At 36.6% G+C, this 72,089-nt stretch overlaps 2 protein-coding genes and 1 pseudogene across 3 annotated transcripts; 1 reads left to right on the top strand and 2 right to left on the bottom strand.

Annotated features, from left to right (window-relative positions):
• Positions 1 to 17,578: 17,578 nt before the first annotated feature.
• On the bottom strand, positions 17,579 to 19,892 carry LOC112790930 (LIM domain-containing protein WLIM2b). The gene is made up of 5 exons (XM_025833558.3): positions 19,651 to 19,892; positions 19,467 to 19,569; positions 19,356 to 19,381; positions 18,165 to 18,257; positions 17,579 to 18,071 (listed from the first exon to the last, which is right to left on the bottom strand). The coding sequence occupies exons 1-5, from the start codon at positions 19,783 to 19,785 to the stop codon at positions 17,763 to 17,765; spliced, it is 666 nt and encodes a 221-aa protein (XP_025689343.1). The 5' UTR covers positions 19,786 to 19,892; the 3' UTR covers positions 17,579 to 17,762.
• A 5,195-nt stretch (positions 19,893 to 25,087) lies between these two features.
• On the top strand, positions 25,088 to 27,400 carry LOC112790928 (uncharacterized). 2 transcript variants are annotated; one of them, XM_025833557.3, is made up of 2 exons: positions 25,088 to 25,442; positions 26,260 to 27,400. In XM_025833557.3, exon 2 carries the CDS (start codon positions 26,270 to 26,272, stop codon positions 27,239 to 27,241), a length of 972 nt encoding a protein of 323 aa, XP_025689342.1. In that variant the 5' UTR covers positions 25,088 to 25,442; positions 26,260 to 26,269; the 3' UTR covers positions 27,242 to 27,400. The 2 variants fall into 2 exon arrangements, with proteins under 2 accessions (XP_025689342.1, XP_025689341.1); XM_025833556.2 differs by having other exon boundaries at positions 25,114 to 25,465.
• Positions 27,401 to 27,769: 369 nt separating this feature from the next.
• LOC112771086 (phytochrome E-like) lies at positions 27,770 to 54,317 on the bottom strand (annotated as a pseudogene).
• Between the last annotated feature and the right edge of the window lie 17,772 nt (positions 54,318 to 72,089).

The following is a 72,089-nucleotide window of genomic DNA, read 5'->3' as shown; positions in this document are numbered from 1 at the left end:
GAAGGGATTGGGCAAGAAGCTTGGATGATGCTCTGTGGGCATACAGAATAGCATTCAAGACCCCCATAGGGACCTCTCCATACCAGCTTGTGTATGGAAAGGCATGTCACTTGCCAGTGGAACTGGAACACAAGGCCTACTGGGCAACCAGATTCCTGAACCTTGATGCCAAGTTAGCTGGAGAAAAACGATTGCTCCAGTTAAATGAGCTAGAGGAATTTAGACTCAATGCTTTCGAGAATGCAAAAATTTACAAGGAGAAAGCAAAAAGATGGCATGATAAGAAATTGTCATCCAGAGTCTTTGAGCCGGGGCAGAAAGTTCTGCTATTTAATTCAAGGCTCAAATTATTCCCCGGGAAATTAAAATCCCGGTGGAGAGGTCCATATGTAATTACAAGTGTATCACCATATGGATACATAGAGCTTCAGGATAATGACTCTAACAAAAAGTTCATTGTTAATGGACAAAGAGTTAAACATTATCTTGAAGGTAATTTCGAGCAAGAATGCTCAAAACTGAGACTTAATTGAAGATCAGTAATAGTCCAGCTAATGACATTAAAGAAGCGCTTGCTGGGAGGCAACCCAGCCAATCACAAAATTTAATTTTATTCGTTTTTCTAATTAACTAAAGTTTTACAGGTAGATGCTAAAGTATCTTCAAAAGGTGAAATAGCAATTGGTTGAAGTCACAGAGTTACAGGGAAATTTGGAAGCTCACTAGCGTGAAAAAGCCAGTAAGAAACAATTTGGGCGTTGAACGCCCAAAAGAAGCACCCACTGGGCGTTTAACGCCAGTAAGGGTAGCTATCTGGGCGTTAAACGCCAGAAAGGAGCATCTTCTGGGCGTTAAACGCCAGAAAGAAGCATCTTCTGGGCGTTAAACGCCAGAAAGAAGCACCTTCTGGGCGTTGAACGCCCAGGAGAAGCAACAATTGGGCGTTAAACGCCCAAAACATGCATCGTTTGGGCGTTTAACGCCAGGATGGTGGGAGGAGGTAAAAAATTCGTTTTTAATCTTAATTTTTCTAAATTTTTATGTTTCAATTCATGATTTCTTACATAAACATGTTTCAATTTGTCATCCCTCATTTCAAATTAGTTTTCTAAAAATCCTGATTTTTAAAAATCCATGTTTCAAAAATTTTTAAATATATCTTAATCCATAAAGCCAAATTGTTTTCCAATCCAACTCTTTTAAATTTGTTTTCAAAAACTCAATTATCTTTTTAAAATCTTTTTCAAAATTAAAATTCAGATCTATCTTTTAATTTCAAATCTTTCTCTTTTTAAACTATATCTTTTTCTCATCATATCTATCTTTTACAAATCATATCTTTTATCCTATCTTTTTCTGATTTTCGAAAATTCCCCACCCCCTCCCTTTCTATATTATATCCGGCGCCCATCTCCTCCTCACCATACCACACTTGCTCTCCTCCTATCCCTCTTCTTTCTCCTCTTTTGCTTGAGGACAAGCAAAGCTCTAAGTTTGGTGTGTTTATCCGTGATCACAAAAACATACTCATTAAAGATCATGGCTCCTAAAGGAAAGCAAACCACCCCAAGAGGAAAGAAAGAAAACATTCCAAAGCCACTTTGGAATCAAGGGAAGTTCTTAACTAAAGAACATTCAGACCATTATTACAAAATAATGAGTCACAGATCAGTGATCCCGGAAGTCAAATTCGATCTGAAAGAAGATGAATATCCGGAGATCCAAGAGAAAATTCGAAACAGGAATTGGGAAATTCTGGCCAATCCTGAAACGAAAGTGGGAAAGAACATGGTTCAGGAGTTCTATGCTAATCTATGGCAGACAGACCGGCAAAGAATAATTGGAGCTGCTCTCTTTGACCATCGGACCTTAGTCAGAGGAAAGATTATTCATACCCATCCTGACATGATCAAGGAGATATTTAAGCTTCCCCAACTGAAAGATGACCCAAACACCTTTAATAGGAGAATGATGAGGGTAAATAAAGGTCTGGACAAGATTCTGGAGGATATATGCATCCCTGAAGCCAAGTGGACCACCAGCACGACTGGCATCCCAGTTCAACTCAAAAGAGAAGATCTAAAACCAGCAGCCAGAGGTTGGCTAGATTTCATAGGGCGTTCCATATTGTCCACCAGCAACCGCTCTGAAGTTACTATTAAAAGAGCAGTAATGATTCACTGCATCATGTTGGGAAAAGAAGTAGAAGTCCATCAACTGATCTCATGTGAGCTATACAAAATAGCAAACAGGAACTCCAAGGACGCCAGATTGGCCTATCCCAGCCTAATTTCTATGCTCTGCAAAGATGCTGGAGTGAAGATGGGAATAACAGAGTATATCCCAGTTGAAAGGCCAATCACTAGAATATCAATGGTCAGACAACAGCAACAAGATGATTCAGCCAAGAGGAGAGCACAGGAAGCCCTCCCAGAACTGCCTCAATTCGAATATTGGGAACATCTTGAGGCTTCTATTTCCAAATTGCAAGAAGCTATGGACCAAATAAAGGAAGAACAGAATAATCAAAGTAGCATGCTTTGCAAACTGCTTAAGGAACAGGAAGAGCAAGGGCGTGATCTAAGGGAGCTGAAGCGCCAAAAATTAATCCTTGAACAACACCCCACAGACTAGAGGAACATCTACTCCTCAAAAACAACAGGTTGCTGAGTTCCAAAATTTTTTTCTACTTTAACTCTGTGATAGTGTTATTATGGAAATTTACCTTAGGAGATATATAGTGATAGTAGTAGTAGTAGTAATTAGTATATCTATTTTGATTTTATTTCCAAATTAAGCTATAATTTATTTTTCTCATCATCATCAGGCATGAATAAAGTAGTGGATTTTTTTTAGAATAAAGAAGTAATCTGTATTTTTCGAGTTCTTAATAATAAAAATTATAATTAATTATGTGTGGTGGCAATACTTTTTGTTCTCTGAATGAATGCTTGAACAGTGCATAATTTGTACTTTGAATTTGATGAATATTGGCTCCTGAAAGAATGAGAAACACGAAAAATATTATTGATGATCTGAAAAATCATGAAATTGATTCTTGAAGCAAGAAAAAGCAGTCTATTAAAAAAAAGAAGAGAGAAGGAGCAGTAGAAAAAGCCAATAGCCCTTAAAACCAAAAAGCAAGGGTAAAAAGGATCCAAGGCTTTGAGCATCAGTGGATAGGAGGGCCCAAGGAAATAGTTCCAGGCCTAAGCGGCTAAACCAAGCTGTCCCTAACCATGTGCTTGTGGCATGCAGGTTCAAGTTACAAACTTGAGACTGAGTGGTTAAAGTCGTGATCCAAGGCAAAAAGAGTGTGCTCAAGAGCTCTGGACACCTCTGACTGGGGACTCTAGCAAAGCTGAGTCACAATCTGAAAAGGTTCACCTAGTCATGTGTCTGTGGCATTTATGTATCTGGTGGTAATACTGGAAAACAAGGTGCTTAGGGCCACGGCCAAGACTCATAAAATAACTGTGTTCAAGAATCAACATACTACACTAGGAGAATCAATAATACTATCTGAATTCCGAGTTCCTATGGATGCCAATCATTCTGAAATTCAAAGGATAAAGGGAGATGCCAAAACTGTTCAGAAACAAAAAGCTACAAGCCCCGCTCATCTAATAAGAATCTGAGCTTCATTTAAAACTCTAAAACATTATTGCTTCTTAATTTCTGTTAAAACCTATTTTATTTATCTAGTTGCTTGAGGACAAGCAACAGTTTAAGTTTGGTGTTGTGATGAGCGGATATTTTATACGCTTTTTGGGGGTAATTTCATGTAGATTTTAGTATGTTTTAATTAGTTTTTAGTAGAATATTATTAGTTTTTAGGCAAAAATCATATTTCTGGACTTTACTATGAGTTTGTGTGTTTTTCTGTGATTTCAGGTATTTTCTGGCTGAAATTGAGGGAGCTGAGCAAAAATCTGAGTTAGGCTGAAAAAGGACTGCTGATGCTGTTGGATCCTGACCTCCCTGCACTCGAAATGGATTTTCTGGAGCTACAGGAGTTCAATTGGCGCGCTCTCAACGGCGTTCGAAAGTAGACATCCAGGGCTTTCCAGCAATATATAATAGTCCATACTTTGCGCGAAGATAGACGACGTAATATGGCGTTGAACGCCAAGTACATGCTGCTGTCTGGAGTTAAACGCCAGAAAAACGTCATGATCCGGAGTTGAACGCCCAAAACACGTTATAACTTGGAGTTCAACTCCAAGAAAGGCCTCAACTCGTGGATAGCTTTAGTCTCAGTCCCAGCACACACCAAGTGGGCCCCAGAAGTGGATTTCTGCACCAATTATCTTAGTTTACTCATATTCTGTAAACCTAGGTTACTAGTTTACTATTTAAACAACTTTTAGAGACTTATCTTGGACCTCATGATATTTTCAGATCTGAATTACATACTTTTTGACGGCATGAGTCTCTAAACTCCATTGTTGGGGGTGAGGAGCTCTGCGGCGTCTCGATGATTTAATACAATTCCTTTGTTTTCCATTCAAACACGCTTGTTCTTATCTAAGATGTTCATTCGCGCTTAGTTATGGAGAAGGTGATGATCCGTGACACTCATCACCTTCCTCAATCCATGAACGTGTGCCTGACAACCACCTCCGTTCTACATCAGATTGAATGAGTATCTCTTAGATTCCTTAATCAGAATCTTCGTGGTATAAGCCGGATTGATGGCGGTATTCATGAGAATCCGGAAAGTCTAAACCTTGTCTGTGGTATTCCGAGTAGGATTCTGGGATTGAATGACTGTGACGAGCTTCAAACTCATGAAGGCTGGGCGTTAGTGACAGACGCAAAAGAATCAATGGATTCTATTCCAACCTGATTGAGAACCGACAGATGATTAGCCGTGCTGTGACAGAGCATAGGAACGTTTTCACTGAGAGGATGGGAAGTAGCCATTGACAACGGTGACACCCTACATAGAGCTTGCCATGGAAGGGACTTTGCGTGTGGAGAAGGATTTCAAGGAAGAGTTGAAGTCAGAGGACAAAGCATCTCCAAAACTCCAACATATTTCTCATTACTGCACAACAAGTAACGCTATTATTCTCTTTTATTTGTCCAACAATTTTAAATACTTTGACTTCTTACAATTAAATCCAAATAACTTCATTGGCCTCCTGACTAAGATTAATAAAATAAACATTGATTGCTTCAAACCAATAATCTCCGTGGGATCGACCCTTACTCACGTAAGGTATTACTTGGACGACCCAGTGCACTTGCTGGTTAGTTGTGCGAATTACAAATTCGTGCACCAGGGACCAAATGTCGTCTCGCGGATCCGAGCGAGGTGCCCAGAAGGAAAATCTTAGGACCGAACCGATGCAAGGACCTTGAGATGGAAGCTCGGGTGCTGGTACAAGCAATGTAGGTCAATACTACAGGTCCATGACCCTTACTAATTTCCTCAAGAGTGGTCCACCTCGGTTTAATGAAAATGCCAATGCGTTGGAGGCTGATCGGTGGTTTTGAGACGTGGAGAGATTTTTGTACACTCAGCACATTCCTGAAGTACAGTCAGTGGAAATAGTAACCTACATGTTGGACGGAGATGCTCATAAATGGTGGCTGGAGTTATGGCATACTTTGCAGATAGAGTTAACAGATATCCCTTGGAATAAATTTAAGATGGAATTTTACAAGAAATATTTCTTGCATGCACTTCACACTGCAAAGGAGTTGGAGTTAATGCAGTTGAAGCAAAAGAATATGTCAGTTGCTGACTATACCCGTGAATTCGATGACCTATGCCATCTCTCAAGAGTTTACCAAGGAAATCCAGCCGACTATGAGGAGTGGAAGTGTGCTTAGTATGAGAAAGGACTTAGGAGAGACATCTTTAATTACGTGTGTCCGCAAAGGTTAACGAATTTCACTGAACTGGTTAACAAAAGTCAATTCGCAGAAAATTACTTCAAGAAGTGGGCGATGCTGCAGGAAGGCTATGTAGAGACTGCTCCAGACGAGCCACATAGGACCGGACTAGGTGAATGCTACAAGTGCGGGAAGCCGGGGCATATGACTCGAGACTGTCCATATTGGAAACACCGAGATGCAGTCGAATCTGATTCTCAGACCCGAGGTAATAATAAATTAGCATTTCAATTTTGAACTTCCTTGTATATCATTAATATGTGATATTCATTTGTAATATATGACACGCGTTAATAATTGTAAAGCCCAAGTCAACGACTAGTCGAAGGCTATTATTTGTTAAGACGAAGTAACGTTTAGTTAACTTAGATGGGTGAATCGGTTTGGAGTGGTGTTAGGTTTAAAATAGATAAGGGTTAGAGATGAAGATATTCCGAAAACTACTTTCAGGACACGTTATGATCATTATGAGTATACGGTGATGTCTTTCGGTTTAACCAATGCTCCGGCAATATTCATAGGTTATATGAACAGAATTTTCCAGACGTACCTACACAAGTCTGCTATTGTCTTCATTGATGATATTCTTGTTTACTCTAAGACTAAAGAGGAGCATGCTGATCACTTGCGAACTGTGTTGTAAATTCTAAGAAACAGAAAGTTGTATGCTAAGTTATCTAAATGAGAGTTTTGGAAGAGTGAGGTGATGTTTTTTGGTCACGTAGTAAGCAAGCAAGGAATAGCTGTGGATCCTGCTAAGGTGGAAGCAGTAATGAAATGGGAACGGCCAACTTCAGTGACAGAGATTAGGAGTTTCCTATGTCTGGCGGGGTATTATTGTAGATTCATTAAGAGATTTTCACAGCTCGCCTTACCTTTAACAAAGTTGATTAGGAAGGAAACGCCTTTTGTCTGGACTCCGGAGTGTGAAGAGAGTTTTCAAATATTGAAGCAAAAGTTGACTACTACAACCATGTTGGTATTGCCTGAGCCAAGTGAACCATTAAAAGTGTACCGTGATACATTATAAAAGGATAGGGGGTTGCGTTCTAATGCAGCACCAGAATGTTGTAGCATACGCCTCACGGCAATTAAGGCCATATAAGATGAACTATCCAACTCACGATTTAGAACTTGCTGCTGTTGTGTTTGCTCTAAAAATTTGGAGGCATTATCTCTATGGCGTTAAGTTTCATGTCTTCTCAGATTATAAGAGTTTGAAATATCTCTTTGGGCAGAAAGAGTTGAATATGCATCAGAGGAGGTGGATGGAGCTTCTGAATATTATGATTTTGAATTGAATTATCATCTAGAAAAAGCGAACGTTGTGGCGGACGCCTTGAGTCGGAAGTCTTTATATGCAGCTTAGATGATGCTACGGGAGGAAGAGTTACTGAAGGCATTTCAAGGTTTGAATTTGTGAGTTAGAGAAGAATCTGAAATTCTGTGTTTGAGTCAGTTGCAGATTTCAAGTGATTTTAAATCAGAACTTCTGAAGGCTCATCGAGATAGTGAAGCGTTACATAAGGTATTACCATCAGTTGAACAGGAAAAATAATGAAGAGTGTCAGAAGGTCAGGATGGTTGTGGAGGTTCAAGAACCGAATTGTTGTGCCAGATGTCAAAGACTTGTGACAAAGTATCTTGAAGGAAGCTCATAAGAGCGGGTTCTCAATTCATCCAGGGAGTACCTAAATGTATCAAGATCTAAAAGTGATGTTCTGGTGGCCAGGGATGAAGAATGATGTGGCATTGCATGTATCTAAATGTTTAACGTGTCAGTAGGTTAAAATCGAGCATCAGAGACCACCAGGGACCCTTTAGCCTTTAGAGATTCCACAATGGAAATGAGAGAGTATCGTAATAGATTTTGTGATAGGTTTGCCTGGAACCTGGTCTGGTTATAACGCTATTTGGGTGGTTGTGGATTGAAAGAAAAAATTAGCTCACTTTCTTCCCATTCAAATAAGTTGCACAATGGAAGAATTGGCTCGAATGTATATAAAAGAGATTGTCAAGTTGCACGGCATGCCATCTACCATTATATTTGACAGAGATCCTCGTTTCACATCAAATTTTTGGGGAGCTTTTCAGCATGCATTTGGGACTCAGTTAAGTTTGAGTACTGCGTATCACCCTCAGACAGATGGTCAGTTAGAGAGAACTATTCAGACCTTGGAGGATATGCTAAAGGCTTGTGTTTTTGGACCAGCCGGCGAGCTGGGATCGGTATATGCCATTAGTGAAATTTGCTTATAATAATAGCTACCATGCGAGCATCAAAATGGCTCCATATGAGGCTCTATATGACATAAAATGTCAATCTTCGCTATGTTGGTATGAAATTGGAGAAAAAAGTTTGTTAGGGCCTGAGATGATAGCTGAAATCACTGAACAGATAAAGAAGATTCGTAACCGAATTCTTATAGCATAGAGCCGTCAGAAGAGTTATGCTGATCAAAAGCGAAAGCCTTTAGAATTTGAAGAAAGGGGAGCATGTTTTTCTGAAAGTTACACCAGCCACTGGAGTGGAAAGAGCTATTAAAACTAAGAAATTGAATCCCCGTTATATTGGACCGTTTGAAATCCAGAAGAGAATTGGGCCAATAGCTTATAAAATCGCCTTACCACCATATCTTTCAAATTTGTACGACGTGTTCCATGTATCATAGCTTCAGAAGTATACTCCTGACGCGAGTCATATTCTGGAACCAAAACCAATTCAAGTAAGAGAAGATCTAACACTTCCAATAACTCTGGTGAGAATTGATGACACCAGTGTTAAACGACTACGCGGAAAGGAAGTATCAATGGTAAAAGTATATTGGATTTGAGCTGGTATCAAGGAATATACTTGGGAACTCGAATCAAATATGCGGAAGGACTACTCACATCTCTTTTCAGGTAATTGAATTTGAATTTTGAGGGCAAAATTCTTTGTTAGGTGGGTAGGATGTAAACCCTGATAAATTAGTAGATAATTAGTCAATAAATTAGTTTTTAATAACGAAGATTAGAAATGCGAATATTATATCAAATTAGGATAGAGCTCATCAAAACGAGAATTTTGACACTAATTTCGAAGAAAACGGTCTAAAATTAGACCGAACGAACCGAACCGGGCCCAAACCGGGCCATCGGTCCAACTGGACCGACCTATTAAATGAACCCAAGCCTTTCTTCACCTTCATTTCAACAGAAACGAAACTGAAGCACACATAAGGGAGAAGAGAACGAAACTTTACCGAAACCCTTACAGTGAATTCCGAATCCCATAACTCCTCCGTCCGAGTTCCGATCACCACACCGTTTGCGACTACGCGTTCACCGCATCGAGCTCTACGTTTCTATTAGAACAATTTCATAGGTAAGTCATTAAATACTCTCAGCCACTCATTTTCCCCAATTCTTGAAAGTATGGTACGGGTATTGAAATTCCTTGCTTTTTGATGTTTTAGGATCCAATTAGTATGAGAAAAATATACACTTATGCTTATGTTGGTGGTCATCTCATTCCATCATGAAGCACATTCTTCTCCCTTTGGTGCTAGACAGAAAAGCCATAATCGAAGTGTTAACACCAAACTTAAAGGTTTGTTTGTCCTCAAGCAAAGAAGAACTGCAAACAGAGAGGGACATAAAAGCAATTAATATGATGAAAGAATAATAAAAAGATAAAAGAACAAGAGAGAATTAGGATTTGGGAGGTGGATGATTTGAAATCAGGCGCTGAGGTGGTTTAATTGGGTGTCGCATGCGACGCGTACGCGTGAGGCACGCGTAGGCATGGATCACACGAATTTCAAGCGACCCGACGCGTACGCGTAGATGGCCAGGATGGGAAAACAACGCGTACGCGTCAGGGACGCGTCCACGTGGTGGGGCTTGCCGCCCAGCATAATTCCAGCCCCACACCAGCGTAACTCTCTGGCCAAACACCTTTTACGCCGATTTTACTCATCCACGCGTGCGCGTGCTTGACGCGTATGCGTGGAGTGCCAAAATTGTAATTGACGCGCACGCGTCATGGACGCGTACTCGTTATCCAATTTGTGCGCAAGGCACACTTCCTTCGCCACTCCTGCGCAACTCTCTGTTCACTTTTATATTTCACGCACACACATATGATGCGTACACGTCAGCAACGCTTGCGCGTCATGTGCTCATTTTTTTTAATTTTCCGGTTCCTGTTCAAAAATAGCTGCATGATCAGAAAAAATAGTGAAAACTCAATAACAATCAAATAAGTAAGAAAAATACTACTACAAAAAACAACTAAGAATGAAAAGGAGCGATCATACCACGGTGGGTTGTCTCCCACCAAGCACTTTTAGTTAAAGTCCTTAAGTTGGACATGTGGTGAGCTCCTTGTTATAGTGGCTTGTGCTTGTACTGATCCATGAATATCCACCAATGTTTGTAAATCCAATGGCCACCGGGATTCCAAGCTAGGCGTATAACGCTTTTGAGCAAGTTGATTGTGGGAATGAATTCCAGGGTCCCAAACCTTGCTTTTACACCCGTCTTTTTGTGGATCCCCATTTTTCCCACCGGGTGGCAAGCAATCTGAATTCTCACAGAGACATCCAAACAATCTTCTAGACCCATTCAATTGAGCTCTACACCAATCCTTGCATTTCAATTTGGAGCATGCAACAATATTGAACCTTGCTTGACAACTCTTGCCACTAACCATCTTCCTCTTACTCTTAATGCCACAAAGAGCTCTAAGTTGACCATCCGTCTCTAGTAGTCCATATTCAAGTGGGAAAGTAAAGGTTAAGGATAGGAATTTTGCCCACTTGAATGTTGTATTGGATGGTGATGGCTTTGGAAGAGGTCTTGCAAGCTCCACTCCCTTGTGTTCTTCTTTGAATTCTTCTACCTCTTTGCAAGCTTCCTCAATTTCAACCTCTTCCTCTTGGTAGCTTTCTTCTAATTCAATCTATTCTTCATTGCTTACCAAGGGCATAGGAGGTTGTGCATCTTCCTCTTCTTCCATATGTGAGGGTGGAAAGTTCTCTAATTCACTAGAGTATAAACTCATTTGATTGGTTTCCTCACTTTCTTCCATAGGATCTTGCATTGTATCTCTTGAGAAGGAATTTGCTTGTTCCTCTTCCTGGTTATTAATCATTGTCTTCTTTCATGAGAAGCTTAAGATCTGATGGGATTTGAGATGAATAAGGAGATGGTGGCTCTTGGTATGGGTAGAAAGATGACGGTTCTTGCTATGGATAGAAATATGATGATTCTTGATATGAATATGGAGATGGTGGTTCTTGGCATGAATATGGAGGTGGTAGCTCTTGATAGTTGGAACATGGAGCATTGAAGTTTCTTTGGTTTTGACTTTGCCAACCAAAATTTGGATAGTTCCTCCATCCACCATAATATGAATCACTACTCGGGTTTGAGTAGTAACCCATGTGATCTCTCTCAATTATTTTTCCTTAGCACAAAACACCAAAAGGGATTAAACGCACCATGTGGTAAACAGGAAAGCAAAGAAGAAAGAATAGAATTCTAAGAATTAAAATAAAACTAACTAGGAAACACCAAACTTAATTTCAGAAATTAAGAAAAATATTGGTGCTATTTATTTATTTAAACTTTTTTTTGAAAATATTAAAAATAGATTTTAATAAAATTAAAAATAAAACTCCTAATCTAAGCAATCAAACAACTAATAGTTGTTAATCACTATCAATCCCCGACAACGGCGTCAAAAACTTGGTGCAGAAATTACAATCCACAGACTAACCGGCAAGTGCACCGGGTCGTACCAAGTAATACCTCAGGTGAGTGAGGGTCGATCCCACGAGAATTGATGGACTAAGAAACAATGGTTGAATGATTTACTTAGTTAGGCAAGTAGAAAAGAGTGTTTTGGTATTCAAAGAGCATTAAACAATAATTAAAAATTTCAGAATGTAATCAGTAAAGAAGTTGTGAAATATATATGGAGAAATAGTTAAGGTTTCAGAGATATCTATTTTCTGGATTGATTTTTCTTATTAATTTATTTTAATCATGTAAGATTTAATTCATGGCAAACTATATGTGACTAGACCTTAATTCCTTAGACCTTTCTAGTCTCCTCTAAAATTCATTAACTACCAATTCCTTGGTCAATTAATTTCAATTAGAAGTTGCATGATCAAATTCCAGTTTGTATGCCACAAAAATTCTAATTACCCAAAAAAAGGGGATTATATGTCACGTATCCCGTTGAATCCAAATAATTAAAATTTAGGAGAAATTATTTTCAAGCTGTGATTCAAGTAAAGAGCTTTTCCAAGTTATACAAGAACACAATTAGAACATGGGTCATACTTCCGTTCCACCCAAATTCATAAAGTAAAGAGCGAAAATAATTCTTGAATATAAATCAAAACATGAATTAAAAGACAAAAACAATAGAATCATTCCATACAAATAGACAGAGCTCATAACCTTAACAATGGAGGATTAGTTGCTCATGGTTCAGAGAAGAAAATAAGGATTCTGATAAAATGTATTTTGGTATTCTGGAATTGAATGAAAATTTCAATGTTGCATATCCTTTTATATCTAATCCTAATAAATTTAAAATCTATCTTCTAAAACTAAAATAATATCTTTTTCTAAAAATAATATTTGAATTTAAATTAGAATTAATTAACAAGTCTTCAGTTGATGGGTGGGGACCACTCGTTTTGTCCATTCTGCAGCTTCTAATCTGTGTTTTCTGGGCTGAAAACTGAGTCAAAACAGCCCAGAAATCGCCCCCAGTGTTTTTCTGCGTTTTCTGCACATGGCGTATATCACACGTACGCGTCATTCACACGTACGCGTCAGTCACGCGTACGTGTCACTGGTCTTCTTCGCATGTCACGCGCACGCGTACGCGTCGCTGAGCAAATCTTCAAATCATGCGTACGCGTCAGTCACGTGCACGCATCGCCATGGAAAGCTCCAAATCACGCGCACGCGTCAGTCACGCGTACGCGTCGCTCCTCGCTGGCATCTCCTTTTGTTCTTGTGCTGCAGAAACTCCATCAAATCCAGCCAAATGCTGCCTAAAATAAACAAAATTGCAAAAGACTCAAAGTAGCATCCATATTGGCTAAAAGATAATTAATTCTTTATTAAACTCAACAAATTATATGCAAATTCACTAGGAAAAGATAGGAAAGATGCTCACGCATCACTTGTACAGGTTATGGTGTTGGTAACATAGGAACTATTTTGAATGAGGTAGAGGTTTTGTAAGTTACAAAAGTTGGTTTTTGGCCGAACTTCGGAGAGGCATAACTTGGCTTTCGGACCCCCAATTTGTTTTCAACTTGTTTAAAATGAAAATTGGGTTCGTGTAGTGTATGCCATTTGAAGAACGGGTGAAAAATATTTTAAATCGAACAAGTTATGGTTGTTAGAATATTGTATGTCAAAACTAAATTTTCATCATTCTGCAGCCTTGCTATCGAATCTGTTTCTTTTCAAGATCGTTTGCCCACGCGTACGCGTGGCATTTTTTTTTTGCAATGCGCACGCAACTGGTATGATGCGCACACGTGAGAGCATGTCCACGCGTACGCGTACGCGTGACATGAAGATTTCACCTACGCGTACGCATGACAAGGGATGTGCGCGAGCTGCATTTTTATACTCCCACGCGCACGGGTAAGCCACGCGTACGCGTGGCACCTGTTCCAGCAAACATGATTTTTGAGGTTTTAAAACCTATTTCAAACTTCTAATCCTCTATTTTCATTCTTTTGGTCATAAATAATAGTGTTAAACCTGATACTCAGATGAAGTTAGGAAATAAGGATAACTTGAAGGTGAAGTAAAGTTGAAAAGTGATGAATTAATTATGAAATGTTACGGATGATCACATATGATACTTGGATGGATATTCAAATGAATGATTATGTATGATACTTGGCTTAGGTGATTAAATGATCTGAGATACGAGATTCCCTGGATAAAATACCATGGTTTGCCACCACGTGTACCAGGTTGAAAACTTGATACTCTGTTGACCCTACGACATAAGGGTGACCGAGCACTATAAATTCCCGAGAATGTAACCCCCATTGAGCAATATTGATTATTTGAGAAAAAGCTATGCATAAACTCTTGGGGATGCACGTCGAGGGACAGTCTAAGGTTTTTGGACTTGTCGGGTTGGTTGGATAACTGACAAATGAGCCTCATCAGCCATAGGACAGGCATGCATCATATGCATATTACTTGAATTACTTGCTTGTGCTTTAACTGGGTGTGCCTAAATGTACTTGCTATGTTAAATGTATATTTGTTACCTGCAATATTTGTAACTTTCTTGTGCCTTTATCTGTTTATTTGTCTATGAAATGCATAATGGAGTTGGAGGTATGGAGGAATGGCAATATGGGACTTAGATTTAAGATTGGACGAATTATCCGAAGAGGATCGCTTAACTGTAGCAAGAGCACGGAAAATTGAGCGTTTCTTATCACAGCCTTTTTTCGTAGCAGAAGTATTTACCGGTTCGCCAGGAAAATATGTAGGTCTAGCAGAAACAATTAGAGGGTTTAAATTGATTCTTTCTGGAGAATTAGACGGTCTTCCCGAGCAAGCCTTTTAGTTAGGTTTAGATACTCTTAGAAAACTACCTTTTATGGCTTCTGTATAATACTTTAAGCTCTACAATCTGAGTTTCAGCGTTCTAGGATTACCTCTGGCATTTTCAAGACCTTATATATTATGTGTGTGGCACCTTTACCATACTGAGAACCTCCGGTTCTCATTCCATACTATGTTGTTGTTTTTCAGACGCAGGTCGAGAGGCGTCTGGGTTCCTGAAGTGAAGTGGTTACTGGGTTATTTTGTTGTACAGTGATTTATATATATGTACTTAGCTTTCTCTCCACATAACTTGTTATTTTGATCCTCCTAGAGGTTTATGGAGAGGCAGGATTTTGTTTATGTACATTTGGGTTTTATATATGTATATATGTGTGTGTGTGTGTGTGTAAATAATCTTCGGCCAGCCTTGACTTCGCGGACTGAGTTAGGAACTTGTTATTTTGTATCCTTGGCTCTCTATTCCTACCTTTATTACCTTATGTTTGATAGTTATAGTTTTCTTCACAAGCAAGTTATTCCTCTTCCGGAGCGTTGTGCTTTTTATTTCGCAATTTTTATTCCTCCATTCTTCAAAGCCCCTAGCATATTATAATCCTTCTGCTATTATATGTACACATTTTATTTTAGAGGTCGTAATATCTCGCCACCTCTGTTTTACATCCTAGGTGTAAAGCTCTATGTGGTAGGGTATTACACCGTCAGTGAAAAAAGGGAGAATTGTTATCTCAAAAATGAACAGCACTTTTGGAATTAGGGTAAATGTGGATAATTTTTATTTTTAATTCATATTGGCCTAAATAAATAGCCTATTGTATACATTGTATAAATATCTAATTGACTCTCTAGTGGTATTTATCATCATCATCATCATCATCATAATAATAATAATAATAATAATAATAATAATAATAATAATAATAAATATATATATATAGAATAACTGTATTATGTATGAATAGATAATAAGTTCATGATAAATAATATAGACTAAATAAAAATAATAAATTAGCCTATTTAAAAATTAAGATGATCAAAATAAATTAAAATTATTTTTTATTGTTAATAAAATGTTATGCTTTCATGTTTTCTTATGTATTTTTTTAAAAAAAATTTAAATTTTTTTTCTTCATATCACAATAACTACTAAATATGTTTTTGTAGATATAAAAATTATTAAAATAAGATATTTTAAATAAAAATAAAATACAAATCAAATTATATTATTGTAGTATATATTAAAAAAATATTTTAAAATTTACTTCAGATATAATAACTAATATTTTATAATAGTATGAAGTATTACCAAAAAAAGTTTATAAATACTAAAATATTAAAGTATGTTATTGAATATAATTTTTATATAATATAATTATTTATTTGATATATATATATATTATAATTTTTAATTTTTATTAATTATATTTAATTTATTTTACATTTAATTTTGTCTCCCTTGTATAAAATGTTTAGTTCTGTCACTCACAATTAGATTAGTTAATAAGGTTCAGTTTAGTTAGTGAATGATAATACATAAGACATAGATATAAATGGGACATAAATTTTTAAATTTATTTGGAATTTAACCTGCGTTCAAATTAGAATTCTAATAAAATGATACTATTAATTCTACTACTATTATCACTTCTCTATTTCTATCACCATCATCTTTATTATGTTAACTCAAATTATCACCATTAATAATTTTTAATATAATTACAAATTCAATTCAACAAATCAATAAACTAACACAAAATCATTCTAACAACAAGATTAATCAAAATTAAAATAAAAAATAAAAAAACAAAGAACTTTTTTTTCAATTATCTTCTTCTCATCTTGCATACAGAAAGCACAATCTAGTTATAGTTACAAATAAAAAAAATTGAAATTGAAATTAAAAACAGAGAATTATTTTCATTACCAAAAAAAAAAATCAAAGAACTGAAAAGAAAAAAAAGTAGGAATAGAACCAGAATAAAATAGATGACCACATGGTAGAAGAGAGGCAGAGGCGTGAAAAAGAGACGGAGGTAGATCTGAAAAGAGAGGTGCGAGTTAGATTTAAAAGTGCCTCAATATTAAACATTGGAGGAAGCCTCGACAACGACAGTGAAACAGAAAACAGTGGCAATGCATGAATAAGGGATACGATAGTGGCGATGACAACGAGAAAGGAGGAGAACGACAGTAACTGCAACAATACGTGAAGGAGAAGACAACAATAGCGGAGGCGGTGTGACAAAGGAACGCAACAGTGGTTACGACAATGTGTGAAGGAGGAGATGACAGTAGTGGCGACGGCGACGGCAGCGAAGAAGTGTAATGGAGAGAGACGATAGTAGAATGACAAAAGAGTAGGAGAAGAAGATGAAAGTGTACGATGGAAGGAGGTGAATCAGAGAAAGAGAAAGAAGAAGTTGAGAGGGTAACGGAAAAAGGATAAAATTGGAATTAAAGATAAAAAGAAGAGATAATATTGAAAAAGTTTGTGTCTTAATATTTGTGTCTTAGTGTTTTAGATTAAAGGAAAGACATTAAAGATATATTTTATGTGTTTCTGTGTACCACCGTGTCCATAAAAAATTTGTGTCTAATGAACCAAATAATGGACATGTACCGCTGTATCTATCTCTGGATATGTATGACAAAACAAACATTCCCTAAAGTTAACTTTAGCCACCCATAAATCCGTGTCACCAAAGACGATTCTTTTTAAATATTATATATAATTATAAATATTAAATTAAATAAAATAATTTTAAATGATTATGTCTCTAATATTACTTTATTATTAATCTTATAGAATGATTTAGTTTGGTAATATAAATTTGGATAAAACAACCATCTCGTAGAAAGATCGAAAAACTAAAAAGTTATCTTAAGACATTATATATTTTATCGATTTATTTTATGCATGTTTAGAATTATCTTAAAATATTATATCTGTTATCTATCTAGCGAAACCGTTAGCATAATATTTTTGTTTTTAATTGTCTTATATTAATTTTTTAATAGTAATTAAATTCTAAGCTTATATATCTAGACAAAATAAATAGCATTTTCAAAATAATCCTTTGATAATTTCATTAATTTTGGGGTTTAAGGCGCCTGTGGTTAACACAAAACTGAATAATGAAATAAAAGAACAAAGAATTTAAGTAGAATCAAAATTAGAGAGGCATGAAGAAACATTAATGGCGGGCAATGAAGCGTGGTTGCATACAATGGATGCATTTATATGGTTACTGATCTTGCGGTGTGACGGGAGCATCCTCAGCTTCAGCTGCTGCCTCTGCCGATGTGGGTGCGGCGGCCGGGTCTGTGTCTTCCGTTGTGTCGGCTTTGTCGGCCTTGTCTTCTTCTTGCTGCTTCCTCAGGGAAGCTGTCTTGGAGAGATGGGTGTAGCTACCTTTCTCTTTGAAGAGCTGAGAGAAATGTGGCTTGCAATAAAGGAATCCATCCAATGCTGCATACGATGAAGGGTTCAGGGAACACCCTCCATGTGTGCACTTAAAGCATGATTTGTGGAAAAACTCCCCTTCCACAGTCAACTAATTAACAAATCATATATACATATTAATTACTAAGCTGTCAAATTCAATATCGATTATATGTTGATTTACTTGTGAATTAATTACACAAACCTTTTCCAATGGATAGACAGTTTTCTTACAAACTGAACATTTATCCTGAGTCCCAGAGAAGAAGGAGGCCAGTCTGCTTGGTTGTTTCTTGGGCTATATAAAACAATTGGAAACAAGGTAATTCTAAATATTTATATTTATTAAAAAATTTAATTCTCTCCTAAGAGAGATGTTAAAATGATATTTTCTTTTCTTTTATTTGCAAAATATACACTTTTTTTTATTTTTTAATTTTTTTTAATTCATTTAAAATTTTTTTGTGTTAACTACTAATAATTGTATCTATTTTTAAAAAAAAAATAATTTTTTTTATAAAAATATTCTTTAGCACAAATTTTATTTTGGTAATAAAATTTTGTTTATCAAAATATCCTTTAACAAATTATCTTTTTATTGATTGAATTGTATTTTTATAAAAATATTTAAAAAAAATTAATGATTAAATTATTTTTTAAGATACTCTTCAATAAATTTTTAATTATTAAAAAACTTGTTTTATAAAAATGTGAAGGAATGAGATATTAATTTTTTAAATTTTGAATTTATCCATCTCAACTTATTTTTAAGTTTTGATAAAATTGTTGATAATTTTCAATAATTCTATGAAATAAATTATTTATTAATATTTATTGTTATATATAACAATGCTAAGATTTTTTTTAATTTAACGTTAAAATAATATATATTAATTGTAAAGTAAAAAAATAATTGTTAACAAAAATTTTGGCAAAATTACAATTTAATAATTAATAAATTATTGAAAGGTATCTTAAAAAAATAATTTAATCAATAAAAAATTTTTAAAAAAATATTTTGGTAAAAATATAATTCAATCAATAAAAAATAATTTATTAAAGAATATTTTGGTAAATAAAATTTAATCACAAAAAATAAAATTTTTATTAAAGAGTATTTTATAAAAAATAATTTATTTTTTATTTAAAGATGGGTAAAGTTAGTATTAGTTAACATAAAAAATTTAAAATAAATTAAAGAGAATTTTTTTTAAGTTATAAAAGAAGGGAGTGTATATTTTACAAATATAAGGAAAGACTTTATCATTTTAGCATTAATAAGAAGAAAAGAGTGAAATTTTCTTTATATTATATTTATATTAAAATCAGCTATCATAAATTTGTGTGATATTTAATTTATTTTTAATTTATATTTAGTAATTAGTAGTAAACGTACCACATCAGGCTGTTGTTGCTTTCCAGCTTTATATGAAAATGAAACACAAACTTTGGTTAGCATTATGTAAAATTGTGAAATCTCGTTGATTAGGACAGGGATCTATCTTACATGACAGCGATCTCCTCATCAAGGTAGCACCATTTTCCTTAAAAAGTTGCTCAAAGTGAGGCTTGCAATATAAAACTCCCTCAATCGATGAGTAGTTGCTTATCTACAATAATGACATATATATACATATAACATTTTCACGCATGGAAAATATATAATAAGGTGATGACGAGGGGACACGTACCGCGAGACGGCCATTGCAGTGGCTGCATCTGAAGCAGTTCTTGTGATAAATAGCGCCATCTGCAGATTGGGATTCAACGAAATGAACAACTTTGTCACAAGCCTTACATTTCTGTTGTGTCCCGCTGAATGCCATTTCTTTTTCTTTTATATATGGTGCTGGTGCTAGCCAAGAAATGGAAGAACAAATTAAATATAATTTGTAAGTGCTAGCTTGAGATGTTGCAAAGCTAGGAAGAATGCAAGTGGTGTTGTGATTTATTTATATCAAATTAATTAAAGCACTTAACGATCAGAAAAGATAGATGGATATTCTATTTCTTGAAAAGGATTGAATGGATGGAGATGGTGAATTCTGTTTTTAACATTTGGACAAGTAATATTGCAAATGTGCACACAGATATATCATTTGCCTAATATTATATAGCCTTCAATCTAAAACGGCATGAGAGGACGATAATCTTTGACCAAGTCTTATCCTACTTCTATTACACCTAATTAAATTTTGGTTTCAAAGAAATATCAATTCTTTTAGTTTTGGTCTTTTGTAAAAAAATAAAATTTGATTTAGTAAAATTTTATAAATCTCTATTTTAGTCTATTGTTAGTTTGTTGATTTTAATGTTAATTTTAGTCTCCTTTAAATATTTATATCACAGGTTAAATACTAACATACATAACAAAATACTAATAATGTATTATATAAAATATTGATGTAGTAGAATGTGTCGCATAAAAAAATTACTGAACTAAAACTAAATATATATATATATATATATATATATATAAATAGATGTTTAATTTTTTATTTTGTAAATATTTTTATTTTTAACGATTTAAAAATACTTTTAAGTTTTAATCTCTTTAAAAATTGGATATATAAGTCCCTCATTCATATGGCATTTAGTGGATGTGTCTTCCCAAGACATAGATACGAAAGCACGCGTTTTTCGTTTGGTTAGTAAAACACAAAATTCTGATAGACACGGGAAGTCACAAAGGTACACAAAGACACAAAATTTATGTATAGCAGAGAGGGTGGAACACTAAACTTGAGACATAAACACACTATTTTTAACATTTAATTTTCATAATTACCCTTCAAATTCTTCTCCTTCCTCAGTATCCTTTCATCCATTTTCTCTTCCACTTCCAAAATATAAAGAGTTTAACCTCTTATCTTCTCTTCTTGTCACTCTAACCACAGTCGCATCTCCTCCCGTCGTACCACTAGTCTGCCTCCGTATCTCTTCCTCCTTTCCTTCCACCCAAATCGCTGCAGCCTCTCTTCCTCCTTTCCTTCCACCGCCTCTCCTCCCTTTCTTCCACCCAGACCACCGTTACCACCCTATCCCTTCCTCCTTTTTCTCCTCCCTCACTTCTTTTTGTCTTTTCACGATTGTCTCTTTGTTGCTGCCACATTTACTTTTTATAGTTGTTGTCTCTGCTTCACTTCTCGTTGATAACTGTTCTTTCGTCTTTCACCATCTTTTCAGATCCGTTATCCATTCTTCTGTGCACTGTGTTTCTAGATCTATTACCATGTTCCATATCTATTCTCCCTTTTGGCACTATTTTTTTGTATAATTTAATTTTTTATTTGTTTGAATTTTTGTTAAATTTTGTATTAATTTTGTTAGATTGAATTTTTTTTGTTGATATTTGTTGGATTAAATTTGCTATTTAGTTTTAGATTGTTATTGGTAGTTTTTTTTTTTGAGATGGTAGTTGATTGTTAATGGTAGTAGTTTGGTTGAGATAGTGGTTGTGTAGCCGTGATCTATGAAGCACGGATTCTCTCATGGTTCCGGCGTATCGGTGTCGGACACAAATCCGACGCCGACACACGGTGGATACTTCAAACGAGCGTATCAGCGGCGTGTCTTTTTGCGGTGCAAAATTTTGGTGGAGCGGTCACGAATCCGAACGAGTCCGACCCGATTCAGATGTTCATGAGACGGATTTTTTTGCTGGACTGTAAATTTTCAATTGATTTTGTGATTTTATGGCCCGATTAACTAATTTTTTCTTTCTAATTTTAAAATATTCTAAAATTAAAACAAATCAAAATTTAAATTTAAAAATAAAATAATTAATAAATCAAAATCTAAATCTATTTACCGTTTGTCTTTGGTAGCTTACTTACTCACTAGTTTAGCCGTTCTTGGTTCTCTGCGTTATATTAAAGAAGAAGAAGAAGAATATAAGATACAGAGATTGAAGACAAACTGAAGAACTACATTGTGTGGTGCGTGGTGTTTGCAGATGATGGAAGCTGTGGTGTTTGCAGATGATGGTCTTGGAGGAGAAGAAATTGATACATTTTCTGTTAGCGAGATGACAAGAGTAGATTAAAATTTTTTATTTTTTTAATAATTGCATAATTTTAAGACTTTTTTATACAATTATATTTACTTTTATATTTACAATATGATATTTTATTAATTTAACATATTATTTAAATTTTAATTCACAACGTATCCTAAACGTGTCGTATCCAATTTTTTATAAAAAAAAACGTGTCGGTGTATCCGTGTCGTGTCGTGTCTGTATCGCGTGTCGTATCGGTGCTTTCTAGGCCGTGATACTGATATAAAGGGTAATATTGAAATTTAACAAGATTGTGCTTTGTGTCTTTTGATTTATATTTGTATACCAAACAAGTTTAAAAAATTTGTGTCTTGTTGTGTCTGTGTCTTCAATGTCTATATCTCTATGTCTATATATTAAAGAATACACAAAACAAACGGAGCCATGGATTTACCTGTTCTTGTCCCAATATCTGACGACTCTTTCTTGAACCTCTTCTAAAATTGGATTATGCTCACTCATAACAAGAACAACAGCTGTTATATCCTAGTTGCGTCCTTGATCTCTTGTGGCAAGAAATAATGCACAAGTTCCAATAAATCAGTTTCTTAAACTATACAAGTTAAACAAAAAGGATTTTAGTTTCTTACCTCCAGGTCCTAGGATGTCCAAAGATCGTATTAGATCATCCACTGTGCTATTTAAACACCACAGTCCAAACTGCAAAGATAAACGAGAGATTATGACTAGAGTACAAGAAGCGAGAAATACAAAAACTCGTTAAATTCTAATAACGTATGAGTCGTCCGCCTGCTTAGAATGGGAGGTTCATGGAGTCTAAATTTTGAGACCCTCTTCAGAACGCAAGTCTTATATGCATAGAAGTCCATGTCACTCGACTCGAGGTATTCAATGAAATGGATCCGAACCATCCCATACAATGTAATCGTTAGAAACATATTACTAAATAATACGGATTTAGGATGAGTAGGAAATTGGTACACACTTACAACTTCGAGTATTTGGTCTACTCTGGCCTTTCAATCACTGTGCACTTTAATGAATCCAGGTAAACCAATTTCTATTCTCACATGTCCATAATCAGCAAATACCAATGACGTCTAATGTGGAGGGGAACATAAATATTTATACATAAATAGAACCCGCAGTGAGTTAAATTTTTTTATCACAACACAACTGATGCCATAGAAAGCATAAGAGAGGATTATGCCCACCTTTGGCATGAACATAGCCTCAATCTAGTCTAGAGTTGACTTGTAGTAAAAAGTTGGGCTCAACGCAATTTGCTACACAGATGCAGGGTCAAAGAATTTAGATGGTACACTACTAAGCATTTTAACGAAGCAAACGAGAAATATAAGGTAATGTAAAGGAGCACATTAATAGAAATTAAATTTACAGGGTTTGTACCACATCATTGCTTATCAGATTATCAAACTATCTAACATAGATTTTGCGTATGCACGTATATCGTTTATGTAATGTTCATGTCTGCTATCTAGGGATGGCAACGGGTCCCCATGGGGGCGGGGACATGCCCCCCGCCCCCCGCCCCCGCCTCCATTATTCGTCCCCGTCCCCGCCCCATCCCCGTGACGGGTAACGGGGGCCCCATATCCGCCGGGGACCCGGGTCTCCGCGGATATCCGCGGATTTTTATAAAAAAATAATAAAAATTGAAAAAAATTAGAAAAAAATTTAAAAAATAGTGTATTGTATATAATTTAGTATTTTACTTACATCAATATCTACTTCAATATTATGAATTACATGTATAGCACTCAAATGCTTAACCAAAAATTCAAAATCAGTAAAATAATAAAAATTTTAGAATAATTATAACAAATGTTTATCCAAATCACAGTAATTATAATAGAAAAAGCAAACAAAGATAATGAAAATGATAACAAATGCTTAATTATAATCATATAAATTATATTTAACTTAATTCAATAATTATAACAAATGCTTAACAAAATCATAGTACACACAAATGGGGTATTCTAGTCTTTTTACATAAACGGAGTTTAAACGGGTCTCCACGGGGCGGGGACCTCTATCCCCGCCCCCGCCCCGTTTAATATACGGGGCCCCGTCCCCCGTCCCCGCGGGTACAAAATCGTCCCCATATCCGCCCCGTGACGGGTAAATCCCCGCGGATATCCGCCCCGCTGGGGATTTTTGCCATCCCTACTGCTATCATACATGTTATCAACAATAATTCACTCTTTATTGTACAATACTTTTCTTAATTCAATTCCGTAAAAATTCTCTACACGAGATTAGTATGAAGAGAGGTCTTCATCGGTCAAAATTAACATCCTTTATTCAGATAGTGCCACACTATAAGTGTCATGAGGAATAATTCACTTTCAATCTAGCGATGACTGTCTTAATTCAATTCAAAAGAGATCCTCATCAGGCATACAATAAGATGAAGAGAATATTTAATTAAAATGTGCTTAAACTTTTTGAATGCTTTCTTTTTGTATTTGGTTCCTTCTTTTCCTCTCAACACAAAATGTAATTTTACATCCTAAATTTATGTTTATGTGAAGCTATCACTTTTATTTTTTGTGTTCAGAAAATTAGTTGATTGAATTTATTTCATTCTTATTAACTCTAATCTTTATTTTCTTCTTTATAATATCTTTAGTACTCACATTTTTTGTGTATATAATTTATTTTTATAAATTTTTCTTTGTTTTTTTCTTATATGAATTGTTATCTTCTATTTTTTGTCGTCTTTATTTTTGTTGTGTACAAAATTTTTTTATTATTTGTTTAATTCCGTTAAAATTTGTAATTATAATTATTATATATTATATTTGTTATTGTAATTTTGTTACAACATAAATTATTAATTCCCTTAAAAGGGATAAATTAAATAAAAAACTAACTATAACTAACAATCGAATCCTAAAAAAAAAATTTATAATCCAAAATAATATTAAATAAAATAATATTATAAAAATTATGAGTAATATAATTTCATGAAATATATTTTCATATATATATATATGTTTTTGATATCAAGTACATTTTTTTTTCTAAAGATAATATCATTATTCAATTTAATTTGAAAAAAAAAATGTCCAAATGAGACCATAATGAAAGAGAAATTCCAAGGCTCAAAACAGTGAGCAAGAAAACGTAATATGTTGTAAGTGAGAAAGAAATCCCTAAATCAAGAATTGGGAACGTGGACCGCAAGAGTCTTGTCGCAGCTTCATCAACTTCACCTGAGGGGGCTGATTCTTTGTTCAAAAATGGTTTCATTACGGACTTCTCAGCCATACTTGCTTTGCATGAACACAAGAGATTCCGCGGCAGCGCTACACCTTGGCCAAGTCTCTGATTTTCCTGGCAGACGCCGGTGAAGAAGCTCCATCACCAGAAGGCGCTCATGCAAGGCTCGCCATAGGAAGATGCCAATTTTGGGGGGAGTTTCAATTTCCACAAGTTCGCCCAGCTATTTTTCCTCTGTTCGGAGCTTCAACTACATTTTATTCATTTTTATATCTTAATTTTAATTCAATAAGTAAATATTAATTTTTAAAATTTAAAATTATATAATTATTCTAATAATAATTAATAAATATTAAATAAAATAATTTTGGACAAGTGATTTTTATTATTTCTCAAATATTATTGTAAAACAGTATAACAAAAATAACCGTTAGATATTTATTACTTTAGAGATGTCCAAACTTATATATACATGGAACCATCACTCTTGTTTTAAGAATTTAGGGACACGCATTAAAGAAATTGAAGCACATTCATAGAGCTTAATTCTTTAAGATCCTTTGGTTCTTGACGTGATTAAGAAGTGGTGAAAACTCACTTGCATAAAACCCTTCAAATTCTTTTATTACTATGTTTATGTTTATGTTGTTGTTGTTAGAATATGTATCGGAAAAAATAGGATTCAAACAGTCTCCTCTACTTTGATATTGTTCCTTCTTCCTGAGTTTTTCTTTTGTTTTCTATTATTTCTTTTTTTTTGAGGATAAAATTTTGTAGATGCCATTTTTGACGGGTATGTTAATGACAATGTTGTTTCTTATAAAGATTGCTTATTTTCACTCAATTTCTTAAGAATTCCTCGTTTTGATTTAACTAGACACAAGATTGGAATTGAACACTATACCACAATTTTGGGACACAAGATTTTGTTTTTATGTATTATTTGCTCTACAACAATTTCAATTTAGTTTCTTATTTTCCATCCAATTCTTAGTCTTCTTTTTTTTTGTGAAAAAAAATCATGATGCAGATTTAGTTACATGGGCCGTGCAAAAACAGAATTGAAGTGCCTCTCAACTGAGAAAAATCGAAAAGGCAGATTCAAGACAAGAATCAAGGGACTAGAGAGCAAAATGAAGAAATTTTCTGACAAATGCAAAGGATCCGAAGCATGTTTGATAGTTTATGAAGAAGGTAGCAACGCTGCACCAATGCTTTGGCCAAAAGATTCTAACAAAGTCAGGTCCTTAATTAAAAAGTATGAAGCTCAAAAGAATGCGAGGCCTCCTAAGATCTTTGATCTCCAAGATTTCTTTGAGCACAAGAAGACCTCGGTTGAAGCCGAAACTTGGAAAGTGCGAAAATGTATCTACAGCGTCAAGTATCCCACTTCTGACTTGAATATCCAGAGCTTAGATCTGGAACAACTGAGGATGTTCATTGGTATATTGGATAACAAGATTGGTGCGTGTGCTGAAAGGGTTAACATGCTTAAAAATAGTCAAAAAGTTGAAAGTAACTTCAATTTTGGACACAATGTTGATCGGTACAACTGTCAGATTCAATCTATGATGCCACTTAGTTATGATATGGGTTCTAGTTCCCAAATGGGTCTCCTTAGTCCAAATCCTATGGAATTGATGGGAAGTAATTATGGACTGGTGAATTGTGCTAATCAGTTTGAAGATTCTGTGTATAGTATTATACAAAACGGTGCTTTAGTAAACTCAACAAAAGTGAAGGAGCCAGAGCCTATGGTTCATTATGACACAAATGTGATGGAGGACACTACTACTATCAAGAAAGATGAAGAAGTCCGTTTGATTTTTACTGAGAAGACAATTGATAAAGTAAATTCCACAAATCAAGTTAGTGAGGCTTTGGATTGGGAAAGTCAATTTGCTGAGGCTGAGGCTGAGGCATGGGCTAGTGACTTTGGTGAGTTTGAGAATTGGATGAATCAACAAAGTGAGCATTCGGATTGGACAAACCTGACTGAATTTGTATGTTGACGTTGTCTATTTTGATGATGTTAATTTGGTTACTGGCTAGTATGGTAGAGTTTTTTTGGCTTTCTTACTTATTGAAAGTTAGGTCACTTTTGCGAATTTTACAATTAAAAAAAAGTGTCTTATTTTCTTTGTTATTAAATAAGAACAATTAGAATTCAATTGATCTAATTTAGAATTATTGTTACTGAGTCTTAGTAATTTAATGAATATAGAAAAATAAATATATTGGCACACATATCAATTTATTAGGGAAGCATTACAAATTTTTAAAGCCAGCTATAGAAAACAGTTATAATTTTTGTTAGCCAATAATTTTGCCAACATATATATATATACTCTAACTAAACAATTTCAATTATCCTCTAACTAAATTTCAATCAAGCATCAAATCTAATTTATGTAACTGTATTATTTTTTATTAGAATATAATTATGATCAATTAGGATCAATTAACATTATTTAGCATATCTGAATATTTATTATAGGATATTACGTTTTTATTATTATGATTCTCTTAACACCTATGAATACCCTTTTATATTGTATCATTAAAATAACTTGAATACACTCAATAATATACAAATTCTTTCTCCAATTTAGCCTTTGTTTCTAACATTTTTAAAGCCAGCCATAGAAAACAGGCATAATTTTTGTTGGCCAATAATTTTGCCATAAATATATATCCTCTAACTAAACAATTTCAATCAAGCATCAAATCTAGTTTATGAAAAAAGAAAAGTTAACTCAACATGCTTGTCTCAGCTTGCAAATTCCTTTGCCTTTCTTTTCTTGTTCTAAGTTCAAGATCAAAGAGGAAGTAGCACTTATTTTGTTCTCTCGCATAGTGAACATTACCATTCATCCTACTAAGCATTTTTCTTGACATATATAGCCCTAAACCTTCTTGTGTAGTCCATTGATTCCCTTCTTCAAACATATCCTGAAGTGTGTTAGAAGGAAGACCTTGACTGGAATGGCTCATTCTGTAAAAAAAGTGTGGTTAAATAACAGGCTAGTTTGCATAAGACTACTTTTTTTTTTAGATAATTGATTCATGTCTCGACATTTCATAAGAGTGGAGAATTGTTACACTGATTGGATTTAATACTTTCATAAATTAAAGACTCAAATACAAGGAAAATTATTTGCATATGACTCAAAAGCACACTTGGTTATGACTAGTAAAGAAAAATTGCTTTAATGAATTATGACCAGTTCTAAAGTGCAATGTCATTTAGAGGAACTTTTAAGGGCATGTGATATTTAGGAACGTCTTGTTTTTGGCATTAATTTACATATGGGGCTTTGCATTAGAAATGTTTTAGAACTGAGGCATTAACGTTAGTGAGTAACGTTATAATCCTATATCTGATTGGAAGAATGAAAATTTCACATGGTTCTACTTCTGGATGATTTGATTACTAGAAAACGTGTAACACATGGTATATCCAAGTCAAAGAAAGTTGGACTTCCCTAGTCAAAGAGGTCCAATTTTCAAAATAACTTATTCACACATGGATCAGACATATTACATTAACATTTGCAGAAGTTTCACTTCCCCAAAAAAGAGAATGATCAACTAATATTAACTTTCATAACTTAAGAAAATCAAATGCTAGATGTTTAAGACACTGATCCATTGTGGGAAAGATATGTTAGCAATCAGATTACTCCCTTCACTTCCAAATAACTAACTCCAGTTTTAATTTAGCCGGAAACATCTTGATTTTAGATAAAAGAGCCATGATAAAGAGATAAAATAAGTTCTGAACTTGAAATGGATAAACTCATGGCCGTCCTGAATTATCTTCAAACCAGGTGAAATCTTTGGAAATGGTGTATGGTTGACTACATTAAACAGAATGTCAGATAAGACCACTTGAAGCTTTATTTGGTCACCATACAGAGCAAGTGTTTTCATTTCATCAGGAATTTCATGAAACAGCTGCAAGCTTTTTCCTCTCACCAACAGCATCACTTGACTCACAATGGCATCTAGAATACTCCCAAGAAGAAATTCCTCCATGTTTAGCTGCACACTGCTGCTATTAATATTATTAGCGTTAAATTTAAGAAAAGTCTGTCTTTTTTGTTTAGCTGGGGAAATTAGTTATGCATAAAATCATTATATTGTTTCATATATTTCTGAATAACTGTAAAATAACAAATAACACATACATGAAATGTTAAGATAGGTGATAAATTTAGTCTGTAACTAATAAATTTCTATAACAAATAGTTATTTAATCATCACAATTAAATTAAGGGTGTCTGACAGATACTTTGAAACGTAAATCTTTTAAAATTTGAGATATAACATATAAGTCAAGAAAGGAAATTAAGGATCGGAATTCAACGTGCCTATGAAAATGGATCACGATCACTTACCCTTCATTGATACTTCCTATATCTGGCTTTCTGAGACAGCTGTTTTCTCCAGAAGCTTATGCGTTTAAAGGATTCATCATCTCTTGTAATATATAAGCATACTCCTTAGACTCAGATATTCTCTTCCTCCTCTCAGGAAGATTTTGTCCATTCGGATCGCGAGATACAATCTGCAAGAAGCAGAAACAGCCAATCATGTTCCCACTCGTATCGATCCTCTTGTTAGCGGTGATGTAAGCCTCTATCAAAAAATCCCAAGGGAAACTTCTCGAATTCATGTCCGCTAATTCCCCGGTAAAGCAAGATCATGAAGTTAGTCAGTGTATCTTGACCTTTCAGTCTAACAAAGCTTCCAAAGATTTCCCCGGGAAGAAGTTTTCCTATGACTTCATCTCTCTTCCAGCCACTTAGTTATCCTTTCCATGCCTGCATTCCATTCGGATTGAGACTCTGTATGATAGCTTTGTAATCACCTTCCAACTTGACAAATTTGTTGTTGAGTTAAATGTATAACTAATTTTAAATTGATGATGACAAACATTATTTTATTGGGTTAAACAGCCAATTAGTTTTGATTGTGTTTGATTAGTATTTCAGGTTAAAGAAATAAAATAGTAGCAGCCCAAACAAATGGAACAAAGAAACAGAAGCTATCAGTGTGTAGAAGTTATAAGCGAAGCCCAAAAATAAATTGTGACAAGGAAATCATTTGGGCTGAATAGAAAGAAATCAATCCAAGCCCATGTTCCTCATTCAAGTTGAAGCAATCGTTCACCTTACTTGCTTCGGTCAGACTAAGAGAAAAAGGGAGAGAGAGAGCTTCATTCTTCTTGTTCATTTCACCAAAGAAGAAAGAAAGAGAAAGGTAAAACTCAAAAGGTAGTGTCTAATAACCTAAATCAAAGCAAGCTAACCTAAGTCAGAGGATAAAGCTAATTTATTTCTATTTGCATGCAATTTACTTTCTTTACTCCTTCTTTAAATTTCTGTAACTCCAATTTGGGATAAATGGAGAAAGTGTTCTCTGATAATCACTGCTATGAATCAAAGACAAAAATTGTTTCTTAGGGACAAAGCACTTGCTCAAGGGTTCAGATTTGGGTTTACCATTGAAACATTTCTCTTTGCTGATCTGAGGTCTTCGTTCAAGTAAAAAGACCAACTTTAAAATCCCTAATTTGGGAATTAATTGAAGAAAGTGAAATGACAAGCTTGGAAAACACACAGCTCGAAGAGTTGACTCAGAAGAGATCAAAATAGCAACTTGCAAAGAGGTACAAAAAAATCTTCATCTTTCTGAAGAAAAGGAGAGAGAATCAGATATTGAGTTTGCCTTAAAGAGCTTATCTGTTAAGAGTTCATCAATTTTGGACAGTGTTTTCTAAGTTAAAGAAGCATTCCGCTAAAATGAAGAACTTAATCAGAGTCAGCTGAATCCGGTTCAACTTATAGCAACAGAGACTGTTGATGCATTAATCTCCTTCATGTTTTACATTTTGTATTTCATTTTCAATGTATATCTTTCTGTAATTTTTTGAGAGGCAAAAGGCTGAAAGAGAGAATTCAAGAAAAAGCCATTGAGTGACAAAAGGCTGAGTGAAACACTTGAGAGAAAAGCCTAGAGTTATTTCATATTTCTTTAGGTTGTTTCATATGTCTTGTATCTTGTACCTGTGAAGTGCCCCTTTCTAAGTTGGGTTAGCACTTAGAGTGAAGAATTAGGTATTAGTATAACCAAGTCAAGTTAGGTAAGAACTTGAGAGAGAAAGGATTGAGTAAATTCTAAGAAATTGGTGTATGTAATACTTTAACTATAGTGGAAATTCCACCACTGTTGTGGAAGAGACTGGATGTAGGTTGCATTGTACAAGGCAACTGAACCAGGATACATGTATGTATCATCTTTTTTCTATTTCTCTAAGTTCTATTTTCTGATATTTATGAGATAAAATGAAATTGTCTCATAAAATTTTTGCTGCACATTTCAAACAGTTTTTAACTGTAACTTAGATATTAAAGGCTTGATTCATTAAAGAAAAAGAAGGCCATAGATTCAACCCCGCTTCTCTAATCCTTCCACAACCTTCAATTGGTATCAAGAGTCAAGGTCTCAAGAATCAAGCTTCACCGTTTGGAGCAAAGGTTTAATGGCGAACAACTTAGGCACAACCACAGTTGCCTACACTCTAATAGAAGGTTGGTCAAACAATAGGCCTCTCTTCTTCAACGGGAAGAACTATGCTTACTGGAAAGAAAGGATGCAAATCTTCATCCAATCTATCGACTACAACATATGGAAGATTATTGTGAGCGGCCCCAAGATTTCAACAAAGACAAGTGCTGATGGAATAGTGACTCCAAAAGAAGAAACTGAATGGAACGATGATGAAAAAAAAGTGGAGCTGAATGCTAAAGTCATCAATCTTCTACACTGTGCTATCAGCTTTGAGGAGTATCGAAAGGTGTCAAGATGCAAGACGGCCAAAGAAATCTGGGAGAAACTCCAGGTTACACATGAAGGCACCAAACAAGTTAAAGAAACAAGGATTGATATGTTGCGAAAGGAGTATGAGATGTTCAACATGAAGGATGGAAAAAGTATTGATGAAATATTTGAGAGATTCTTAATCATAATAAACAGCCTTGATGCTATGGGTTTAACACACACAGATCAAACATTAATGAGAAAAGTCCTTAGAAGCCTCACAAAAGAATGAGAAACAAAAACTAATGTCCTAGCCGAGAGTAATAACCTAAATCCCATAACCTATGATAAGCTGAGAGGGAAACTTCTTGCTTATAAAACCACACACACAAGCTAAGACTCAAAAGAAAAGGGAATATCCCTTAAGTCAAAAATTGAACCAAAAGGGAGTGAATCTAGTGATAGCTTTTTAGATGATGAACTTGTATTTTTTGCTAGGAGACTTAGAAGGCTAATGAGGAACAAAGGAAAATACAAAGGCTCGAGTTCAAAGGAGTACAAAAAGGACATGAGCAAAGTGATTTTTCACAATTGCAAGGAGGATGGACATCTCAAGTACAGCTGTCCGAAACTCAAGAAGGAGGACAAAGGAAAGAAAGAAAAGAAGAGAGTACTCATGGCATCTTTGGAAGATCTTGAGAACGATTCAGATGAGGAAGAAGACTTCGAATGCGAAGCTCAAATCTGCTTTATGACTGGTGAGGATCAACTTGATGAGGTAAATTACTATGACCTATCCATAGATGATTTACATGTTATCATAAATGATCTCACCCTCAATTCTGAAAAAAAATGCTGAAAAAATACAATAAATGCAAATCTGAAAAAGAAATGTTGAAAGATGAAAATAATTTTTTGAAAGAAAAGGTGAAGGAAACCGAATGTGCTTTAGATATTATTGAAGAAAATAGATTTCTGAAATCTGAACTTGAGAAACTAAAAGGAAAGCACATTGTGGATCCTTCTCCAGAGCTTATTCCTGAAAATGAAAGACCAAATGAAATGATTAAAAGATTGAATAGCAATCTAGCAAATTTTGCTCAAAGTTCTAGCAACTTGGAATAATTACTCGTAAATCAAAGACCATTGTTTGAAAAATCTGGTTTAGGATATGTGACAAAAGATAATGCAGTTTTTTATAGTTCTTCTACAAAATTTACTGCTTCTTCTTCAAAAACAAAACCTATCATCAATAAATATGGTTTCAGACATGTTTCCACCTATGAAGAGGAATTTAAAAAACCCTATCCTGATGAAATTGCATCATCTTCAAGAACTAAACCTATATCAAACAAGTCGAGTCTGGGCTATGTCTCAAATAATGAGATTGCTTTCAAAATTCCACAATTTTGCAAAAGAACCTCTTATTCAAGAAGCCTATATGCTTTCAAAAATTCTGATTTGAATGGTCTTGAAAAAAGAAACAAAAATAAATTTGTTAAGAGAAATGATCATTCTTCAAAAATTAGAAAACCTCAACCTTTTAATCATTTCCAACATCAAAATTTAAATCAACTTCAGCAACATGCATAAAAAAATCATTACCTTAATTGTAAGAAAACTGGTCACTCTTACTTGCAATGCTTCATTAAAAAAAGATAAGTAAGAAACCAAACTTACAATGTTGTTTGTGACTTTAATGCACTTGGACAACCAAGGTGGATTAATTTCAAAGGATCCAAATTAATTTGGATACCTAAGGTTACTTAAAATTTTATGCAGATTTGGCTAGCATCCAAGAAGAAGAGAGATATGTGGTACTTAGATAGTGGGTGCTCTAGGCACATGATTAGAAGGTCAACTTTCTTCATCAAACTCAACAAGTATGATGGAGGTTTTGTGACCTTTGGAGATAATGGAAAAGGTAAAATATTTGCTATTGAAAAAGTAGGTAACAATCATTCTACTTTCATTGATGATGCCTTTTTAGTAAATGGCTTGAGGCATAATCTTTTGAGCATAAGTCAATTGTGTGATTTCGGTTATTTGGTGATATTCAAAAGATTGAAATGCTGTGTTGTGAGTGAAAAGACTAATGATGTATTGTTTATTGCTAAGCGTTATGATAATGTGTATTGACTTACACTTGATGAACTAAAGGATCAAAATGTAGCTTGTTTTCATTCCAAAGAATCTGAAAAGTGGCTATAACACAAAAGATTAGGCCACGCTAGCATATTTTAAATTAACAAGTTTGTCAAGAAAGTATTAGTAAGAGGTCTTCTTTTGATAAAATTTGACAAAGACATCACTTGTGATGCTTGTCAAATCGAAAAACAAAGAGTTCATTTAAATAAAAGGAAGACATCTCTACTAAAAAATTACTTAAATTGCTACATATTGATTTATTTGGTCTAACAAGAACTAAAAGCTTAGGTGGTAAATATTATAGTTTGGTAATTGTGGATCACACTAGGTTTGGTTGGGTTTTATTTCTTGCACACAAAAATGAAGCCTTTTCGGCTTTTGAGATTTTTAGCAAGGAAATTCAAAATGAAAAGGATTTAAAGATTGCCTCAATAAAAAATGATAATGGAACTGAATTTGAAAATAATTTATTTGAATCCTTTTATGAGAAATTTGGAATATCACACAATTTTTCTTGTCCAAGAACACCGCAACAAAACGGTGTTGTTGAAAGAAGAAAAAGAAGCATTCAAGAAATGACAAAAGCTATATTTTGTGAAATCAATATTCCAAAATTTCTTTGGGCTGAAGCTGTTAACACGGCATGCCACATTTTGAATAGAATAATCATAAGAAAATTCTTGAAGAAAACTCCTTATGAACTTTGGAAAGGTCACTCACCAAACTTGAATTACTTACATATCTTTAGATGCAAAAGTTTTGTCTTAAATAACAAAGAAAATCTAGGAAAATTTGATCCAAAAGCATATAAATGTTTATTTGTAAGATATTCCACAACTAGCAAAGCCTATAGAGTTTATCATCAAGATGCAAGAATTATAGAGGAGTCCATACATGTTACCTTATGTGACACTAACTTGGTTCAAAGTATCTTGGAAGATTGTGATGTAGGAAATCAAGTTCAGGGCAAAGAAGGAGAATCCAAAAATCAAGAGAAATAAATTTCTGGGCCATCTGAATCTGATAAAGCTGCTGTAGGAGATTTTACAGGAGACAATTCTGTTTTGTCTCATGAATCTGGCGAAATTTCTGACAATACAATTTCTTTGGATCCTACAGTGACCGAAACTGCTCCTAAGTCTACAAGACCCCATGAGTGGAGATTCTTAAAGAATTATCTACAGGAATTTGTCATTCGAGATATTTCTCAAGGTGTCAAGACACGTTCCTCCATAAGAAAAGCAAATGAAGAAACAAATTTGGCTTTTCTCTCTCAAATTGAGCCTCAAAACATACATGAAGCTCTCAATGACTCTTCATGGGTAAAGGCTATGGAAGAAGAGTTTGGTGAATTTGAAAAGAACCAAGTTTGGACACTTATTCCAAAGCCAATGGAAATAAGGTGATCGGCACTAAGTGGATATTTAAGAACAAATTAGGAAAAGATGGTAGCATTGCTAGAAACAAAGCAAGACTAATGGCACAAGGATATGATCAAGAGGAAGTGATAGACTTTGATGAATCCTTTGCACCTGTTGCCCGAATGGAAGTCATAAGACTTCTTCTCGCCTATGCTGCTCATTGTGGTTTCAAATTGTATCAAATGGATGTGAAATGTGCATTTCTAAACGGTGTAACAGATAGAAAAGTGTATGTGGCACAACCACCTGATTTTGAAAATAAGAAATTTTTTAATTATATTTTCAAACTCTCAAAAGCCCTTTATGGGTTAAGACAAGCTCCTAGGGCTTGGTATGAAAGACTTAGCTCTTTTTTTTTTTGAAAAATGGATTTCAAAGAGGCACCACTGACACTACTCTATTTATTAAAAATTCTAATGATTCTTTCATTTTAGTCCAAATTTATATTGGTGATATTATTTTTGAATCAGCAAATGAGATCTTTTGTACTGAATTTGAAAAACTTATGACAGGTGAATTTGACATGAGTATGATGCGTGAACCAAATTTTTTTCTTGGGCTTCAAATTAAGCAAACTGAAAATGGCATTTTTATTCATCAAGAGAGGTATGCGAAGAAACTAGTTAAGAAATTTGGTATGAAAAATGCCAAACCCATGGGAACTCCCACGCACCCTAACTCAAAGTTAGAAAAGGGTGAAACTGAGAAAGTTGTTGATGAGACTAGGTATATGGTGCACGAAATTGTGATCATCAATGGCGCCATCAACATGGTACGCACAATTGTAATCTCAACTCTTTATCACAACTTCGCACAACTAACCAGCAAGTGTACTGGGTCGTCCAAGTAATAAACCTTACGCGAGTAAGGGTCGATCCCACAGAGATTGTTAGTATGAAGCAAGCTATGGTCACCTTGTAAATCTTAGTCAAGCAAACTCAAATGGTTATGAATGATGAATAAAACATAAAGATAAAGATAGAGATACTTATGCAATTCATTAGTGGAAATTTCAGATAAGCGTATGGAGATGCTGTGTTCCTTCCGTCTCTCTGCTTTCCTACCGTCTTCATCCAATCCTTCTTACTCCTTTCCATGGCAAGCTGTATGTAAGGGTTTCACCGTTGTCAGTGGCTACCTCCCATCCTCTCAGTGAAAATGTTCAACGCACCCTGTCACGGCACGGCTATTCATCTGTCGGTTCTCAATCAGGTTGGAATAGAATCCAGTGATTCTTTTGCGTCTGTCACTAACGCCCAGCCTTCAGGAGTATGAAGCTCGTCACAGTCATTCAATCATTGAATCCTACTCAGAATACCACAGACAAAGTTTAGACCTTCCGGATTCTCTTGAATGCCGCCATCAATTCTAGCTTATACCACAAAGATTCCGGTTAAAGAATCCAAGAGATATCCACCCAATCTAAGGTAGAACGGAGGTGGTTGTCAGGCACGCTTTCATAGGTGAGAATGATGATGCGTGTCATGGATCATCACATTCATCAAGTTGAAGAACAAGTGATATCTTGGAACAAGAACAAGCGGAGTTGAATAGAAGAACAATAGTAATTGCATTAATACTCGAGGTACAGCAGAGCTCCACACCTTAATCTATGGTGTGTAGAAACTCCACCGTTGAAAATACATAAGAACAAGGTCTAGGCATGGCCGAATGGCCAGCCTCCCAAAGAGGGTTCAATCATAAAAACATGATCAAAAGATGAGCTAGAGATCTAAAGTGATCAAAAGATGAAAATACAATAGTAAAAGGTCCTATATATAGAGAACTAGTAGCCTAGGGTTTACACAGATGAGTAAATGACATAAAAATCCACTTCCGGACCCACTTGGTGTGTGCTTGGGCTGAGCATTGAAGCATTTTCGTGTAGAGACTCTTCTTGGAGTTAAACGCCAGCTTTTGTGCCAGTTTGGGCGTTTAACTCCCATTCTTGTGCCAGTTCCGGCGTTTAACGCCGGGCAGTTTTGAGCTGATTTGGAACGCCGGTTTGGGCCATCAAATCTCGAGCAAAGTATGGACTATTATATATTGCTGGAAAGCCCAGGATGTCTAATTTCCAACGCCATTGAGAGCGCGCCAATTGGGCTTCTGTAGATCCAGAAAATCCACTTCGAGTGCAGGGAGGTCAGAATCCAACAGCATCTGCAATCCTTTTTAGTCTCTGAATCAGATTTTTGCTCTCAAGTCCCTCAATTTCAGCCAGAAAATACCTGAAATCACAGAAAAACACACAAACTCATAGTAAAGTCCAAAAAAGTGATTTTTAACTAAAAACTAATAAAAATATACTAAAAACTAATTAGATTATACTAAAAACATACTAAAAACAATGCCAAAAAGCGTATAAATTATCCGCTCATCACAACACCAAACTTAAATTGTTGCTTGTCCTCAAGCAACTAAAAATCAAATAAGATAAAAAGAAGAGAATATGCAATGAATTCCAAAAACATCTATGAAGATCAGTATTAATTAGATGAGCGGGGCTTTTAGCTTTTTGCCTCTGAACAGTTTTGGCATCTCACTCTATCCTTTGGAATTCAGAATGATTGGCTTCCTTAGGAACTCAAAATCCAGATAGTGTTATTGATTCTCCTAGTTAAGTATGATGATTCTTGAACACAGCTACTTTTTGAGTCTTGGCTGTGGCCCAAAGCACTTTGTCTTCCAGTATTACCACCGGATACATACATGCCACAGACACATAATTGGGTGAACCTTTTCAGATTGTGACTCAGCTTTGCTAGAGTCCCCAACTAGAGGTGTCCAGGGTTCTTAAGCACACTCTTTTTGCCTTGGATCACACTTTTATTTCTTTCTTTTTCTTTCTTTTTCTCTTTCTCCCTTTTTTTTCGTTTTTTTTGTATTCACTGCTTTTTCTTGCTTCAAGAATCATTTTTATGATTTTTCAGATCCTCAGTAACATGTCTTCTTTTTCATCATTCTTTCAAGAGCCAACATTCATGAACCACAAATTCAAAAGACATATGCACTGTTTAAGCATACATTCAGAAAACAAAAGTATTGCCACCACATCAAAATAATTAAACTGTTATAAAATTCAAAATTCATGCAATTCTTCTCTTTTTCAATTAAGAACATTTTTTCATTCAAGAAAGGTGATGGATTCATAGGACATTCATAACTTTAAGGCATGGACACTAAGACACTAATGATCACAAGACACAAACATAGCTAAACATAAGCATGATTTTTCGAAAAACAGAAAATAAAGAACAAGGAAATTAAAGAACGGGTCCACCTTAGTGATGGCGGCTTGTTCTTCCTCTTGAAAATCCTATGGAGTGCTTGAGCTCCTCAATGTCTCTTCCTTGCCTTTGTTGCTCCTTTCTCATGATTCTTTGATCTTCTCTAATTTCATGGAGGAGGATGGAGTGTTTTTGGTGCTCCACCCTTAGTTGTCCCATGTTGGAACTCAATTCTCCTAGGGAGGTGTTTAGTTACTCCCAATAGTTTTGTGGAGGAAAGTGCATCCCTTGAGGCATCTCAGGAATTTCATGATGAGAGGGGTCTCTTGTTTGCTCCATCCTCTTCTTAGTGATGGGCTTGTCCTCATCAATGGGAATGTCTCCCTCTATGTCAACTCCAATTGAATAACAGAGGTGACAAATAAGATGAGGAAAGGCTAACCTTGCCAAGGTAGAGGACTTGTCCGCCACCTTATAAAGTTCTTGGGATATCACCTCATGAACTTCTATTTCTTCTCCAATCATGATGCTATGAATCATGATAGCCCGGTCTATAGTAACTTCGGACCGGTTGCTAGTGGGAATGATTGAGCGTTGGATAAACTCCAACCATCCCCTAGCCACGGGCTTGAGGTCATGCCTTCTCAATTGAACCGGCTTTCCTCTTGAATCTCTCTTCCATTGGACGCCCTCTTCACAAATGACTGTGAGGACTTGGTCCAACCTTTAATCAAAGTTGACCCTTCTAGTGTAAGGATGTTCATCTCCTTGCATCATGGGCAAGTTGAATGCCAACCTTACATTTTCCGGACTAAAATCCAAGTATTTCCCCCGAACCATAGTAAGCCAATTCTTTGGGTCCGGGTTCACATTTTGATCATGGTTCTTGGTGATCCATGCATTGGCATAGAACTCCTGAACCATTAAGATTCTGACTTGTTGAATGGGGTTGGTAAGAACTTTCCAACCTCTTCTTCGGATCTCGTGTCGGATCTCCGGATATTCACTCTTTTTGAGTTTGAAAGGGACCTCGGGGATCACCTTCTTCAAGGCCACAACTTCATAGAAGTGGTCTTGATGCACCCTTGAGATAAATCTCTCCATCTCCCATGACTCGGAGGTGGAAGCTTTTGCCTTCCCTTTCCTCTTTCTAGAGGTTTCTCCGGCCTTGGATGCCATAAATGGTTATGGAAAAATAAAAAGCAATGCTTTTACCACACCAAACTTAAAAGGTTTGCTCGTCCTCGAGCAAAAGAAGAAAGAAGAGAGTAGAAGAAGAAGAAATGAAGGAGATGGAGGAGGCTTTGTGGTTCGGCCAAAGGGGGAGAAGTAGTGTTTAGGTTGTGTGAAAATGAAGGAGTGAAGATGGGTTTATATAGGGGTGGGGGGAGGGTTATGGTTCGGTTATGGGAGGGTGGGTTTGGGAGGGAAAGTGGTTTAAATTTGAATGGTGGGGTAAGTGGGGTTTTATAAAGGATGGATGTGAGTGGTGAAGAGAAAGATGGGATTTGATAAGTGAAGGGTTTTTGGGGAAGAGGTGTTGAGGTGATTGGTGAGTGGGTGAAGAAGAGAGAGAGTGGTAGGGTAGGTGGGGATCCTGTGGGGTCCACAGATCCTGAGGTGTCAAGGAAAAGTCATCCCTGCACCAAGTGGCGAGAAAAATTGCTCCCTATGCCAATTCTGGCGTTAAACGTCGGGCTGGTGCCCATTTCTGGCGTTTAACGCCAAGTTCTTGCCCTTTACTGGCGTTTAACACTAGTCTGGTGCTCCTTTTTGGCGTTAAACGCCCAGAATGGTGCCAGACTGGGCGTTAAACGCCCATCTACTAGCCTTACTGGCGTTTAAACGCCAGCAAGATCTTCCTCCAGGGTGTTCTATTTTTCTTTCTGTTTTTCATTCTGTTTTTACTTTTTCAATTGATTTTGTGACTTCTCATGATCATCAACCTACAGAAAACATAAAATAACAAAGGAAAATGGATAAAATATAACATTGGGTTGTCTCCCAACAAGCGCTTCTTTAATGTCAGTAGCTTGACAGAGGGCTCTCATGGAGCCTCACAGATGCTCAGAGCAATGTTGGAACTTCCTAACACCAAACTTAGAGTTTGAATGTGGGGGTTCAACACCAAACTTAGAAGTTGGTTGTTGCCTCCCAACACCAAACTTAGAGTTTGACTGTGGGGGCTCTGTTTGGCTCTGTTTTGAGAGAAGCTCTTCATGCTTCCTCTCCATGGTGACAGAGGGATATCCTTGAGCCTTAAACACCAAGGATTCTTTGTTCACTTGAATGATCAATTCTCCTCTGTCAACATCAATCACAGCCTTTGTTGTGGCTAGGAAGGGTCTGCCAAGGATGATGGATTCATCCATGCACTTCCCAGTCTCTAGGACTATGAAATCAGCAGGGATGTAATGGTCTTCAACCTTTACCAGAACATCCTCTACAAGTCCATGAGCTTGTTTTCTTGAATTGTCTGCCATCTCTAGTGAGATTTTTGCAGCTTGCACCTCAAAGATCCCTAGCTTCTCCATTACAGAGAGAGGCATGAGGTTTACACTTGACCCTAGGTCACACAAGGCCTTCTTGAAGGTCATGTTGCCTATGGTACAAGGTATTGAAAACTTCCCAGGATCCTGTCTCTTTTGAGGTAATTTCTGCCTAGACAAGTCATCCTCCCAAGTCTCATTTCCAAATAACTTGTCATTTAGCTTCATGATTACTCCAAGGTATTTAGCAACTTGCTCTTCAGTGACATACTCATCCTCTTCAGAGGAAGAATACTCATCAGAGCTCATAAATGGCAGAAGTAAGTCCAATGGAATCTCTATGGTCTCATTTTGAGTCTCAGATTCCCATGGTTCCTCATTGGGGAACTCATTGGAGGCCAGTGGACGTCCATTGAGGTCTTCCTCAGTGGCGTTCACTGCCTCTTCCTCCTCTCCAAATTTGGCCATGTTGATGGCTTTGCACTCTCCTTTTGGATTTTCTTCTGTATTGCTTGGAAGAGTACTAGGAGGGAGTTCAGTAATTTTCTTGCTCAGTTGACCCACTTGTCCCTCCAAGTTTTTAATGGAGGACTTTGTTTCAGTCATGAAACTTTGAGTGGTTTTGATTAGATCAGAGACCATGGTTGCTAAGTCAGAGTTGTTCTGCTTAGAACTCTCTATCTGTTGCTGAGAAGATGATGGAAAAGGCTTGCTATTGCTAAACCTGTTTCTTACACCATTATTGTTGTTGAAACCTTGTTGAGGTCTCTGTTGATCCTTCCATGAGAGATTTGGATGATTTCTCCATGAAGGATTATAGGTGTTTCCATAGGGGTCTCCCATGTAATTCACCTCTTCCATTGAAGGGTTCTCAGGATCATAAGCTTATTCTTCAGATGAAGCTTCCTTAGTACTGCTTGGTGCATTTTGCATTCCAGACAGACTTTGAGAAATCATATTGACTTGCTGAGTCAATATTTTGTTCTGAGCCAATATGGCATTCAGAGTGTCAATCTCAAGAACTCCTTTCTTCTGATTTGTCCCATTGTTCACAGGATTTCTTTCAGAAGTGTACATGAATTGGTTATTTGCAACCATTTCAATTAGTTCTTGAGCTTCTGTAGGCGTCTTCTTCAGATGAAGAGATCCTCCAGCAGAGCTATCCAAAGACATCTTGGACAGTTCAGACAGATCATCATAGAAAATACCTATGATGCTCCATTCAGAAAGCATGTCAGAGGGACACTTTCTAATTAATTGTTTGTATCTTTCCCAAGCTTCATAGAGGGATTCTCCTTCCTTCTGTCTGAAGGTTTGGACTTTCACTCTAAGCTTACTCAATTTTTAAGGTGGAAAGAACTTTGCCAAGAAGGCATTGACTAGCTTTTCCCAAGAGTTCAGGCTTTCTTTAGGTTGTGAGTCCAACCATATCCTAGCTCTGTCTCTTACAACAAAAGGGAATAGCATAGGTCTGTAGACCTCAGGGTCAACCCCATTAGTCTTGACAGTGTCACAGATCTGCAAGAATTCAGCTAAAAACTGATGAGGATCTTCCAATGGAAGTCCATGGAACTTGCAATTCTGTTGCATTAGAGAAACTAATTGAGGCTTAAGCTCAAAGTTGTTTGCTCCAATGGCAGGGATAGAGATGCTTCTCCCATAGAAGTCGGGAGTAGGTGCAGTAAAGTCACCCAGCACCTTCCTTGCATTGTTGGCATTGTTGTTGTTTTCGGCTGCCATGTCTTCTTCTTTGAAGATTTCTGTTAGATCCTCTATAGAGAGTTGTGCCTTAGCTTCTCTTAGCTTTCGCTTCAAGGTTCTTTCAGGTTCAGGATCAGCCTCAACAAGAATGCTTTTGTCTTTGCTCCTGCTCATATGAAAGAGAAGAGAACAAGAAAATGTGGAATCCTCTATGTCACAGTATAGAGATTCCTTAAGGTGTCAGAGGAAAAGAAAAATGGAAGGAAGAAGTAGAAAATTCGAACTTATCAATGAAATATGGAGTTCGAATTATGCATTAAGGAATAGTGTTAGTCCATAAATAGAAGGATGTGAGAAGAGGGGAAGAAATTTTCGAAAATAATTTAAAAAGATTTTAAAAACATTTTGAAAAACTTTAATTGATTTTCGAAAACCAAGATTGAGAAAGAAGTAAAGTGATTTTTGAAAAAGATTTTGAAATTAGAAATTAAAAAGATATGATTGAAAACTATTTTGAAAAAGATGTGGTTAAGAAGATATGATTGGTATTAAAAAAAAGATGTGATTGAGAAGATATGATTTGAAAAACATTTTAAAAAAAATGATTTGATTTTAAAAATTAATAACTTGGCTAACAAGAAAGGATATGATTCAAACATTAAACCTTTCTCAACAGAAAAGGCAACGTACTTGAAATGTTGAATCAAATCATTAATTGATAGCAAGTATCTTTGAAAATAGAAAGAAATTGATTTTGAAAAAGATTAGATTGAAAAGATTTGATTTGAAAAAGATTTGATTTTGAAAAAAATTTTGAAAACTAAAAAAAAAAATTTGATTTGAAAACAAAATCTTCCCTCTTGTGCCATCCTGGCGTTAAACGCCCAGAATGGTGCACATTCTGGCATTTAATGCCCAAAGCACTACCTTTTTGGGCGTTAAACGCCCAGCCAGGCACCCTGGCTGGCGTTTAAACGCCAGTTTGCCTTCTTCACTGGGAATTTTGAACGCCCAGCTTTTTCTATGTAGTTCCTCTGCTGTATGTTCTGAATCTTCAATTCTCTGTATTATTGACTTGAAAAGACACAAATTAAAAATATTTTTGGATTTTTAATAATGAAGAATAATCAAAATGCAACTAAAATCAAATAAACAATGTATGCAAGACACCAAACTTAGAAGTTTGTATACTACTGACACTAACAAAATGAGAATGCATATGAGAAACACAAACACTCAAGTCAAGAGAGATTAAAGATCAGAGTAATGAAATCATCAAGAACATCTTGAAGATCACTTAAGACACATGAATGAATGCAAGAAAACAGAAACATGCAATTGACACCAAACTTAATATGAAACACTAAACTCAAACAAGAAATATTTTTGGATTTTATGATTTTGTAATTTTTTTTTTGGATTTTTCGAAAATTAAGTGAAGAGGAAAAGTAAAGATATCAAAATTCTCAATGAGAATTCCAGGAATCACGCAATGTTAGTCTAAAGCTTCAGTCTAAAGGAATTAGACATGGCTAGTCAAGCTTCAGCAGGACATTACATTCAAGAGCTAAATTGATGAAGATCAATCAGCTTTGGTGATGATAAGAACATCACCTTGAAACACTAGAATTCATTCTTAAGAACTCTGAAGAAAAATGGCTAATCTAAGCAACAAGATGAACCGTCAGTTGTCCAAACTCAACGATCCCCGGCAACGGCGCCAAAAACTTGGTGCACGAAATTGTGATCATCAATGGCGCCATCAACATGGTACGCACAATTGTAATCTCAACTCTTTATCACAACTTCGCACAACTAACCAGCAAGTGTACTGGGTCGTCCAAGTAATAAACCTTACGCGAGTAAGGGTCGATCCCACAGAGATTGTTGGTATGAAGCAAGCTATGGTCACCTTGTAAATCTTAGTCAGGAAAACTCAAATGGTTATGAATGATGAATAAAACATAAAGATAAAGATAGAGATACTTATGCAATTCATTAGTGGGAATTTCAGATAAGCGTATGGAGATGCTGTGTTCCTTCCGTCTCTCTGCTTTCCTACTGTCTTCATCCAATCCTTCTTACTCCTTTCCATGGCAAGCTGTATGTAAGGGTTTCACCGTTGTCAGTGGCTACCTCCCATCCTCTCAGTGAAAATGTTCAACGCACCCTGTCACGGCACGGCTATTCATCTGTCGGTTCTCAATCAGGTTGGAATAGAATCCAGTGATTCTTTTGCGTCTGTCACTAACGCCCAGCCTTCAGGAGTTTGAAGCTCGTCACAGTCATTCAATCATTGAATCCTACTCAAAATACCACAGACAAGGTTTAGACCTTCCGGATTCTCTTGAATTCCGCCATCAATTCTAGCTTATACCACAAAGATTCCGATTAAAGAATCCAAGAGATATCCACCCAATCTAAGGTAGAACGGAGGTGGTTGTCAGGCACGCATTCATAGGTGAAAATGATGATGAGTGTCACGGATCATCACATTCATCAAGTTGAAGAACAAGTGATATCTTGGAACAAGAACAAGCGGAGTTGAATAGAAGAACAATAGTAATTGCATTAATACTCGAGGTACAGCAGAGCTCCACACCTTAATCTATGGTGTGTAGAAACTCCATCGTTGAAAATACATAAGAACAAGGTCTAGGCATGGCCGAATGGCCAGCCTCCCAAAGAGGGTTCAATCATAAAAACATGATCAAAAGATGATCTAGAGATCTAAAGTGATCAAAAGATGAAAATACAATAGTAAAAGGTCCTATATATAGAGAACTAGTAGCCTAGGGTTTACACAGATGAGTAAATGACATAAAAATCCACTTCCGGGCCCACTTGGTGTGTGCTTGGGCTGAGCATTGAAGCATTTTCGTGTAGAGACTCTTCTTGGAGTTAAACGCCAGCTTTTGTGCCAGTTTGGGCGTTTAACTCCCATTCTTGTGCCAGTTCCGGCGTTTAACGCCGGGCAGTTTTGAGCTGATTTGGAACGCCGGTTTAGGCCATCAAATCTCGGGTAAAGTATAGACTATTATATATTGCTGGAAAGCCCAGGATGTCTAATTTCCAACGCCGTTGAGAGCGCGCCAATTGGGCTTCTGTAGCTCCAGAAAATCCACTTCGAGTGCAAGGAGGTCAGAATCCAACAGCATCTGCAGTCCTTTTTAGTCTCTAAATCAGATTTTTGCTCAAGTCCCTCAATTTCAGCCAGAAAATACCTGAAATCACAGAAAAACACACAAACTCATAGTAAAGTCCAAAAAAGTGATTTTTAACTAAAAACTAATAAAAATATACTAAAAACTAACTAGATCATACTAAAAATATACTAAAAACAATGCCAAAAAGCATATAAATTATCCGCTCATCAGTATAGAAGAATGATTGGATCTTTTATGTACCTAACTTCCTCTAGACCTGACTTTGTACAAAGTGTTGGAATGTGTTCAAGATTCTAATCACAACTAAAAGAGTCACATCTTTTAGCAGTTAAGAGAATTATTAGATATGTTCATGGCACATCCAATTTTGGTTTGTGGTATCCTAAGATTGATGATTTTTCTACAGTTATTTATTATGATGCAGACTTTGCTTGAGATAGAGTGGATAGAAGGAGTACATCAGGCATATGCTGTTTTCTTGGAAAGTCTCTAAACGTCTGGTCAAGTAAGAAGTAGTCAACAGTGGCATTATCCACTGTAGAGGATGAGTATATAGCTACTTTTTCATGTTGCTCTCAGCTTATTTGGTTGAAAACCTAAGTTGCTAATTATAAATTAAATGCTGAAAATATTTCCTTGTTATGTGACAATATGAGTGCCATAAATATTTTGAAAAATTCAATTTTGCACTCTAGAACTAAACATATTGAGGTGAGATTTTACTCAATAAGAAAACATGTTCAAAAAGGAAATATTAGCATTCAATTTGTAAAATCGGAAGATCCATTAGCAGATATTTTCACCAAACCTCTAGCTGAAGACAGATTTTGCAAGCTTAGGACTAATCTAGGGATTTTAAGTCATGATTCACTATTTGTGCATTGCTGATGTTTTTGTTGAAGTTTTTGTCTCTCAGGTGTGGATGAGACAATTTTGGGCAAGTGAAGAACCATCTCTCTGAATATCACTTTCGGGGCTCATTTGCACGATCTGAATTTTCTGGGCCAACCCTTCAGTTTAGAGCTATGTTGGTCCAATATGTTTTCTTAAACACCACCATGTCTGGGCCCAATGAGTGTTACATTATTCATGTGATATTTTGTGTTTTGTCTTTTAGTGAAAAAGTTTCTTTTAAAATTGTTTTGTTTTATTTGTTAATAAAATCAAATCACCTTTTCTATGATGTCAAGTCTTCTTAAGGTTTAGTCATAGGTGATGCAGTTGCATGTTTCAAGAAACCTTCTTTCTTGGTGCAGTTACCAAATTTGTCTCTTCATAACTCCTTCTAACGTCTCCTCGGTTCTTCCCCACTACCTTTAGTGCTTTGTTTCATTCAAAACCTGAGTTCACTCCAATGAGGAAGAAAAACTGTGATTCAAAAGAGTCTAAGGACTAAAATCTTCAAACTCCCAGAGAAATCTAGATCCTCTAATCGCTCCTAAGATCGGACATTCACACCCTCTCTATCTCCTTCTACCTCTCTTCCTCGTACAGACCCCATGGCACGAACGAAAAACCCTTCAAGGTTTCCTTCTTCCTCCAAGCCAACGGCATTTCCCAACGCTCCTTCCAAGCCAAGTACTTCGAAAGGGAAGCACCCTGCTGCAGAGGAACCTGTGCCTGAACCTACAAGACCTAAACCTAGGTCCGCTCCTCTTTGTCCTCAAAGAGGTAATCCTCGCATTCCTCTCAAATCAGTTAAAGAGCTCTCTATTGATCCTTTTGTACACAAATCACACTTTATGACCTCCCACTTAAATTACAATCCTCTCCGTTTTTGATCTGCCATGAACAATGATTTCTATGATGGTGTTATTGCTCATCATACCATATGTCCCATCTTTTTGGTTGATTTACCAAATCTAAAAAAGAAAGGTTTTATTTATGCTAAAAATTTTGAATTTCTGGGCTGGAACCATATTTCTAAAATAAAAAAAAACCAATTTACCCAGTTTTAGTCAAAGAGTTTTATGCAAACATGACCTATCATGAGGGCAGCATTCACTCCTATGTCAAAGGCCGAGATATTATTCTAAACAATGAAACCATCAGTGATTCTTTGAAATACACTGATGTTGGTGCTTGTGCATACACCTCGGGTAAGTGGGATAAAGGAGTGGGTCTTTCTTACAATGATGCTTTGGCCTATGTATGTGAACGCATATCTTTGATTAATGGCATTACTCCAACTCACAAAACTCTTGGTTATACTCGTGCTCAGTTACATCGCATAGTGAACCATACCATCCTTCCTCAAATTGGCTCATATCAAAGGGTGTCTTTCTATGACACTTTGGTTTTGTATGCTATTCTCATAAAAACCTGAAATTTCTTTTACATACCTAATAGTAAGAGATATATTTGATTGTGTTAGAAGTGAGAAAGATAAAGCTCTTCCTTATGGCATGTTCTTAACCTGTATTTTTGAATATTTTGGTGTTGACTTGTCAAATGAGACATAAGAAAATAGACACTCATATATAAAAAGAGGTGGTTCAGTGAAACAGCAAAAAAATGGACCAACTCGAACTGAAAGGGTGGTTATTGATGATGATGATAATGATGATGATGATGATGATGACTATGAACGGAAGAATCCTCTCCTCTATCTACCTCTAGGACTTCAGCTTCTACTGAACACAAATCACTTTTATATGGAGTGGTGAAAAGTGTAGTCCAGGAATTTATCTTTCAATCTAACCATCTAATTGCAATGAGCAAAGAAGAGGAAACTTGCTACCAAGCATGAAAACTTCCTCAGAAAGTCCAGAGATAGAGTGGCAATTTTCATGAAGTTCATTGACAATCTCCAAGAGGATGAAACAATGGCCAATGATCCTGAAGATCATGCTGATTTTGATGAAGAGGATGGTTTGGATGCCTAAGGATGCCTCCTCTATTGCTATTTTCTATGTTGTTTTATTATGATAATTGTCTCATAGAACTATTGTATTTTGTGTTTTGACTTCTTATTTGTCTCGAATGATTGTAATCCGATTAACAACTATTAATTTTGCTTTTATTTTTCTACTTATCTGGAATATGTCTTAACTATTTGCTGTAGGTCTGAAAGTTGGTTGTATTTTCTCCCTTGATGACAAAAGAGGGAGTAGTATTAAAGTTAGTTGGCATCACATTTGTTTCTTTGCTCATCTTTTGTTGCTCTTGCATTATTTGGGCTTACTGGTCTTGCTATTTTTGGTACATTGATTGGCTATGTTTCATGAGTTGTTGAAATTGTTTGAAAATCTTACTGAATGCTTCATCCATGGACAACAAATCGTATGTAGTATATTGTTGTATTCCCTATGTTAATATGTAAACAAGAAAGATGAGAAGAGCACAAATTCAGGAGGAGCAATGATGAGCGGATATTTTATACACTTTTTGGCATCATTTTCATATTGTTTTAGTGAAAAATTCACATTTTTGGATTCTACTTTGAGTTGTTGTATTTTATGGTGATTTCAGGTAATTTCTGGCTGAAATTGAAGAGCTTTGGCAAAGTCTAATTCAGAGGCAAGGAAAGCGTAGCAGATGCTGTCAGAATCTGACCTCCGTGCATTCGAACGAGTATTTCTAAAGCTATAGAAGTCTAAATGACGCGTTCTCAGTGGCATTAAAATGCTAACTTCCAGAGATTTTCAGTAATATATAATGGTTTATACTTTTATTTGAAGGAGCCTGCCCATACTGGGCGTTGAACGCCAAGGAGCTACCCTCTGGTTGGCGTTCAACGTCCCAAGGAGACAAGCCAGTGTTGAACACCTAAAACCACCCCCTTTGGGGCGTTCAACGCCCATTCTTCAAGTTAGACGCCAAGCTCAGCCCAAGTACTCAACCAAAGTGGGCCCAAGGATGGATTTTCGCACCTCTAATGTAGTTTGTCATACTTTTTGTACTTCTTAGTTATTAGATTAGTATTTAAAGGAGAATATCACCCATGTTTAGGATCTTCTACCTCATCTTTACCTTTTCACATTTACACTACTGTAAGCATGAGAAACTAAACTTCCTAAGTTAGGGTTAGGAGCTCTGCTGATTCTCATGGATTAATAATATTACTATTATATTTCAATATATGTATTCCATTCTCTTGTGCATTTTCGTTCTTCATCTCATGAATTGAGGATGACCCATGAAAATCATCCTTGTTCTACATGGGTTCCGTGCGACTCCTGACCCGGATAGTATTGAACCACAGCTAGTTAATGCACTACGGATTCCAAGAGGTTCTTGGGCGACATTGAATATGTGACATATAATCCCGTTGACCGTGGGTTACTGAGGTTTCTATGGCATCAAGGCTAGAGTATGAGAAGTAGTGTTCCCTGATCCAAAAGATCCAACCTTGTTTGTGGCATTTTGAGTAGGTTTGCGAAGGGGAGTGAATTGCGTAGGTCTTCACCTTGGATTATAGTAGGAAGCCATGAGTTAACTTGATGACGATGCTACATGAGTTGCTCAGATATGGTGGACTGCTATGGTTTAGAAGAGACTAACTTGATGAGGATGATACATGAGTTAGTCAATTACGCTGCCATTGAATGAGTCATTCGTTGTTGAAGTAGACAGTAAGAAAAGTTAATCTGGAAAGAATACGCATCTCCGAAACCTTAACTAATATCTATCACTGCTTTTACAATAATCTGGTATTTCGTTCTTTACTTTTCGCTTATGCTTCTTAATAAACAACCATCTTTTCTAATCGCCTCACTCACCTGAGGTATTACTTGGACGACCCGGTGCACTTTCTGGTTAAGTTGTGTGGAGTTCAACTTTACGCACCAAGCAACTCTTGGAAAGAAAAAGGGGAGCAATTCAAATGCAAGTAACATCACCTAAAGGGAAGTACCTCAACCTTAATTAAAAATTCAATCCCTTTGATTAATGTCACAATTATGTTTGTCATCAAGGGAGAGATTATTAAGTTAAGTGTATAACTAATTTTAAATTGATGATGACAAACATGATTTTTTTGGGTTAAACACCCAATTAATGTTGATTGTGTTTGATTAGTATTGCAGACTAAAGAAATAAAATAGCAGCAGCCCAAACAAATGGAACAAAGAAACAGAAGGTGCTATAGTGTGCAAAAGTTACAAGCGAAGCCCAAAAATAAATTGTGACAAAAAAGTCATTTGGGCTGAATAGAAAGAAACCAATCCAAGCCCACGTTCCCCATGCAAGTTGAAGCAATTGTTCACCTTACTTGCTTCGGTCAGACTCAGAGAAAAAGAGAGAGAGAGCTTCATTTTTATTGTTCGTTTCACCAGAGAAGAAAGAAAGAGAAAGGTAAAACTCAAAAGGAAGTGTCTAATCACCCAAATCAAAGCATGCTAAGCTAAGTCATAGGACAAACGTAATTTATTTCCATTTGCATGCAATTTACTTTCTTTACTCCTTCTCCAAATTTCTGCAACTTCAATTTAGGATAAATGGAAAAATATTCTCTGATAATCACTGTTGTGAGTCAAAGGCTAAAATTATTTCTTGGGGACAAAGCACTTGCTCAATGGTTCAAATTTGGGTTTGCCATTGAAACATTTCTCTTTGCTGATCTAAGGTCTTCGGTTAAGCAAAAAGACCAGCTTTAAAATCCCTAATTTGGGAGTTAATTGAAGAAAGTGAAATGACAAGCCTGGGAAGCACACAACTCGAAGAGTTGACTCAGAAGAGATCAATAAAGCAACTTGCAAAGAGGTACAAAAAGAAAAATCTTCATCTTTCTGAAGACAAGGAGAGATAACCAGATATTGAGTTTGCCTTGAGGAGCTTCTCTGTGAAGATTTCATCAATTTTGGATAGTGTTTTCTAAATTAAAGAAGCATTCTGTCAAAATGAAGAACTTAATTAGAGTCAGCTGAATCCGGTTCAACTTATAGCAACAGAGGCTGTTGATGCATTAATCTCCTTCATGTTTTACAGTTTGTATTTCATTTTCAATATATATCTTTCTGTAATTTTTTGAGAGGCAAAAAGCTGAAAGAGAGAATTCAAGAAAGAGCCAATGAGTGACAAAAGGCTGAGTGAAACACTTGAGAGAAAAGCCTAGAGTTATTTTAGATTTTTTTAGGTTGTTTCAAATCTCTTGTATCTTGTACCTAAGAGGTGCCCCTTTCTAAGTTGGGTTAGCACTTAGAGTGCAAAGTTAGGTATTAGTATAACCAAGTCAAGTTAGGTAAGAACTTGAGAGAGAAAGAATTTGAGTAAATCCTAAGAAATTGGTGTATGTAATACTTTAACTATAGTGAAAATTCTACCATTATTGTGGTGGAAACTGGATGTAGGTTATATTGCATAAGGCAACTGAACCAGGATACACGCTTGTGTCATCTTTCTTCTCTTTCTCTAACTTCTATTTTTTGATATTTATAAGACAAAATCAAATTGTCTCATAAAAATTTTGCTGCAGAGTTCAAATAGTTTTTAATTGTATATATATTAAAGGCTTGATTCATTAAAGAAAAAGAAGGCCATAGATTCAACCCCCTTCTCTAAACCTTCCACAACCTTCATTTGTCTAGAACAACTTTCTCACAAGTGATATCTTGGCTTACAAAGCATACCCCAACAATAGCATTTGTGTAATCTCTCCTTGTGCAAGCATTCACTATGAGATATACAACTCCATTTTGTTGTTCCTAAAGTGTTTTAATTTCAACTCAAATTTCTTGTCTTCCAAGCATGAAGAACACATCACCAGTTAATTCATATAGAAATATGATTATTAATAATATGATATGCTTTGCTATAGATCTTAGCATAATTTTATTTCAATAATTTAACTTGGTTCCTTTAAGATATTCTGCATATGGAATGATCTTGAATGAAAGAAACTATGAAAAGAAGAGAATTTAGGAAGAGAAGAAATAAAATTCATTTGCAAATAAACTCCAATTTTCACATCATTTCAAAAGCATATTGAATTATACATAATGCTGGTATTTTGATTTTGGATTAAAGCTGATGAAATTCAACAGTTACAACCGAGGAAAACCAGATACATTCGTTCACACATAGCAATGCAAAGTTTACACCACAAAATTTTGTGTTGTTTACAAACTTAGAATATTTAAAAACTGAAGTCTAACGAGGACTAAAGTATGTGTAGATCAGAATCAATAACAAAGATTTTGAAAATTTCAGATGATAAAAATTGAATCAAATTCTAAAAGATTGCTCAAATAATTCGCTACCAAGATAGTTGAGAGAAATTTATTCAAGCTGAATCATATCTGACATTTGATTAAGTTAGCAATACCTAAAAATACAATAGCAATTGAACTTTCCCACAAGAAATTAGTTACCTTGCAAGGCTTTGCTTTGAATATTTTCAAGTTTGTTGCGCGAGTCTACATGCGCTACTCCACTCACTAGTGATTTTCCAATAGCTTCATTTGCCAGCAAAACTATCAATTCTGCAATTTTCACATTCCAACCATTAATTAGGCCACCTGTGTCAACCCCGAAAATCGGCACAGTTGTTGTCTCAATTAACCTCACCATTTCAAATGCTACTGAACTTAGCTCATCAATCCCAGCATCACTTCTCTATATATGTAGTTCATAGCCTTAATACTACTATTCTCTGAATTGTGAAATGATTCTCTAATTATAAGTTGCAATGAGTGAATAGAATTGATTTCGGAAGCCTCCCAAGGCAAACGTTTGCTCTTAACAACTTCAAGAAATGCTTTGAATAATGATCTTGGATTCATTTTCCCTCCATCATCCTTATCCTCAAGATGGTGTTTGGCCCCTCCCCACTTAACTTCCTTAGCAGTGTGAGACCGAAACCAGAACAAGAAATGCCTCGGAATGATTCGCGCTATCGCTATGCCACACATGCATCCCCAAGTAAAGCAGCACCAAGATAACTAGCATCATCCAAACTGTCTGTACTCAAACCAGTCGAGTTGCCATGAGTACTAAGCAACCATTCAACAATGTCTTTTACCTGCTATTCGGATAGTGTTGTACCTAACAACCAATAGTTCCCATCTTAATACAGGGCAGCCCCATCACACTTGACGAGATCCTTGATATTAGAAGACTAAGTAACAATCCCAAACGGTGTGTCATGAAGGAGCATGTCACACAGCAAAGTTTATTGAGATCCTTGATATTAGGACAAGCTTTATTGACATAGCTATAATCTACGCACATCCGTCACTTCTAGTTCTGTTTTTTCGCAAGTACCATATTGAAGGCTTTCTAAGCAAAGAGGTCAGTGTTTTATTGTAAGAATTCAACAAGTTTTGCCTTTAATCCTTCATCAGGTTAGCCCCGATGTTTGTTGTCTTTTCTGCCTGATCTCCGATTTGAACCTCTTCAATTTTTCCGTCGGGTTGTGGTTGTAGCTCTTTTCGTGCTCGAACACTGCCGAGTTCAATAGTGTTGACTTGCTTACCTTTATACTGCCTCTTAGGTTTAGGCTTTCATTATAACACTTTCTTGCTAACTTCTGATCTTCTTTGACAGTGGCAATTTCCTCTGAGGTAAAAAATTTCATGCATAGGTAAGGTGTAGAAACAACTGCAGCTAGCCGATTTAAAGTTGTCCGACCTATTAAGTCATTGTAGGGTGATGTCACAATGATCACATTGTAGTTAACGTTTAAGGTTCTTGATTTCGTACCCTTACCAAAAGTAGTATGTAATGAGATGAAACTAAGAGTTTAGAAGAGCATATCTCCTAATCGGATGGATAAGCCCTCAGCTCCTTTTCATCTAACTTGAGCTTGTCGAAGGCAGGTTTCAACAATATATCTGTAAGACCCCGAATTTTTTGAAAATTAAATAATAAATTATTTATCATTTATTATATTTATTTAAGATTATAATTTAAGATATTTATATATATAAATTAGGTAATTTTTTACTTATGATTTAAAGGTTTAGTAATTGAATAATAATAAGGATTTTATATGCTTTAATTTAAATAATAAGATTTTGAACTTTATTTTATGATTTTAAAGGAAATTGATTTTATTATCTCTAATTCTTGAATTAGAGTAATTGTTTAAAAATAATTTGTAAGTTTATGAATAAATTGTGCTTTCTTTTAAATATAATTTTATTGGATTAAAATTGGTTTTCAATTATTATATTATTCCTAATTTTTATTAAAATTACCAAACCACCCAAAAATCTCCAAATTAAAACTCTAATCCTAATTTTAGTTTAACACACACACCCACACTCTATAACCCTAAACATAGCTGCCACCCCCTTTCCCTTTCTTCCTAAAGTAGCACACAAAACACTATACATAGTAGTAGCATATACTAAAAAAGAGAGAAAGCGAAGCGGAGAGGGAGACGAGGAAGAAGGGTGAGCCGAGGGGAGGGGATGCTACCGCCGGCCTGGAGCTCGTTATTCGTGTCCCATCGCATCACAGTCTCGCCGCGTCCAGTTCACCACCGATCTGTCCAGGAACCGCCGTTGAGGAGGGAGAGAAAGCAAGTGCGAGGAGCTGTTGATAAACCACTATTTTATGGTTTTTATTATATTTAATTGAGTGATTTTATCAAGCTTTTCACCCACTTATTCATATGATTTGCATGATTTTACAATTCCTTCCTAGTTTAGTTCTATGATTGAAAAGATGCTTCTTTGGTCTTAATTTAGCTAATCTTAATCCTCTCCTATTACCATTCGATGCCTTGATCTGTGTGTTAAGTGTCTCAGGCTTCATAGGGCAGGAATGGCTTAGAGAATAAAGAGGAAGCGTGCAAAAATGGAAGGAACACAAGGAATTGAGGAGATGACCAGCGAGAAGTCACGCGGTCGCATGGCTCACACGACCGCGTGAAATGGAAGAAATCAGAGTGATGCGATCACGTGCCTGACGTGACCGCGCGGATTGGAAGCTGCACGAAGGACGCGAATGCGTGGACAACGCGGACGCGTGACGTGCGCGATCTGCAGAATTACAAAAGTCACTGGCAGAGATTCTGGGCCGTATTTCAACCCAGTTTTCGGCCCAAAAACACAGATTAAAGTCAAGAAACTTGCAGAGACTCAACATGCTCTCATAATTCATAATTTTAGGATTAGATGTAGTTTTTTTAGAGAGAGAGATTCTCCCCTCTCTCTTAGGATTTAGGATTTATTATTATTTCAACTTATAATTCTTCTGAGATCCACGTTTAATATTCCTTTATTTTGACTTCTCTTATTTTTAATTATATATGTTGCCAATTTGGCTTAATGACATTCATGTTATGATTTTCTTAATAAATATTATTTGAGGTACTTTCAGATCTATGATTTGTTTCTCTTATTTATGATATAAATAATTTAGATTTTTCCACCTTTTGGCTTTGGTGGATTAATTGGTGACTCTTGAGTTATCAAACTCATTGTTGACTGATAAACCACTATTTTATGGTTTATCTTATGCTCAATTGAGTAGTTTTTATCAACTCTTTACTCACTTATTCATACAATTCGTATGTTTTACATTTTCCTTCCTGATTTTGTGCTATGATTGAAAACATGCTTCTTTGATCTTATATTTGCTTATTATTAATCCTCTCTTATGACCATTAGATGCCTTGATATGTGTGTTAAGTGTTTTCAGATATTATAGGGCAGGAATGGCTTGGAGGATGGAAAGGAAGCATGCAAAAGTGGAAGGAATACAAAAAGTTGGAGAAACTGCAAAGCTGTCAGCTTGACCCTCTCGCACTAAAACGACCATAACTTGAGCTACAGAGGTCCAAATGACGCGGTTTCAGTTGCGTTGGAAAGCTAACGTCCGGGGCTTTGATTTGATATATAATATGCCATAGTGACCCTGATGCTAGGCGACGCGACCGCGTGCTCCATGCGGCCGCGTCGCAGTGATGAAAAACCAGCGTGGCAGATTTCTTCTCCAGCGATTTCTGGGCTGTTTTCGACCCGGTTTTTGGCCCAGAAAACTCAGATTAGAGGCTATAAAGTAGAGGAATTGCATCCATTCAGATCAGGCACTCATAATTCACTTTTCATAGTTTTAGATGTAGTTTTTAGTGAGAGAGGTTCTCTCCTCTCTCTTAGGATTAGGATTTAGGACTTCTCTTAGTTTTAGGAGTGACTCTCAATCCCAGGTTCTTTATTTTTATTTATCCCAATTTAATTTATGAACTCTTCCATGTTACAGATTACTCTTTTAATTAATGTTATTTAAGGTATTTCAGTTTAATATTGCTTTCTTTTATTTACATGATTATTGCTTCCCATCTAAAGGCATTTTTATTCCAGCAGCTTCAATTTCCTTTCCTTTTGGCCTTGGTTAAATAATTGGTGACCCTTGAGTTATCAAACTCATTGTTGATTGAAAATTGGAATTAATTCATCCACTTAACTTACCTTCATAGTTAGAGGTTAACAAAGTGGGATTAAAAATCCAATTCTCATCACAATTGATAAGGATAGGACTTCCAGTTCCCATACCTTGCCAAGAGTTTATTTTATAGTTATTTATTTATTTTTCTTATTATTTTTTGTGCAACATACTGCCCCCTTACTTCCAAAACCCCAATTTTACCTTTTTCATAGCCAATAATAAGAACATACCTCCCTGCAATTCCTTGAGAAGACGACCCGAGGTTTAAATACTCAGTTAACAATTTTTAAAGGGGTTCGTTACTTGTGACAACCAAAACGTTTGCACGAAGGGATTTCTATTAGTTTAGAAGCTGTATCTACAACGCGAATATTTTTAATAATTCTTTACTAGCAAAAATCCCAACGTCAAAATGGCGCCGTTGCCGGGGAATTGCAAACGTGTGCCTTATTATTGGTTATTGTAAATATTTTTCTTAAAAAAAAATTTTCTTTTACTTGTTTATTTGTTTCTCCTTTTTCCCCCTTATTTCTGATAACTACTATGAATTCTCACCCCTCTCGCTTTGAGTTTAGTTCTAACTTTGTTGAAGGAAACAAAAACCACAGCAGGAATATGCATCAAGGTCAGACCAATCAAGGATGGATGGAGTCAAGAGGATCTAATCAACCCTTTAGGCAACAACACCCTCCAAGATATCATGGACAACGACCATTCTACAATGCATACCCTACTGAAAGATATGGTGGACAACCTTGTAACTACCAACAAGCCCCACCCCGTGCCTATAAACCATCCTCTCAACATGACCTCGAACCACCACACTCACAAGCTTCTTTTCGCCATTCGCCACCATACGATCCTTATCCGTCCCAATACCAATCCAATTACGCCCAGGAACCACCACTCCCCCATACACATTACCCATATCCATCAAAGTCAGAATCACGGGTTAGCCTCGAAGAATCAATGAAACAATGTACCGCACTCCTTCATCAACTGGAGCAAGCAATGGTGGAGAAGTTAAAACAATTATCTTCCAGACACTCAGCCCCTCAATAGACCCCCATGGCCTTATGTGGAGAATCTAATGAAGAACGTGTTGTGAAGAAGACACAAGAAACTCCAGTGAACAGCATAGAGCATAACTTCGTACCAGAACAAGCAGAGAAAGCTGTCATTGTAGAAGAAGAAGAGTCGGTTGTTGTGGAGAACTCCGTCAAGGATGTTACAATTGACACTGAGGAGGATTTTGCACCGCCTCCAATGCAAATATCTTATGAAGAACTGAACGGAATAACCCAGGACACAGGTTTCCATGATGATGATGATCACGAGTCCTGTTTTCTTAGGGGTGAACTTGCATCCACAAGTGATTTCTTTGAGACAGAAGAATCTTCCCCAAGTGAATATGAAGATGATGCTAAGGTAGATCTTTCTCAACCTCCAATATATGACTTGAGCGAAGATGAGGGAGAAATTTATGGCTCTGATCAAGAGATGGTTGAAGTGGAAGAACTCATAGAAGCTTATAAGTGAGTAGAACTTACAGAACCACTGGAAACACCTATCCCAAGGCCGTTACCGCCCACCACAAACTACAAGTGGGTAAAATCCTTGTCTTTTATCTTCAATATTCCACTTGAATATGGTTTGCTTGAAACAGATGGCCAGCTTAGAGCTCTCTGCGGCTTCAAGAGTAAAAAGGAAATGGCTCATACTCAGAGTCGGTGCACAAGGTTCAATAAGGTTCCACGCTTCAACTCGAAGTGCAAGGATTGGTATCATGCTCAATTGAGTGGATCACGGAGAACGTTTGGTCACCATGGTGAGAATTTAATTTCCAAACCGCCCAAATGGATAAGTATAGATCAAAACGAAAGCGGATTTGGAACCAAAATTTGGGATCTCGGAAAATATTCTGATATTCATCACCCAGGGGGCCTGAAAATCTGTTTGAAGCTGCTCAGAAGCTTCACATGCCTAGTGTGGGACCCCGGAGGCTATTGGCATTCCAAGCATTGGTGGAGATTTCTGGAAGAATTTAAACACAAGACGCCATAACAGGAAGCTCAATCAACGTCCAACTTAAGGACTTTAACCAAAAGTGCTAGGTGGGAGACAACCCACCATGGTATGATCATTCCTTTTTCATTTTTATTCAGTTTTATTTGTTTTCAAGTTTTATTTTATTTTATTGTATTGAACCTGGAATTTTGCATAACATTCATATTAGCATTGCATACTGCATACTTGCATATATATATATAAAAAAGGGGCCACGCGATGCGACCGCATCAGCGACGCGTCCGCGTCGCGAGGAGAGGGGAGAAAATAAAAAACGAACAGAGAGTCACGCGAGAGCGTGGCTGGAGGCGTGCCAATGGCACAAATCAACCCACGCGACCGCGTCGCTGACGCGTCCACGTCGCATGGGAATAATGGCCTCCCACGCGACCGCGTGACCCACGCGGCCGCGTGACCAAGATTTCGACGTCAAGGTGGTGCACACCCGAAAGTTGTGCGAGAGTGGTGCCGGATTGGTGCTTAATGCACAATTCTATCCACGCGGCCGCGTGACCCACGCGACCGCATCACATTCTTCTAGAGCCCACTCACGCGATCGCATGCCCATGCGATCGCGTCACTTAAAATTTGGCACTAATAATAATTTGAACAGAGAGTTGTGCGAGTGCGAGGCTGCCCTCGCGCCAGTAGCATGAATTGTGTCACGCGACCATGTGACCGACGCGATCGCGTCAATCAGTATCAGCGCAAGTCGCGCGACCGCGTGTTCCACGCGTCCGCGTTGCTTGCGCTGCACAGCTTATCCTAATTTGCCAAATATCTTATCTTTTCTTCCCCAATCCTAATTTCTTCTATTTTTTCTTCTTTCTTCTTTCTTTCTTACTTTACTTCTTTCCCTTCTCATTCTTCTTATCTTTTATTTTATTTTACTTAATTTATTTGCATATCTCATTCATCGCATCTTAATTTTGTGCATATTGTTTTTATTTTCTTTTTTGAATTTTTTTTATTTTTCCATTGGTGTTAAAAAAAAATTCTTATTCTACTGTTGCATCTTTTCTTAAATTTATTTTGGTAACTTGTTTTACACTGTGGGATGATATTAATTATCTGCCAATGCCAATCTTTTATGATACTTGCACTCCATTTGCATTGGCATGAACTTGTATTGATACTTCCATTACCCACTCTCATCCCCTATGTTAGAAATTTTATACCACTAGTATGCCATGACTTCTATTGTTTTCTCACGTACATGTTGAAGCTTCCATGTAAATGAGACCCTTATCATTTGGCATTAACCTACCCATATTTTATTTATTTTCTTATCTTTATTTTTGAGTTACTTTTCTTCCCTTTTTCTTTCAGGATGGCCACCCGGAGGGGAACCAAAAGACGTTTACATGGGGAGACAGACAAGTTCATCTGCGAAATCTTGAAGAAAAGCATCAGTTGGAACAACCCATCCACCTGCACATCTCAGCATGCACCGAGGACGATGCAATCTTTAAGTGTGGGGAGGTCGATACCGATCTCCATGGGTTAGTACTTTCTTGTCTCAAACACCAATGTTTAAATTTTCTTTGTAGATTAGTTGTTGCATTTGCATACTTGTTTGATTTTTGCATATTTTACCACTTGGTTAAAGTAATATTTTCTTTTTCAAGAAACCTTTTAGAGCATTTCACTAATTTGAATAAAATTTAATGTTACACTTGTTTGAAGAAATATTATTTTAGAACATGGTTTAGAGTTCGGACACACAAAACCTGTGAGATTTTGAGCCTATTTGAATTGGTTGCATTTTATCAACCAAAATTTTGTTTTAGTGTGTATTTTTCTCTCTAAAATTGTGATCTTTGTCTTGCTTAATTCTATATTTCCATTATTTGATGTATGGATGCACTTACATGATTGAGGCATTTGTTTCCCTGAGCTTACATACCCATATGGCCTTACCTTTCATTATCCCTTGCAAACCAATGTTGAGCCTATTATACCCCTTTATTCTTTACTTTAGCACATCATTAACTCTAAGCAGAAAACAATAATATCCTTAATTTGAATCCTTGGTTAGCTTAGACTAGTGAGAGTGCTCATGAATTAAGTGTGGGGAAGTGAATTTGGAAATATTTGGTTTGAGAATTGAGTATGTTAGAATTTTCTGAAAATGTGAAAGAAATGTTTAGGACATGATTCATGCATCCAATAATTTAATCATATGCATTGAAAAAAAAAAGAAGAGAAGAAGAGCAAATAAGAAAAAGGGGACAAAATGCCCCAAAGTAAGTAGTAAAGGCAATGCATATGTACTGTACTTGAAATTAGAATGCATGAATATGTGGAAAACATGGTTAATGGATGGTTAGATGTTGTATTATGATTACATGGATTGTTTAAGTTAGGTGGGAAAGTTTCAGTTAATTAAGGATTCAGATTTTAGTCCACTTGGCCAAATACAATCCTACCTTGACCCTAACCCCATTACGACCCTTAAAAGTCCTCTTGATATGTGCATTTATGCATTAAATTTTTTGTTGATTGGTAGAAGAAAAACAAGCCTTAGAAAGCAAGGTTAGTAGAGAATTGAGAGAATCGAACCTTAAACACTTGAGTGATTAGAGTGTATACACTACCAGTGAGGGTTCGATGCTCAATCCCTTGTTCCTAGCTTTCATGAGCTATTTTCTCCTTGCAAGTCTATTTGTACTTCATTTTTATGATTTGAATTAGTGAAATCCAGTTCATATATGTTCTTAAAATAATTGTTTACTTTTAACCAAGTAGGTAGAAGCATGTTGCATTTAGTTGCATTCATAGGTTGCATCTCATACATTCTATCATTCCTCTTCATCTCTTTATAGTTTCTCTTGAGCTTAGCATGGGGACATGCTATTGTTTAAGTGTGAGGATGTTGATAAACCACTATTTTATGGTTTATCTTATACTCAATTGAGTAGTTTTTATCAACTCTTTACTCACTTATTCATACAATTCGCATGTTTTACATTTTCCTTCCTGATTTTGTGCTATGATTGAAAACATGCTTCTTTGATCTTATATTTGCTTATTATTAATCATCTCTTATGACCATTAGATGCCTTGATATGTGTGTTAAGTGTTTTCAGATATTATAGGACAGGAATGGCTTGGAGGATGGAAAGGAAGCATTCAAAAGTGGAAGGAATACAAGAAGTTGGAGAAACTGCAAAGCTGTCAGCTTGACCCTCTCGCACTAAAACGACCATAACTTGAGCTACAGAGGTCCAAATGATGTGGTTTCAGTTGTGTTGGAAAGCTAACGTCCGGGGCTTCGATTTGATATATAATATGTCATAGTGGCCCTGATGCTAGGCGATGCGACCGCGTGCTCCATGCAGCCGCGTTGCAGTGACGAAAAACCAGCGTGGCAGATTTCTTCTCCATCGATTTCTGGGCTGTTTTCGACCCAGTTTTCGGCCCAGAAAACTCAGATTAGAGGCTATAAAGTAGAGGGATTGCATCCATTCAGATCAGGCACTCATAATTCACTTTTCATAGTTTTAGATGTAGTTTTTAGTGAGAGAGGTTCTCTCCTCTCTCTTAGGATTAGGATTTAGGACTTCTCTTAGTTTTAGGAGTGACTCTCAATCCCAGGTTCTTTATTTTTATTTATCCCAATTTAATTTATGAATTCTTCCATGTTACAGATTACTCTTTTAATTAATGTTATTTAAGGTATTTCAGTTTAATATTGCTTTCTTTTATTTACATGATTATTGCTTCCCATCTAAAGGCATTTTTATTCCAGCAGCTTCAATTTCCTTTCCTTTTGGCCTTGGTTAAATAATTGGTGACCCTTGAGTTATCAAACTCATTGTTGATTGAAAATTGGAATTAATTCATCCACTTAACTTATCTTCATAGTTAGAGGTTAACAAAGTGGGATTAAAAATCCAATTCTCATCACAATTGATAAGGATAGGACTTCCAGTTCCCATACCTTGCCAAGAGTTTATTTTATAGTTATTTATTTATTTTTCTTATTATTTTTTGTGCAACATACTGCCCCCTTACTTCCAAAACCCCAATTTTACCTTTTTCATAGCCAATAATAAGAACATACCTCCCTGCAATTCCTTGAGAAGACGACCCGAGGTTTAAATACTCGGTTAACAATTTTTAAAGGGGTTCGTTACTTGTGACAACCAAAACATTTGCACGAAGGGATTTCTATTAGTTTAGAAGCTGTATCTACAACGCGAATATTTTTAATAATTCTTTACTAGCAAAAATCCCAACATCAAAATGGCGCCGTTGCCAGGGAATTGCAAACGTGTGCCTTATTATTGGTTATTGTAAATATTTTTCTTAAAAAAAATTTTCTTTTACTTGTTTATTTGTTTCTCCTTTTTCCCCCTTATTTCTGATAACTACTATAAATTCTCACCCCTCTCGCTTTGAGTTTAGTTCTAACTTTGTTGAAGGAAACAGAAACCACAGCAGGAATATGCATCAAGGTCAGACCAATCAAGGATGGATGGAGTCAAGAGGATCTAATCAACCCTTTAGGCAACAACACCCTCCAAGATATCATGGACAACGACCATTCTACAATGCATACCCAACTAAAAAAGATATGGTGGACAACCTTGTAACTACCAACAAGCCCCACCCCGTGCCTATAGACCATCCTCTCAACATGACCTCGAACCACCACACTCACAAGCTTCTTTTCGCCATTCGCCACCATACGATCCTTATCCGCCAGAATACCAATCCAATTACTTCCAAGAACCACCACTCCCCCATACACATTACCCATATCCATCAAAGTCAGAATCACAGGTTAGCCTCGAAGAATCAATGAAACAATGTACCGCACTCCTTCATCAACTGGAGCAAGCAATGGTGGAGAAGTTAAAACAATTATCTTCCAGACACTCAGCCCCTCAATAGACCCCCATGGCCTTATGTGGAGAATCTAATGAAGAACGTGTTGTGAAGAAGACACAAGAAACTCCAGTGAATAGCATAGAGCATAACTTCGTACTAGAACAAGCAGAGAAAGCTATCGTTGCAGAAGAAGAAGAGTCGGTTGTTGTGGAGAACTCCGTCAAGGATGTTACAATTGACACTGAGGAGGATTTTGCACCGCCTCCAATGCAAATATCTTATGAAGAACTGAACGGAATAACCCAGGACACAGGTTTCCATGATGATGATGATCACGAGTCCTGTTTTCTTAGCGGTGAACTTGCATCCACAAGTGATTTCTTTGAGACAGAAGAATCTTCCCCAAGTGAATATGAAGATGATGCTAAGGTAGATCTTTCTCAACCTCCAATATATGACTTGAGCGATGATGAGGGAGAAATTTATGGCTCTGATCAAGAGATGGTTAAAGTGGAAGAACTCACAGAAGCTTATAAAGGAGTAGAACTTACAGAACCACTGGAAACACCTATCCCAAGGCCGTTACCGCCCACCACAAACTACAAGTGGGTAAAATCCTTGTCTTTTATCTTCAATATTCCACTTGAATATGGTTTTCTTGAAATAGATAGCCAGCTTAGAGCTCTCTGCGGCTTCAAGAGTAAAAGGGAAATGGCTCATACTCAGAGTCGGTGCACAAGGTTCAATAAGGTTCCACGCTTCGACTCGAAGTGCAAGGATTGGTATCATGCTCAATTGAGTGGATCACGGAGAACGTTTAGTCACCGTGGTGAGAATCTAATTTCCAAAGCGCCCAAATGGATAAGTATAGATCAAAACGAAAGCGGATTTGGAACCAAAGTTTGGGATCCCGGAAAATATTCTGATATTCATCACCCCGGGAGCCTAAAAATCTGTTTGAAGCTGCTCAGAAGCTTCACATGCCTAGTTTGGGACCCCGGAGGCTATTGGCATTCCAAGCATTGGTGGAGATTTCTGGATAAATTTAAACACAAGCCGCCATAACAGGAAGCTCAACCAACGTCCAACTTAAGGACTTTAACCAAAAGTGCTAGGTGGGAGACAACCCACCATGGTATGATCATTCCTTTTTCATTTTTATTCAGTTTTATTTGTTTTCAAGTTTTATTTTATTTTATTGTATTGAACCTGGAATTTTGCATAACATTCATATTAGCATTGCATACTGCATACTTGCATATATATATATATATATATATATATATATAAAAACGGGGCCACGCGACGCGTCCGCATCAGCGACGCGTCCGCGTCACGAGGAGAGGGGAGAAAATAAAAAACGAACAGAGAGTCACTCGAGAGCGTGGTTGGAGGCGTGCCAATGGCACAAATCAACCCACGCGACCGCGTTGCTGACGCGTCCACGTCACATGGGAATAATAGCCTCCCACGCGACCGCGTGACCCACGCGGCCGCGTGACCAAGATTTCGACGTCAAAGTGGTGCACACCCGAAAGTTGTGCAAGAGTGGTGCCGGATTGGTGCTTAACGCACAATTCTATCCACGCGGCCGCGTGACCCACGCGACCGCATCACATTCTTCTAGAGCCCACTCACGCGATCGCATCACTTAAAATTTGGCAGTAATAATAATTTGAACAGAGAGTTGTGCGAGTGCGAGGCTGCCCTCGCGCCAGTAGCATGAATTGTGTTTTTCAAAATATTTTCTTTTTGTTAGTTTTTGTTTCTTTTTTTTCTACTACTATGAATTCTCACCCCTTTGGCTTCAAGTTTGATTCCAATGTTATTGTTAGGAATGGACACTATAATGAGAACAGGAATATGCATCAAGGTCAAAGCAATCAAAGATGGACGGAGGCAAGAGGATCTGATCAACCTTTTAAGCAACAACACCTTCCAAGATATCATGGACGAAGACCATTCTGCAATTCATACCAAAATGATAGATATCCTCAACATGACTTTGGACCACCATACTCACAAGCCTCTTTCCACCAAACACCTCCATATGACCCTAATCCTTATCCACCACACCAACCACCCTACGAGCCATATTTAGAACCACCACCTCAATATTCACCATCTCCATATCCTTATCAAGATGAACCACCTTCCTACCATGAACCCTTTCTCCCAACAAATGAACCCTCCTATCCACCCCAAACCTCCATGGAGAAAGCATTTACCGATCTAAACTCTACTATACAAGCTCTCGCCACCCGAATCAGACCATCAAATACCTTCAACAATTAACCCTCAAGCTCTAGTGCACTTCCTTTTCAACCACATAATGATCCACCCATCCCATCACCACCATCCATGGAAGAGCACCCACATCCATCAATCCAAGAGCAAGATGATCCCAATGATGCTATTGATATGGAACAAGAGAGAGAGGATCATCTTTGCGAATCCATACTTCATAAGGAGCTAGAGGAGGCACTAAAGGTGAAGGTAGGAGAGACCCTTGAAGATGAAGGAGTAATTGAAGGGAGTTGTCATGGAAAGGTAATCATCAAGGAGGAGCAAGAGTCAAGGGATCATTTTAAGGAAACAGTAGATCAATTTCATGCAACCCTTCATCAATTGGAGCAAGTAATAAGTCAATTACCTTCCGGACGTTCGGACACTCAAGGAACCCCCATGGCTTCATGTGGAGAATCTAATGAAGAACGTAGCATGAAGGAGACACTAGAGACTCTAGTGGACAATAAGGAGCATGAATTTGTACTGGAACAAGTGGAGAAAGCCATAATAGTTGCAGAGGAAGAAGTGGTTGAAGATTTAGGAGATGCAGAACCTCCACGGGAACCTCAAGTCACAGAACCCTCTTCTAAGGAGTTTGAATTTGTTGTTGAGGAGGGTGTACAATCCCCAAGGCATGTTATAGTTGAAGACTTGGAAGAGGTTGATTAAGAGATGGAGATTCAAGAAGAAAAAGCACAACCTCCCATGCCCTTGGTGAACAATGAAGAGGAAATTGAATCAGAAGAAAGCTACCAAGAGGAAGAGGTTGATATTGAAGAAGCTTGCAAAGAGGTGGTAGTTATCAAAGATGAGCACAAAGGAGTGGAGCTTGCACGTTCATTAGAAACACCTCCCTCTAAGTTGCCATCATCCTTCACAACATTCAAGTGGGTAAAATCCATATCCCTTAGCTTTCTAATTCCACTTGAATATGGGCTACAGATCCCGACACAAATGGGTGTAAAAGCAAGATTTGGGATCCTGGAATCTGCTCTGACATTTGTCACCATGGGAGCCTAAGAATCTGTTTGAAGCCTCTTAAGGGCTTTACATGCCTAGTTTGGGATCCCGGAGGCTACTGGCATTCCAAGCACTGGTGGAGATTTCTGGACGAATTCAAGCATAAGCCACCATAGCAGGAAGCTCATCCAATGTCCAACATAAGGACTTTAACTAAAAGTGCTAGGTGGGAGACAACCCACCATGGTATGATCGTTCTCTTTTTAGTTTTAATTTTAGTCTGTTTTTGAATTTTTATTGAACCTGAAATTTTTGCATGACATTCATTGCATTTTGCATTCTGCATACGAAAAAAAGAGAGAGAAAACATGCACGCGACGCGGCAGCGTCGCTGACGCGTCTGCGTCACTAGTGCGATGGGTAGAAAAAGATTTGAATAGAAAGTCACGCGAGAGCGTGGCTGGAGGCGCGCCTTTAGCATAATTTGACACCACGCGACCGCGTCATGTGGAACTTTGGCCTCCCACGTGACCGCGTCACCCACGCGGCCGCATGCCATGAAAATTGACGTAAAAAAGGTGCATGGCCAAAAGTTGTGCTGGAACTGGGCTGGACTCGTGCTAGAAGCCCAAGCTCTCCCACGCAAACGCGTGCCCCACGTGGCCGCGTCGTCTTTCAAAAATGGCCATCCACGCGATCGCGTCACCCACGCGACCGCGTCACCCAGATTTTTGGCAAAATGCAATTCAAACAGAGAGTTGTGTGAATGCGAGGCTGCACTCGCGCCACTAGCACAAATCAAGTGACGCGATCGCGTGACCCACGCGTCTGCGTGGCCTGACCTTATTGTGCACCACACGGCCGCGTCACCCACGCGTCCGCGTCGCCAGCGTCGCACACCTTAACCTAATATGCCAAAATACTTTATCTTTTCTTCCCCAATCCTAATTTTTCCTCCATCCTTTCTTCCTTACTTCTTCTTCCCTTCTTTCCCTTCTCATTTCTCTTATCTTTCATTTTCTTTTACTTAATTGCATACTTTCATTCATTGCATTATTTTCATTGGTGTTGGAATTTTATTTGGGTCATTGTTTTTTCTATATTTTTGTGGATTATTTGACAATTATATATTACTTTTTAAAGGGTTGCTTGCATGTTCAATTTAATACTTTCAAATAGCTTATTTACCATGCATGCTATGTGTTTGTGAAAACACCCGTATGGCATTGTGCACTATTTTTAAGATTTCTTTTAATCTATTACTATAAATGCTTGCATTTCACAAAACCCTTTTTATATTTTATTAATTAAATATAATTGTTATTACAAACATGATTGTTAGTTTGAAAGACTTGGTAATCTAACTTGGACGTTGAATGCTTGATCTATGCTACTCATGCCTTTGCCAGCATGCCAATAAACATCTTGCATTTAACTGTCATCACATGCACTTACTATATTTCCATTGATGACTTTTCACATGTAGTCATGACCATATGTTAACATCATTCTTCTTTACTGTGCATTGATTACCACCTTTCCCGCTCTCTTCCTTACTGGATCCCCTAGCTTTACATGTTACTTTCCTTTTTCCCCTTTCAGGATGGCCACTAAGAAGGGTAAAAAGAGAAAGCTACTCCCAAACCACCGGCAAGGAAAGGAACACAAAGAGCACTAGCTGAGGAACTACAACCTCCATCCACCTGCACATCTCAGCATGCACCGAGGACGGTGCAATCTTTAAGTGTGGGGAGGTCGATACCGATCTCCACGGGTTAGTTAGTCCCTTCTCAACACCAATTTTAATTTTTCATTGTTGTATTTGCATGTTTGATTGCATGTTTATTTTTTGTGCATATTTTACCACTTGGTTAAAAGTAATATTTTCTTTTTCAAGAAATTTTTATAGTATTTCACTAATTTGAATAAAACTTTTTGAAAAACTTGTTTGAAGAAATATTATTTTGGAACATAGCTTAGAGCTCGAACACACAAAACCAGTGAGATTTTGAGCCTATTTGATTGGTTGCATTCTATCAACCAATATTTTATTTTTGATGTGTGTTTCTCTCTCTAAAATTGTGATCTTTGTCTTGCTTAATTCTATATTTCCATTGTTTGATGTATGCATGCACTGATATGATTAAGGCCCTTGTTTCACTAAGCTTACATACCCATATGGCCTTACCCTTTCATTATCCTTTGCAAACCAATTTGAGCCTAATATACCCATTTGTTCTTTACTTTAGCTCATTACTAACTCTAAGCGGAAAATAATAATGTCCTTAATTTGAATCCTTGGTTAGCTTAGACTAGTAAAAGTGCTCATGATTTAAGTGTGGGGAAGTTGGGTTTGAAATTATTTGGTTTGAATAATTGGGTGTTGTATATTTTAGTGAAAATGTGCAAAATAATAGTTGATCACATATTATTGCATTCAATACTTTAATCATATGCATTGAAAAAAATAATGCATATGTACTAAACTCAATTTTAGGATGCATGAACATGTGGAAAGCACAGTTAATGGAAGGTAGATTTTGCATTTTAATTAAATGGATTGTCTTAAGTTAGGTGGAAAGTTTATGTTAATTAAGGATTCAAATTTTAGTCCACTTGGCCAAATACAATCCTACCTTGACCCTAACCCCATTACAACCCTTAAAAAACCTCTTGATTTGTGTATTGGTGCATTAAATTTTTGTTGATTGTTAGATGAAGAGCAAGCTAGAGAAAGCAAGATTAGTAGAGAATTGAGAGAATTGACCCTAGACACTTGAGAGTTAGAGTGATATACACTACCAAGTAAGGGTTCAGCGCTTAATTCTATGTTTCCTACTTTTATGAGCTATCTTCTTCTTGCAAGTTATTTGTATTGTATTTTGTGATTTGAATTAGTGAAATCCAGTTCATATTTATTCTTGAAAGATTTATTTACTTTTTCACCAAGTAGGTAGAATCATTTTAGCATGTAGTTGCATTCACATTCATAAGTTGCATTGCATGAGTCTTGCCTTTCCCTACTCATTTATCTGGTCTCCTTTAGTTTAGCATGAGGACATGCTAATGTTTAAGTGTGGGAAGGTTGATAAACCACTATTTTATGGTTTATATTGTATTTAATTGAGTGGTTTTATCAACCTTTTCACCCACTTATTCATATGATTTGCATGATTTTACAATTCCTTCCTAGTTTAGTTCTATGATTGAAAACATGCTTCTTTGGTCTTAATTTAGCTAATCTTAATCCTCTCCTATTACCATTCGATGCCTTGATCTGTGTGTTAAGTGTCTCAGGCTTCATAGGGCAGGAATGACTTAGAGAATAAAGAGGAAGCGTGCAAAAATAGAAGGAACACAGGGAATTGAGGAGATGACCAGCGATAAGTCACGCGATCGCATGGCTCACGCGACCGCATGAAATGGAAGAAATCAGAGTGACGCAATCGCGTGCCTGACGCGACCGCGTGGATTGGAAGCTGCACGAACGAGGCGAATGCGTGGACGACGCGGACGCGTGACGTGCGCGATCTGCAGAATTACAAAAGTCGTTGGCAGAGATTCTGGACCGCATTTCAACCCAGTTTTTGGCCCAGAAACACAGATTAAAGTCAGGAAACTTGCAGAGACTCAACATGCTCTCATAATTCATAATTTTAGGATTAGATGTAGTTTTTTTAGAGAGAGAGGTTCTCTCCTCTCTCTTAGGATTTAGGATTTATTATTATTTCAACTTATAATTCTTCTGAGCTCCAGGTTTAATATTCCTTTATTTTGACTTCTCTTATTTTTAATTATATATGTTGCCAATTTGGCTTAATGACATTCATGTTATGATTTTCTTAATAAATATTATTTGAGGTATTTTCAGATCTATGATTTGTTTCTCTTATTTATGATATAAATAATTTAGATTTTTCCACCTTTTGGCTCTGGTTGATTAATTGGTGACTCTTGAGTTATCAAAATCATTGTTGATCGAAAATTGGAATTCTTCAAGAATTAATTCGAGATCCAATAACTCTAACTTTTCCCAAGGAAAGACTGGGACTTGAGGATTCTAATTAATTCATTCACTTGACTTACCTTCATAGTTAGAGGTTAACAAAGTGGGAGAAAAATCCAATTCTCATCACAATTGATAAGGATAACTAGGATAGGACTTCCAGTTCTCATACCTTGCCAAGAGTTTATTTTACAGTCATTTATTTAGTTTACTTGTCATTTATCATATCTGCTCCTCATTCTCAAAACGCCCGATTTACAAAACTCATAACCAATAATAAGAACATACCTCCCTGCAATTCCTTAAGAAGATGACCCGAGGTTTAAATACTTCGGTTATCAATTTATTTAGGGGTTTGTTACTTGTGACAACCAAAATATTTGCACGAAG

Source organism: Arachis hypogaea, chromosome 3, assembly GCF_003086295.3.
Source record: "Arachis hypogaea cultivar Tifrunner chromosome 3, arahy.Tifrunner.gnm2.J5K5, whole genome shotgun sequence".
NCBI lineage: Eukaryota > Viridiplantae > Streptophyta > Magnoliopsida > Fabales > Fabaceae > Arachis > Arachis hypogaea.
This window is presented reverse-complemented; position numbering and strand designations above follow the sequence as displayed.

Coding starts and splice junctions, on each gene's coding strand:
- LOC112790930 (XM_025833558.3), bottom strand. CDS start 19,785: ATGGCATTCAGCGGGACACAACAGAAATGTAAGGCTTGTGACAAAGTT. Junction 19,570..19,650: donor ACTGCAATGGCCGTCTCGCG/GTACGTGTCCCC, acceptor TCATTATTGTAG/ATAAGCAACTACTCATCGAT. Junction 18,072..18,164: donor CTGTCTATCCATTGGAAAAG/GTTTGTGTAATT, acceptor TTTGTTAATTAG/TTGACTGTGGAAGGGGAGTT.
- LOC112790928 (XM_025833557.3), top strand. CDS start 26,270: ATGGGCCGTGCAAAAACAGAATTGAAGTGCCTCTCAACTGAGAAAAAT.